This window comes from Populus trichocarpa, chromosome 2 (assembly GCF_000002775.5).
Source record: "Populus trichocarpa isolate Nisqually-1 chromosome 2, P.trichocarpa_v4.1, whole genome shotgun sequence".
Lineage (NCBI taxonomy): Eukaryota > Viridiplantae > Streptophyta > Magnoliopsida > Malpighiales > Salicaceae > Populus > Populus trichocarpa.
The window spans coordinates 14,694,062-14,765,685 of record NC_037286.2 but is presented as its reverse complement, the minus strand read 5'-3'; the positions used below and the strand labels follow the sequence as shown (position 1 = coordinate 14,765,685).

The 71,624-nt window shown below is 32.9% G+C and overlaps 7 protein-coding genes across 10 annotated transcripts; 4 read left to right on the top strand and 3 right to left on the bottom strand.

Annotated features, from left to right (window-relative positions):
* The first annotated feature begins 3,287 nt into the window (after positions 1-3,287).
* Positions 3,288-5,468, top strand: LOC7478831 (transcription factor MYB61). Its single transcript, XM_002302666.4, has 3 exons — positions 3,288-3,629; positions 3,763-3,892; positions 3,991-5,468. The coding sequence occupies exons 1-3, from the start codon at positions 3,497-3,499 to the stop codon at positions 5,120-5,122; spliced, it is 1,395 nt and encodes a 464-aa protein (XP_002302702.1). The 5' UTR covers positions 3,288-3,496; the 3' UTR covers positions 5,123-5,468.
* Positions 5,469-14,641: 9,173 nt separating this feature from the next.
* LOC7487772 (uncharacterized) lies at positions 14,642-18,798 on the bottom strand. Of its 4 annotated transcripts, none has more exons than XR_002980253.2 (5): positions 18,626-18,798; positions 17,725-17,911; positions 16,464-16,621; positions 15,737-15,926; positions 14,642-15,152 (listed from the first exon to the last, which is right to left on the bottom strand). XR_002980253.2 is itself a non-coding variant. In XM_052450289.1 (4 exons), exons 2-4 carry the CDS (start codon positions 17,891-17,893, stop codon positions 15,819-15,821), a joined length of 435 nt encoding a protein of 144 aa, XP_052306249.1. In that variant the 5' UTR covers positions 17,894-17,911; positions 18,626-18,798; the 3' UTR covers positions 15,498-15,818. The 4 variants fall into 4 exon arrangements, 1 of the variants encoding a protein (XP_052306249.1); XR_002980254.2 differs by having other exon boundaries at positions 14,642-14,992; XR_008058449.1 differs by lacking the exon at positions 18,626-18,798 and having other exon boundaries at positions 17,725-18,149.
* Positions 18,799-31,906: 13,108 nt separating this feature from the next.
* On the top strand, positions 31,907-33,407 carry LOC7478830 (uncharacterized). The gene is made up of 2 exons (XM_002302665.4): positions 31,907-32,928; positions 33,193-33,407. Exons 1-2 carry the CDS (start codon positions 32,130-32,132, stop codon positions 33,279-33,281), a joined length of 888 nt encoding a protein of 295 aa, XP_002302701.2. The 5' UTR covers positions 31,907-32,129; the 3' UTR covers positions 33,282-33,407.
* Positions 33,408-48,789: 15,382 nt separating this feature from the next.
* LOC7478828 (uncharacterized) lies at positions 48,790-50,590 on the top strand. The gene is made up of 2 exons (XM_024595223.2): positions 48,790-49,860; positions 50,356-50,590. Exon 1 carries the CDS (start codon positions 48,879-48,881, stop codon positions 49,701-49,703), a length of 825 nt encoding a protein of 274 aa, XP_024450991.2. The 5' UTR covers positions 48,790-48,878; the 3' UTR covers positions 49,704-49,860; positions 50,356-50,590.
* A 657-nt stretch (positions 50,591-51,247) lies between these two features.
* On the bottom strand, positions 51,248-59,948 carry LOC7487770 (protein ABC transporter 1, mitochondrial). The gene is made up of 8 exons (XM_002301429.4): positions 59,178-59,948; positions 58,630-58,855; positions 57,920-58,072; positions 56,953-57,108; positions 56,514-56,673; positions 55,667-55,776; positions 55,389-55,505; positions 51,248-51,939 (listed from the first exon to the last, which is right to left on the bottom strand). The coding sequence occupies exons 1-8, from the start codon at positions 59,708-59,710 to the stop codon at positions 51,544-51,546; spliced, it is 1,851 nt and encodes a 616-aa protein (XP_002301465.4). The 5' UTR covers positions 59,711-59,948; the 3' UTR covers positions 51,248-51,543.
* Positions 59,949-64,501: 4,553 nt separating this feature from the next.
* Positions 64,502-66,825, top strand: LOC7478826 (suppressor of disruption of TFIIS). Its single transcript, XM_002302663.4, has 8 exons — positions 64,502-64,794; positions 65,008-65,073; positions 65,194-65,259; positions 65,344-65,441; positions 65,550-65,675; positions 65,781-66,110; positions 66,230-66,295; positions 66,385-66,825. The coding sequence occupies exons 1-8, from the start codon at positions 64,782-64,784 to the stop codon at positions 66,535-66,537; spliced, it is 918 nt and encodes a 305-aa protein (XP_002302699.2). The 5' UTR covers positions 64,502-64,781; the 3' UTR covers positions 66,538-66,825.
* Positions 66,763-71,041, bottom strand: LOC7487769 (uncharacterized). Its single transcript, XM_002301428.4, has 7 exons — positions 70,811-71,041; positions 69,397-69,615; positions 68,636-68,777; positions 68,449-68,537; positions 68,302-68,356; positions 68,042-68,127; positions 66,763-67,196 (listed from the first exon to the last, which is right to left on the bottom strand). The coding sequence occupies exons 1-7, from the start codon at positions 70,862-70,864 to the stop codon at positions 67,041-67,043; spliced, it is 801 nt and encodes a 266-aa protein (XP_002301464.3). The 5' UTR covers positions 70,865-71,041; the 3' UTR covers positions 66,763-67,040.
* Between the last annotated feature and the right edge of the window lie 583 nt (positions 71,042-71,624).

The following is a 71,624-nucleotide window of genomic DNA, read 5'->3' as shown; positions in this document are numbered from 1 at the left end:
GAGGCTCGCTCTATGCTGCAGGCCGGGCCAAATTTTTTTAACATAAAAAAGAATGTTAAGGCAACACAAACGTTTCTAAAAAAGTGGGTCATTGACTTAATTATATTTAATAAACTCAACTAATTCGAATAATATGATTAATAAAACGCAACAATGATAAATAAACTAACAAAGAAAATTGACAATCGATTCGAGCCTATCCATGTTAGCGTGTCAAATCTATGACCAGGTTGTGATACCGGGTAACCCTTTAAAAAAAAATTGAATAAAACTATGAAGTTCAATTATTAAATAATAAAAATGTTGAAAGGCAAAACTGAAAAAAAAAATAATTAAAAAAAAATCCAAGTCAACCCGGGTTAACCCACTAACCGCATGACTATAGGCACATGATTGACATAACCCCATTAAAAGGAAATAAAAAAGAAGAAGCATGAAAACTGGTTTCGAATAAATCAAATATTGAAGGATAGAATTGAAAAAATAAAATAAAAAAGGACCTAAAAAACAAAGTAAACCCATGTTAACCTTTAAAATTCATGACCCTAGTCATGAGCTCGAAACTAATCCCATAGAAGGTAAATCCTAAAAAATAACGAACAAATATTTCAAATCATCAAAACAGTAAGCGATGAAATTGAAAAAAAATACAATTAAAAAGATCTAAAACAAAAGAAATAATAATTAAAAGAATAAAAACTAAATTTGATATAAAAATAACTCAAAATCAAATGTTAAAGGGTGATATTGAAAACAAAATTTAAACGACAATCAAAAGAATGATGACCAAATTTGATATAAAGATTAAATGAAACCAAATAACAAGGGGTGAAATTGTAAAAAAAAAAAACAATAAAAATGAGTTAAAAACACAAAACAAATAGCAATCAAAAGAATGAGAATCAAATTGAAAACAAAAAAACAAATTAAATAACACCTTTTATATTTTGGCAAGGGTATGGAGGAAAAAAAAGGGATAAGAAAAAAGATCATCAGAGCCTACCCACCACGTCATCGTGCACACACGCTGCACTAACAGAAAGAGCATGGTGAGGCACTTTCAACGTTGTAGCAGAAGGCTATGTTTAGAGATGAGATGACAAAACACTCGCTACCCACTCGCAAGTGCCAACAAGTTTTTTTAATAATATTTATATTGATCAAAAGACTAAATCACCCAATACCAACTTGTTTATTAAATAAAAAACAATATGAAAAATATGAAAAAGCTCTTGGATATAAGTTTATTATTATTATTTTTTGTTTTTTAGGGCAAAATAATCTTTACATTGTGACTTTAGAATATAAAAAGGTTGATTTGCCCCCATTCAACCTTTTAAACAATGTTGTTTTTTAGACAAATATAGGCATTACACTATGCATTTGAAAGGTAAAAAGACGGAATTGTCCATAATCAATTTCATAATGACTAAGTGACCCTTAGAAAAAGACCATTCTAACCGAACACTGAGGCCATTGATTTTTTTTTAAAGGATAAAATAATAATTATATTATTGTGGTAAATAGTAATATGTGCATAAGAGCACAATAAATTCTTTATGCATTAAGTTTTTTTTAAAAAAAATTTAAAAGATGTTACTACGGTATAAAGTAACAAATTTCATATTATGATAATTTATAAAGTTTTTTTTCCTACTATTTAGCTTAGACAATAAGCTTTAGCTATATAACCTATCTTTAGTTTTTTTTTTAAAAAAACAAAATAGCACTATTTAAGAACATTTTGGTAAAATAGCATACGTTAACCTTTCGCGCTCCTGAAGCGTGATACTTACTAAATATTGCTATTTGTAAGAGATAGTTATCACGCTTCAGAAGAGCAACAATTAAACATGTCGAGCTTAAAAAGTGTGACAACTTAACATGTCACGCTTTAGAAACGCGACATGTTATGAAATTTAAACCCCTTTCCAGATCGAAGAACACAGACATACACAACCCCTCTCTCTAAAAATCATCGTTCATTACCTTTCTCTCTCTAAAAAAACCCACCAATCACTTTTCCCCTTAAACACCCATAAGTCGAACTTATTTTAGTCTACAAGCATTCTAGGACGTTCTTCTTTTCAAAATCCACTTCTGTTATTGTTGCCACCGCCACCCCCAACCCTTTTTCTAGTCCTACAAGTGAGGTAAACATACTACATTATTATGAATTTGTGTTTGATTTAGTTGAAATGAAATCATTGTTTAGGGTTTACGTTGAATTTAGGGTTTGTTGAATTAATGATGAATTAGCTATGAATACCATCAATTATGATTAAACATGAAAATAAATTAAATTAATTATGAATTAATTATTTCAATAAATTATGTATTGCGTTAAATTTTGGATAAGTTTCTAAAATAGAGATTTTGGGTGGATTGGCTGGAATAAGCTAATAATATTATTAACTACACTTGATGATCCCATGCAGTAGAGCTTGAATATGGTATACACAAACATATTTGTAATGATAGGTGGTGCACTGGTAAAGTATTTAATAACAATTCAATATATGTGTTGTTATTTTATCGGAGCGAGCTAGTTAGACAGCAGTTGAAATTGTTGCTGGATTTTCGTGGAAAGGCTTGGAGGCTACCAGAATTTAATTGATGTCACAGTTCTGAAATGCAACATCAATTGATTATCGTGTTTCTGAACCACAACATTAATTAAATATCACGGTTTTAAACCATAACATTTAAAAGTGTATTATTTTACCAAAACTTTTTACTAGAATGTCAATTCTCCTATTCTTTTAACTTTCTATGCTAATTGTCCAATATGCCCCCTTATCTTTAGCCTTTTTTTTCCTGCATCATATGTCCTTGGAAGAATCATAAAACAAAGAATATTAATTGACAATCATCACAGGAAATTTATACTTTTTACCTCTATTGGAAGGACTGTGTATGAGCATTCACTGAGATCCTGAACAGCTTGCGAACTTCCGTCCGTTGGCATTGAACTTACTTAAGTTACAAGCATAGGTTATTATCAACCATTGTTTAAATTTCGTCCAAAACATATAATACAATCAATGAGATGCCCCACCATTTTTGCAAAAGACATTATTTTTTAGGCCCCCTCTGATTAGACGTATGTATGCAACTCAGGCTGTACTGGTAATTCATTTCCACTTCCTGACAACAAAATGAAATACATAATCATCAAAAAAAGAAAATGAAAATAATATTAAGGGAGCAGAGAGAAATGGAGAGGTGACTTTAACACCTTATAGATGGTGACTTATCTCTCTTGAAGGCTACCCCTTATATTAACTCAACTCCCTTTCTCCGCTGATGCTTCATTTTTCCTGGCCTCTCTCTCTCTCTGCGCTCACATCTTTTCTACTAAAGCGCTCCTTACAAATCCATTTCACAGACATCTGTGTTCATTGCTGACACTTCACCTAGGATTCAACAAAAATTGCTGTTCTAGGAAAGCTATCTTTCATTATCTTTCCCTCATTGCAGGGGAGTCTTTCTCTAAATGGGGAGGCACTCTTGTTGCTACAAGCAGAAGCTACGGAAAGGCCTGTGGTCACCTGAGGAAGATGAGAAACTTTTAAGTCATATTACTAAGTATGGTCATGGTTGTTGGAGTTCTGTCCCAAAGCAAGCTGGTAAGAACAACTTCACTTTGTTCATCACTTTGTTTACGGTATCCTTTGAAACTAAAGTGTGTTTTTGCAATGTTCAGTAAAAAAAGAGTGCCCTGTTGATGGGCATTAATCAGATTTGTATTGAGTTCTTCAGGTTTGCAAAGGTGTGGCAAGAGCTGCAGACTAAGATGGATTAATTACTTAAGGCCTGATTTGAAGAGAGGCACATTCTCACATCTGGAAGAGAACCTCATAATTGAACTTCATGCGGTTCTAGGAAACAGGTATTCTCACTTCCCATAATTAGTTACCCCTCATTTTGAATGTCTTCTTTTTTCTCATGGAAGCTGATACTGTTGAGCTTGTTTATATGAATCCTCAGGTGGTCTCAGATTGCGGCGCAGTTGCCTGGAAGGACTGACAATGAAATAAAGAATCTGTGGAACTCTTGCTTAAAGAAAAAACTTAAGCAGAGAGGCATTGACCCTGTCACCCATAAACCACTTTCTGAGGTTGAAGATGGAGAAGACAAGAATCCAGCTGCCAGTAGAAACCAAGATAAAGCCTCTGCAGTATCCAATACTGAACTCAACCTCCTCAAAGCTGATCATTCTAAGCCATTAGGAGCAAATTTACAAGAAAAAAGATCATCTTCAATTTCTCCTCATGGCAATCAATTGGAGAGGGAAAGTACTTCCAGCTTCAAGGCCATGAATGAAAACAACAACAATACCAATGACCATGGTAACAATAATTTGATGACACCAACAAGCAACAAGGACTTTTTCTTCGATAGGTTTACAGCTTTCCTCCATGAAGGCTCCACGAGTAATTGCCCGCCCTCGGGTTTTGTGGGACATTTCCCTCTTCAGCAATTGAATTATGCATCCAATGCCAGGCTCGCGACGAACTCAATTCCTTCTCTTTGGTTGAGCCAAACCAGTAAAGCTTTTGGCATGAATTGTGAATTCTCTTCGACTATGATACCCTCCATTCCTCCACCAGCTGTAACAAGCTCATTTCTTTCTTCTTCTATGGGCTACAAGCCTTCCATTACTGTTCCACCAGACAATCCTTCATTGCCCTCTTTTACAACCAACAGTTATCGGCCGTGGGAAACCGGTGCTCCCAGCAACAATAGTAACAGCAGTACTGGAAGCAATGGCAGTACTGAGCTGCAAAGCAACAGCTCCTTCTTTGAGAACACCATCTTTTCTTGGGGATTAGGAGACTGTAGCTCAACAGAAAAGGAGGCACAGAACCACTTGATTGGAAGCCAACAGGAGGACATCAGGTGGCCTGAATATCTTCAAAATCCATTGCTCATGGCTGCTTCTTTGCAAAATCAAAATCAGCAATCCTTGTACAATGAGATAAAAACAGAAACACATCTCCTAACAGAAAATCCAAGTGGTATGTGGCCTGATAACCAGCAGGAACAGGAACCTTTACAGAATCCTGATATATGTCCGAAAGATATGCAGAGAATCACAGCATCTTATGGATATGTTTAGCTTGCATTGGTACATGGAGCCTCAATTTAGACGAAATATTAATTAGAGAGGCTTGAACAGAAGCTTTTTTTCATTTACAGGTGTGCGTGCCATAGATTTTTCTCTTGTACATAGGTCTGATACAGTTAAAACATTTCTTAACCTCTGGTTTTGGAATAGTTGTGAGCAAAACAAATCCTTTTTTGTCAGCTTTTTTACTTCTGGGTGTGGGGTAGAATTGCAGAATAAGGCTACTACTTCTTGTGTATGTTCTCTTCTTTGCCTCATTGCATATTCATCATCATGTTGCAATTCTCTCTGTAAACAATCCAAAACAAACGTTATTTGTCAAAGGGTTTTTTTTCAATCTTTCTTCTTAGTGCAGCATGAGTGAATATCTGACCATCCTTTTCAAATTGGATAATTTAGTTTTTTTTTCCATTTATCCAAAACCTTCCTCTAGGAATTGGTAAATTGATAATCAGGTGAACCTGAAATCTTTTTCTCCTGTATATATCACTATCCTCGATCGGCCCCGGGAGACAACTGATACTAATCACTTGAACAGCTGCATTTGTTCACTTTTTTCTGCCTACAATTTAAAGAGCACAGCGCTTGCAATACGTCTCATTCCTTCAAGACTCAAGAAACCATTCCTCCCCGCTCCCCTTTTCATTTGCATGCGCGCGCCCCACACACAAACACACGCAATGAACATAATCACACATGTGAAAGTGTGCAGATTAATATGGCTGAAGAAGAGAAGAGGTGAGGGTACCATTTAATAATAGAAGCAAATTAGGAAAGGGAAACAGAGAGTTCTTCACTTTCTAGTCCGTACATGGGGGATAATGACTGTCAATCTAACAAGGGCCATATGTATATGTACATATGCTCATGACCTCTAGCTTTCTTAAAACACTAACATTATCTTAAAAAAAACATTTTATATGTAAAGCAAGAAACTTCCAATTCATGTGTAAAGATCTGTCAAGTCTATAGTGAATTAAAGAAGAAATTTTATATCTGTACACGCACATATATAGCAAATCACTGTCATCTACTTGTCAGCATTCTGCAGAGAGTTGTCCTTTTACGATACTGGTCCAACGCACAACTGATACACTGATATGAGACTACACACATTTTCATTACCGTTTATTGGCCGCCGTTGAAATTTGCTTGGGATTTAAGAAACGAGCCTGTAGAGTTAAAATCAGTTGAAAATGCTAGGGCTCCTTCCTTCCTTCCTTCCTTCCTTCCTTCCTCGGAAGTCATGATGAGAAGGATCATATTGTTGACGTAAGGGTGAGGTCCGTGAGGAAAGGAGGAGGAAACTCCCTTGCTAACCAAAAGAGATCGATATCTTGATAGCACTTGTATATATCAACTTCAGAACACAAGCACACTTTCCAGTTGTTTCTACCTTTTCATAGGCAGCAAGTTCATAAGATCAGCTAGAGGGATTGGAGGAAATTGATGGGAAATTAACATTCAAATGAAAATCACTAGTTACATTGATGGGTCTGGATAAAAGGAAGGGCAAACTTTCTCTCATCAGAATTCCAATGATTAATGGACAACAGAACTAGTTGTGGACTGGATTGGACTGGGTCAGAGGAGGACCCACTATAGACATATAATCCTTCTTACGTGACTCGAAGCGAGCCGAGGAAGATAATCCTTTCCGCAGCCGCATGGACAGCCATGCCCTCCTCCACTCTCAGCTCAGCAGATGGATCATCAAATGAGCAGGCCAAATTATTGGGCCTTTTTGTTTCATCTGTGAATTCTTTCAAACTAATAATTGATGGGTGACCACCGTTCAATTATTTGCCCTTGGAATTTGGCTCTAACACATACTCCCCACCGTCCCATTTCTTTCCCCAAGGCCACAGCACTGCAGGCCTTCATTAATTAGTTTAGCTCAGTACTCTCTGCCAGTAAAAGCATCTATATATATATATATATATATATATATATATATATATATATATATATATATATATATATATATAGCACAAGGGCATACATTAAAATGTTGATAAGGGACAATATAGTAATATATGTTATATTTAATTTTTTTTTTAATTGATATGCTTTCCATTTGTTGGGAGTTCCTTAGAGCTCATACTAACTTCAAGAAATGTGGTTCATTCTTAAATTATTGACAGTAGAACGAACAATATTCTATAGAAAATAGAATTATTCGCAGTTTTGGACCATAAAAGAAAAAATAAATAAATAAACGAATTATTTCCAGTTATGCAATCCAATTATTGAGGAAATGACTGAATGGCAATAAGATAAAACAATTGTCAGGAAATTACGAAGTCAATACTATCCAACCAAAAAAAAAAGACCTCCAGTCCTTGATTTGACTTTCAAATTTACAAGAATTTCAAATCCCCAATTATTTTGTTTTCTTTTCGGGGAAACCTCTAATTAAAGTCGAAGAACACTCAGGATACTAAAATTATGATTTGTGAGAATAGTTGTAGTAATTTTTTAAAGTGGTTTTTAATTAGAAATATATTAAAATAATATTTTTTTATTTTTTTAAAATTATTTTTGATATTAGCGTATTAAAATGATCTGAAAACACCAAAAAATATTAATTTGAAGTAAAGAAAAAAATAATAAAATTAATTTTTTTAAAAATATTTTTGAAATGCAAAAACAAACAGGTTTTAATGAATTTATTATTATTATTATTATTATTATTATTCTTAAAATAATTATCTTCTTTCATAATAATAATAATAATAATAATAATAATAATTTTCTTCCTCTGACTACCATTCTTGCTTTGCCACTCAATTTTCTTATAACCATTTCTGAACTTCAGGCCATGTGATGGAGTGGCGTTAAGATCCAATCAAAAGACAGAAACGGAAAAAGAATTGTCAAAGAGTTTAAATTTGAAGAAGAGGGAAACGTGCTGAAATTGTCGAGTGGAGAAAAGGATAACCATTATTATTAATTTTAGTGCAGTATGTGAGAGATTCATTGTAGATTCAAATAGTATAATTACTATTTTGCCTTTCATTTCTCTTAACAATTATATTGGCACCGAGGATAAAGCTATTTTTCATAGAATCCAAGAATTGATCGGGATAAAATTGTCATTCTGTATATTTTATGCACAGTAAAAATACTATATTGCCTCTAAGGCTCAAAAGATTTGGTTTTCAGTTCAATAGCGTTTGCCTCTTGACATGTTTATTTGTATAGTGAAAAAGTCTGAGAAATATTAACCTTTGAGTGAGGAGTTGTTATGCCTTTGCATACTTTATGTACAGTAAAATTTCACTTTTGTCCTTTGAGTTTGATAAATTAAAGGCTATTTGGAAGGGTATTTTTGTATTTGTATCATGGTTTTTTTTTTTGTAATATTCGTATGCCCTTAGGATCGTTTTAGTAATTTGCATTATCATTATATTAATAAATTGATAAAGTTAGCCCACGCGTGCCATGCATGCATAGGCGCATCATCACTCCTCGCTCTATTCAGGAAGCGCATGAGGGCACATACGGTGGTAAAAAAAAAGCTGATCGCCTATTCACTCGACACGGAAGGTGGCAGATCATCTTTTAGGTTGGCTTGTGTTGTCATTTGAGCGGCGGTTCGACGTCGATTGATCTTTTTCTTCCTCCCTTTTTTTTTCTCTCTCTCATGCATCGGTATACGTGCAGAGCTTTGACAAATTCAATTGTGTCCTCCGATTTAAATTTATTTTAGGTTTGGTCCTCATTCTTTTGATTTCTATTTTTGTTAGATTTGATGATTTTTTAAGTTTGTTTTGTTTTTAATTTGTCCTTAATCATTTAATCTAACTAGATTTTTTTATATATATAAAATCTAGTTCTCATTTTTTTTATTGCTATTTTTTTTTCCTTTTTTCCTTTTTATTTTTATTATGTTATTGGGAGTTTGATTTAATTTTGTTTGGTTTCCAATTTAGGTCATCATTTTTTTTATTACTCATTTTTTTTTTATCCTTTTCTTCATTTATTTTGTTTTCAATTTAGTCCTTAGTTTCTTTCAATTATTTTTGTCAATTATTTAGTCTTCATTGTTTTAATTTTAGTTATTTTAAATTTTTATTTTTTTATGGTTTGAAATTTTTCTTTGTGGTTTTTTCATGTTTGCTTTTTACAGGGTGATCTTAGTTTCATAACCTAGTCCACCAGTTTCAACGATGAACCCAGTTTAAGTTCGATCTTTTTTAGGTTTTTTAATTTTTAATTTTGTTTTCATCATTTGACATTGAATTGTTTGGTCTTGAGCTTTTTAATTTGTTTTGCTTTCCTTTTTGTTGGGTTATCCCTGCCTTATATCTCAGATTGAAAGTTAGTTGAGTTAACCTAGGTTGGCTTGTTTTTTTTTAAAATTATTTTTTTTCTTTTCCATTGAATTATTGACCCTTAAGCGTGTTTTATTAAATATTATTTAAAAACAAATGCACGCGTGATGGGTTATCCCGAGTGCAGGGTGGTAAAATTAACTCGAGTTAGCTTGCATTTTCTTACTAAGTTTTTTTTATTTAACTTTGGTATTTTTTTTGCTAAGTGCTTCTTTTGAAGGTCTGAATTTTGTTTCCTTGATTTTTTTATGGGTTTTTATTTTTTAATTTCATCGTTTTGCATGAAATAATTTGCCCCTGAGTTTTGTCATTTTTTCGGTTTTCTTTCTGTTTGGTTATTACGATGGTGGGTTGGTAAAGTTAACTCGGGTTACCTTGGGGTTTTTTTTATTGAACTTTGTTTTGTTTGCTAGGTGCTTCTTTTGAATTTTTTTTATCCTTATCTCATATTGCGGGTTGTGAGTTTATCAAGTTAGGCCGAGTTGACTCGGGTTCGCTTCTTCGGCATTAAATTTTTAGATTTTTTTTCATCTTTGACTTTAGGTTATTAGGTGTTGAACTTTGCAATTTCTTTTTGATTTTCTTTCTGCGTGTTATTTCAGTCTTATATCGTGAGTCATGCTTTGGTAAATTTAACCCGATTTGTCTCGTGTTATCATCGTTTGAATATTATTCTTTTGCCTTGAGAAAATTTAGGCAAGCCCGCGGTATAGCGCGAGTCACTTGTCTAGTTCTCTACTAAATAATAACACATCGTTTTGTCTGAAACGCTTCACCTCACTTACTTGTTACGCATTATTTTGTTTAATATTACAGTTTTTAGTAATGCTAAATATGTGGAAAGAAAGCTGATTTTCTTTTTTTTTATTCTCTTCTACAATGCCTAGGATGTTATATATGCAACAAATTACAACAAAATACATGATTATGAAAGAATGATGAATTGATCAGTGCAATCTCTCTCTCTCTCTCACTCCCTTTCTTCTTCTTCTTTTATGTGATTTCAGTACAACCTCCATTGTAGGCCACTACCAAACATAGCTTTGTATTTCAGCCACTCTTGGGTTTTGTTCAGGCTGGTTCTATTACAGTGTTACTCGCAAGAAGTGGTATTAAAGTCATTGATCTTCGGACACAAGCTATTGCTCATAACACCAGGTCCTAAGATCTCAGAAGGTTAGAGGAATCATTGGAAGCTGCGAACAATAAACAATCACAAAAATACAAGCAAGTTATGAAATCACTAGAAGTTACCAAGTTTGTTAAAGAAACTAAGTTTAAAAAGCTCGAAGAACTCATTAGTGGGTTGTCCCACCAGCAAAACACTCTTTTACAGAAGTTAGAACATACTCCTAGTGAGCCCAACACTAAAAGTGACTATCTAGCATTCAACCAAGAGGATCTTGTTACAAAATCAGGTTAGGCTTGTGATGGTAGCTACTCCACCTATAAGGTACACAAACCCAAAAGAGACTTTTCTAATTTTGATGGTGATGATGTGTATAAGTGGTTATATAAATGTAATCAATATTTTAATATAAAAGAGATTGTTAAGGCTAAAAATCTTAAGTAAACTTTCTACTATCTAGATGGAATGGCCTCGTATTAGCACCAGAACTTTATGAAAAAAAGCAAAAGTGATCAAAGGGTGACTTGGGGTGAATATGTAGAGGCAATATGTTGTCGGTTTGGGGGTTAGAATGATCCACTAGAAGAGCTTAAGGATCTTAGATAGATGAGAGATTTGGAAAGTTACATTATGGACTTTGACATACTATGGAATAAGGCTGAAATCAGTGAGAAGCAAGCCTTGATATTTTTATTAGCAGGATTAGAAGTGAAAATCAATAACTTAGTTAAGATGTTTGAACCTAAAATCTTAAATCAAGCCTACAACCTGACATGTTTATAAGACAACACTTTAGCTTATAGAAGATTTCACCAAAATTACAATACACTTGCCTCATTAAACACCAACCAAACAACTCAATCTAGGCCTAGCAATAATAATAATAATAAACCTTATAAAATTTCACCTATGTTAATCTATAATAATCTTAAACAATCACAAAACAACCTATTACCCACTTCTAACCCACATCTCCTATACAAACCTACCATGAAACCCATTAAATTTGTGAGGAATAATGAGTTAGATTAGAGGAAAGCCAAGGGGTTGTGTTTTTGGTGTGATGAAAGATATGTACCAAGCCATGAATGTAGAAATAAGAAACTATATTCCTTGTGTATAATGGATGGTGATGGTAAGGAGATAGGTGACGGTAAGATTATTATTGAGGAAGAACCTAGTCTTGAAAAAGTGACCCCTCACATATCTATCAATACATTGAAATGATTTACTAGTTTCCACACTCTTGAGATGATTGGTAAGGTGGATAAACACCTATTTTTTTTATTATGGTAAACTCATGAAGTACCCATAACTTCATTGACTCCAACATAGCCATCAAGTTATAATGCGACCTTAGAATAATCAAGCTATAAACAATGGAGGCAGTTAATGGGGGAACAATGTTGTTTATAATTGTTTACAAGAATTTTAAGTGGAAAATACAGGGGAAAAATTTCATAACTAATATATTCATTGTTGAACTGAATAGTTATGATGGTTAGCAACTTTAAAAGACATTGTATCAAATTACAATGAGATGTGGATGTCTCTTAATTGGTAATGGTAGGAAGTGATGATCAAGGGGGATAATCCCATCAAGTTACAGATTATTAGATTTGAAAAGTTCAATAGTCTACTAGACAATTCTACTCGAATAGCAGAGGTCAACTTTTACAGCCTAAGACTAATTTCAGAAGTGGGTGATGACTTGCATTTGATGTTTGTTACCTTCTCACCTAACACCGAAGGGAACCTTGCTCTAGAACTAATACTGAAAACATATCAAAACCTATTTAAAGAACCTAGAGGCTTACCACCACCAAGGCTACAAGATCATTCAACTCCTCTGAAAGATGAAATTAATTTGAGGCTTTACAAACACTTTAGACTCCAAAAAGATGTGGTAAAGAAGATGGTGTCTGAAATGTTAGAATATAGGATTATACAACCAAGTTATAGTTTTTTTGCTTCCTTAATTGTCTTAATGAAGAAAAGAGACAATTCATGGAGACTTTGTGTGGATCACAAAGCATAAACTCATAATCAATAAAAAAAATATTATATACCTCTGATTGATGAATTACTAGAATAATTAGTAGGCACAACTTTCTTTTCTAAGATTGATTTAAGGGCTAACTACCATCAAATTAGAATAAGTCACGAGGATATTTCTAAGACTGCATTCATAACTTATAATAGCCATTATGAATTTTTTGTTATATATTTTGGCTTAACCAATGCTCCAACCAGTTTCCAAAATTTGATGATTGAAGTCTCTCGTAAGCATCTCAGGAAGTTTGTCTTAGTAATACTTTGATGATATTTTAATCTATAACCAAACTTCCAATGACCACCTAAGACATCTACAAATTGTGTTTGAGTTGCTATGGTCGCATAAATTGGTTGCTAAAAATAGTAAGTGTATTTTCTGTAGTGACACAGTAGAGTACTTTGGGCATATTATCTCTAAGATAAGGGTGGCTACTAACCTCAAAAAAATACAGGCAATAGTGGACTGATAAATTTCCAACACCATCAAACAACTTAGAGGGTTCTTGGAGCTAACTGGTTACTATAAATTTTTTGTTAAAGACTATGGTTCTATATATAAAACCTTAACTAAGTTACTTAAAAAATATGGGTTTGAATAGGAATGAAGAAGCTACTCCAGCCTTTAGACTTTTTAAGAAAGTCATGACTAAACCACTTGTTCTAACATTGCCAGATTTGAATAAATTATTTATCGTAGAGTTTGATGCTTCAAGTGTGGTATAAGGGTAGTTCATATGCAAAAAGGACTTATAGACTTTATAGCAAGCCTCTAGATCCCAAGCAACAAGTATTGTTTGAGTATGAAAGGGAAATGCTGACAATATTCCATGTTGTAACCAAGTGGAGACATTGTTTATGGGGCAGACATTTCAAAATCAAGACAAACCATGTCATCCTGAAGTATTTATTGGACCAAATGGTAACTTTTCCCTCTCAATACTTGTGGCTAGCTGAATTGATGGGTTATGACTATGAAATTGAGTATAAAAAAGAAAGAGAAAATATAGCCGTTGGTACACTTTCTAGAATCACTTGTATAAAGCTATGTACTTTGGGGTTATCTACCATTTCAACCAATCTTATAGAAGAAATCAAAGCCTCATAAGTGAAGGATAAGATAGTATAGGTTATTATCCAAGACCTTCACTAGGATCCTACATTCTATTTTCACTATAAATGGGTCAATAACCACTTTAACATGAAGGGAAGGTTTGGTTGGTAATGATCCTATATTGCATCAGAAACTAATATCATTTTATTATGATATTGCTATGGGAAGGCATCCAGGTGTCATTGTTACTAGTAAGAGTGTGAAAAAGTTATTCTAATAGAAGGAGCAATAGAAGCATATTAAACAGTTAATGAGAAAATGCCATGTATATTAGAAGAACGAGGGTGAAAATGTACTTCCATTAAAACCATTACAGTCTCTCCCCATTCTACAAGCACCATTCATAGACATTAGTATGGATTTCATCGAAGGCTTGCTTAAATATGATGAAAATGAAATCATTTTGGTGGTGGTGGACTAATTTAGCAAATATGCACACTTTATGGTCTTTAACTCATCTCCACACTGCTTCATCAGAAACTAAGGTTTTTATGGATGGTGTTTACAAGTTACATGGCTTACCAGCTATCATTGTAAGTGACCGAGATCCAATCTTTCTCAGTCAATTCTGAAAACAACTTTTCATCCACCAAGGGATTGATTTACACTACTCTACTGCCTATTACCCTCAGTCTAATGGATAAACTAAGATAATTAACAAGTTTCTAGAGAATTATTTACGAGGTGAATTACCAACAAACTGGATCAAATGGTTATCTTTAGCGGAGTGGTGGTATAACACCAATTTCCATACCTCAACTAAGGCTACTCGCTATAAGGTATTGTATGGGCTTACTCCACCAACTCATATACCCTATTTCCCTAAAGATTATATGGTGGAGGCTGATGATAATTACTTGACTACTAGAGAAGAAATGTTAAGACCAATGTACAATCTGCTCAGCATATGATGGTTCACGTGGAAAACAGAAAAAGGAGTGAAAGAACATATGAAGCAGAAGACCTTGTCTTATATCAAATTGCAACCATATCGATAAAAAAACTATAGCACACAAAATTTCGTAGAAATTGGCATCAAAACACCAGGGTCAATACTTGGATTTGGAGAGAATTGGCTTTGTGGCATATCGTTTGGACCTGCCATCCGTAGCAATACAATCGGTGTTCCATGTGTCACAACTGAAGAAGCATATTGGCAACAAAGTGGTTGAATCTTCTCCACCCCAATTTCCCAAGGCGCCAACTCTTCAACCTCAGGTTGTTCTCAACTGCAGAATGGTTAAAAGGAGTAATAAGGTAGCAACCCAGGTTTTGATTCACTGGAAGAACCAATCCCCATCGGACGCTAATTGGGAATTTGTGGAAGAATTCAATTTCAGGTTTCCTCAGTTCTCCCATGAGGACAAGGTTGAATCGAAAAGGAGAGAACTGTCAAGAGTTTAAGAGGGAAACATACATAAATTATCAAGTGAAAGAGATAACCGTTATTATTTTCAACTAAATAACAACGCATCGTTTTGTCTTAAACACTGCACCTCACTTACCACGCACCATTTTGTTTAATGTTTTAGTATTTAGTAAATGCGCATGTGTGGAAAAAAGGCTGATTTTCTTTGTTTCTTCTTCTCTTCTAGAATGCACAAGCTATTATATATGCATCAAATTGTAACAGAGTGCATGATTATGAAATGAGGAAAGAACAATGAACTAATCAGTGTAATCTCTCTCTCTCCCCTTTTACGTGATTTTAGTACAACCTTCATTCCAGGACACTACCACATAGAGCTTTGTAATTCTTATTATTCTCTTCAACACAGTAATTTCTTAATGCAAGAGAAACTGCTTACAAATGTTCCACGGGATACACCATAATTAGCATTCCTAATTATGTGTTCAGGAGTCACTACCTCCTGCTATACTTTCTCGTAGAAACGAAATACTCCAGAAGTTCACAATAAGAATGCTTGTGATGATAAGACACCAGGTCATTAAACAAAAGGGATGTAGCATACCCAGGAAAATTATAGCAGCATCGCATCCCTCAAATAGACCTCATCCAGTGCCCAGGGGAGCAGAAACAGAAGTTGGGTGTTATCACAATGTATTTATCATCCTCTTCATCTCAGCAGACCTCATGGGATCTAGCTCTTCAATTGCTCTCTCGGTGAGAACATGCTTGATACGACACATTGACTTCCTCACCTGAATTTCATTGTTCATTCACATGGAACAGAATTTCCCATTAGGTTTGTTAGAGCATAAAAGGGGGCAAAACAAAACATGAGTTTGCATCATAAAACTGACATAAGAAATTAAAAGAGAGGCATTATTCCAGTAACCCTTCTTTTACTTGATCGTCTTTGAAAACTATCAAAACACAGGTGAGGGTACATGGCAAGGCAGCTTATAGTTGTCCTAATTCATCTGGCATGAAAGCAAGCTTTTTAGTTTCTAAATGCATTGGCTTCTCTATAGATAACGCAAGGGAGAACAATGGGGAGAAAATGATTATGCAACACAATAAGCCCATGTTTGCATGCATATGAAAAGCCAAATCATTTCGTGGTCTTTCTGATTAGTAAGAAGAATAGGTGAGATTTATTTTTAATGATTCACTGGTTTTAAGGCTAACATATTTAAGTCAGTATTGGTGCAGGGAGATAAAGGAAAGCATTTGAGCTGAGAGCAACAATAATGACACGCTCATATCACTATACAAGCAAAGAAAATTGGATGTACCTTGGGTAAGCGTTCTGGATTGGGAAATCTGAAGTTCTGGGCATGAAGCATCTGGCGTTGAGTCATCAGCATGTTTTTCTCCTTCAACATAACATACCATAACTTATGAAGATCATCCCAAGCCTTTATGCGTAGTTCAGAAGCTTTCCAACTTCGCCCTGGAGAAGGTACAGGTTAAGAGGAAAACACATTCAGTAAAAATAACTCGTTTTGCTGAGAGGAACAGAACATAGAGTTTTCATAGATAAGACAAAGTTTTCTAAGTTGATTAAAGTACTTTGTATTACACTTGCAAAGAAAATGCCATGACGTGCAGAATAAGAAACCATAAAATTGTCAAAAAGAAAATAATTTACACTTGGGGCATTTTCAGTACATTCAGAGGCAATTTATCTGCGACGTTAATATCATATAAATTGATATTGAGTCTTTGCTCTATCATTCATTCAGGAAACACAAAAACTAGGGTATAAGAACCACCAAGCATGCAAGTGCACAAGTCTAATATAGCAGGCTTCAAAATAATATCAAGTCATGCAAATATGTACTGCTAATTTATCAGTTCAACTGTTCAAGCCAAGAAAACTTTGGACCTTAAAGCACTTGGACTCATGAACTTTTTGTCACACAAATTGAATCGACAATAAAAAAATTGCGGCAAAAATATATAATTGCCCATGCAACAGTTTATTTTATAGTGCTCATTATTACAATCCCACACATCCAATAAAAAAGGTTTCAGAGTAAGCCAGTCCAACAAATGCATCCCAATCTTTCCCAAAATCTTATCTTGATTCCACATGGCTTGTTGTAAGGCCCTTCTATTTCAGCTATGCCTGTAAGTAACACTATATATATTTTAGAACCATGAGCTCCACCAGATTGCCTAATGGGCAAGATGGTAACAAGGAAATAACTCTGGTAAACATTCTAGAAAATGAAGAATATCTTGCATTTATAAAACCATATATGCATCACCTTTGATGACAGAATCAATCACGTGAAAGGTGATCAGTTAGCTACAACCAGAGGCGTTCGATCCTACGTATACATAAATGATTGGATATTATACTGATATTGTGCTTCAATTTTTCCTTTTGTTTTCTTTTCAATTTCTTAATCTTCATGTGTTGAATGCTGCTCTCGTTTCACTAATCAGAAAAGAAACAATAAATTGTTTACCAGCAATATGATGAAATGAAGGGTGGTGTGGTACTCAATTAGTAAAATAAAAGAAGAGAATAAGACCATCATATCATACCGTATACAATCAGTTTATCCTCATCCTGGCTCCTGTCAAACTCAAAGAAGTCCTTAAGCGGGTTATGTCCAGATGTAGCTGTAGCTGCAGCAGCAGCAGCAGAGGCAGCGGGAGTTTCAGATTTAGCAGCAGCAAGGAGTGTCCTCCCAGTAAATCTTGTCAAAAACATGATTGAAAAATCAGATATCTGCGCACACAATTGAGCAAGAAAATGAATTAGGGAAAACCAGAAAATAAAAACAAAGACAAACACTAGAAAACAAATCGTTTGTGGTGATGGGATATATCAACATTTGGGCCTGCATTCACATATTTTGGACCAAATATGCGTTGGCATGCAATTTTATTATCAAAAAATAAATAAATAAAAAGAAAGCCATCTGAGCTTTTAAAACCAAATCATTAAATTTTTCAATTAAAATCCTTCTAATCAACTTAATCAAAATATAAATGAAAGCGGCAGCTGGGATTTATGATGCTTCTGAAATCCAAAATAGATAAGTGTGAATCCCACGTCAAACAGTTAATACAGATTTTTTATTAAGAAATTATCCCAAGTGATTATAAATTTCAACAAAAGTAAAATTATGCCAAACATAAAGCAAACAGAGAACAAGCAAGTGGAATTTTCTCAAAAGCCCAACACAAAACAGACTCTTTTCAAGCATTTTCAAACACAAACGGCAGAATCATCATTAGTTACTTAGAGCCCTAACTGTTCTCGAGTTCCTTTTAAACTGAAAATCATCAATGAGAGATACCGAAACCCAAACGACCCTATAGCTTATTAACTGAGTTAATGACATATTAAGACTCAATTCATGCTTATGAAAGTTCCAATCATATTCGAACAATCACCCATACTTACTCCAAGGCATTTCAAAATCAAAGATATTTGTACCTAAATGCAGTCTCTTAAATCGAATTAGAGCCCTTAAGTCATCCTCTAACTAAATAACTGGTGATGGAAGTGTTATGGCATCAACAGGGGATGCAGGGAAGTCAGTTGAAGAGGCTGGTCGCCGCTTCGGCTGCTGGGGGTACTGGGGTGGCTTTGCAGGACTGAGGTTTTATGGTGGAAATGGGCTTAGTTTTGGACTTTCTACAGATGTGTGCTATTTGAAGATTGTGGAAATGGGCCAGGTGAAAAGGTTTGGGGTTTTACATTTTATTTTATTTTTTCGTAAATGCTACGGAAATTAACATTAAGTCGGTTAAAAGAAAAAATTAAGAAAAAAATTGATGTTTGTCGATGTAAGAGTGTTTTAAAGAAAAAAAATCGAATAAGAATAATTAATATCAAATTATGAAAATAAAAAATAAAATAAGAAAAAGAAACATTATTCCAAAAAAAATAGCTTGATTCCGCCCATGTTAACCTGCTAAACCAATGAGTCAGGTTATGAAATAAGAAAGAAAAAAAACCAATATCGAGTAAGAATAATTAATATCAAATGATGAAAACAAAAAATAAAATAAAAAAAAGAAACATTATTCCAAAAAATAGCTTGATTCCGCCCATGTTAACCCGCTAAACCAATGAGTCAGGTTTGAAATCAGAATAACCTGATGGGAAAAAAAACAGAGAAAATCATGAAACTCAATTTTTAAAAAGATCAATGTTAAATTATGAGATGGAAAAAATAAGTAAAAAAAAATTGATGTTTGTCACACCCGGACATCGCGGCGACTGTTCAAAAATTATCTCTCGATATGGAAAAAGAAACAGATATCTGACATCTTGTTCTTTTAGGGGAAAATGTCTTGTTCAAGGAGTCGCCACCTAGTATTATGGTCATTAGGAACCCTAACTGGTCAACAGAGATTCTATGGTACGAGACTGGTTACGCAAAAGGGAAGATGCTATCACCCCCTAAGCGTCCTACCTGAGGCATGCTGCATTGCTGGTTTTGTCTAAAATTGCTAAGAATTTGCTCTCCTTTTTCCCTTTTTTATTCTTCCTTTCATGTTCCTGACTCTAGCGTCAGTGAACAATTCCTACGAATATTTCCAACTCTGGCGTTGGTAAATATCGCACAAATCCAAAATATACGATACTCCTGACTCTGGCGTCAGTGAATATTTTTGCAAAAAATGAATTTGAAAAAGAAATTTTCTATGTCATTTTTTCTTATTTATCCTTCATTATTATTTGCCCGTTTTAGATGGAAATAAAAAAACATTACATGACATATTTGCATTTAACAATAATAGGCCACAGATTGAGCACATAACTTAAAAAAAAAAACAAAATGTAAAGAAAAAAATAAATCAAAGTGCGAGAGGCTCATAAATAAATCAACAAAGATCCCCAAATATTTTTGGAATTTTTTTGATATCGAAAAGGGGCTCGTTTGGCCAAATATCAAACTAAAATGGACATAAAAATTATGGCCAAGGCATAAGGGTGTGTTTTGCCAAACACACTCTTAATAAACATGATTTGGGCCGGCTGGGCCTAAAGACCAGATCCGGCCCACTAATTACCTACGGGAGATCAAGGATTCAAGATTTAGATATTGAAAAGCTTGTGCGAACTAAGTTAAAATGATCAACAGAAAGACTTCAAATCCTAAGGCAATGTGACATTTATACATCATGAAGTATCATTTTGGTAGCCTCGCAGTGATAAGAGTCAAACATGTGAAATTTTTGCATCAAATCAAAGTTGTTATCTACAAACAAATCCCAACCAATTTATCAATCTCCATATCGTATCATGTTGTTGTAATTCAATATCAATATCATCATCTTTTAGCAATAACAAAGTCAAATAACTAGAAGATGAAACATGGATATTGTCAAGAGACAATCCTAAACTAGTTGAGACTGATTGTAGTTGCAAGAAATCAATAGAGGAAATCTGGAAATTATTCTCTAAAAAGTCTCGATCCTTTAATTTCTTTCTCCAAGACCATAATTCCATTGCACTTCAAATCACTCATCATTGCCACCATTTATACATTACCCGAAAATTGGCAAAAACAAGCGGAAATACCGATAAAAATATTTTCATTGGTGAATTACAGTGACATTTACTGACGGAATATTTCATCACTATGACTTTCAATATATATTGACAAAGATTTTTTGTCAGTGTATACCGAGGGAATTACAGTTGAAAATGAAGGAATGAAAAAAAATGACGTGTCATTATTACAAATAGTATTACATATGAAATAAACTTGTCACTAATATCTATCGGTGAATCTATTGGTAGTTTTTTAGTTATAACCTGGAAATCGACTCCCTTCTCCCTATCCCTTATTTTTTTTCTTCTTCTTTCATTTTTCTGGAAAAAAAAAGAGAGCAAAAGATCACTAGCTACTCGCTCAGTTTATGTGATTCTAAAAAAGAAGGAAGCTGAAAATTTTCTCCAGCTTGCTGGCCTAGTCATATCAATAAAAAAGAGTGTTGTGTTATGTATAAATTATGTGATACGTTAGTTAACCAAGTCCTGACAACACTAGCCTCCTAGCAAATGGAATGTCCCTTAAGAAGTCAAAACTCAGGCACTACACCACAACCATATGAATTTGTTTGCTTTGTTCTATAGGCTAGTGGCATCGGTTGGCCCAATTTGATGGAGCATGCCCAGGAAAAAAAATGAAAAAACTATATTCAACTTTTATTTTTATTTTTTTGAAGTTTTTAAGTAATATAAATCTTTATATTGTTTTTTTAGTAGGGTTAAGTTTTTTGAATCTCGAATATCAATTATTATCAGAAAAAAATTATTGAGTTATATATAATTTTTTTTTCTAAATGCATTTCATGTGAATAGAAATGACATAGAATAATTGTGTAATTTTGATTGTGGAAGGCACTTTATGGCTCATGGTCGTAGCAAGAGGAAGCTAACAATAGATGGTGTATTTTGGTTAAAAAATGGACCCATACAAGTTAACAAAATGATATGTTGGTAGAGACAACATTTGAAAAGCAAGGATGGCCTATCTATTTAGGACTGGACTTAAACTAATTTTATATCGACATAGGTTGAAAGTTGATCCAGTTAATTTGTGAGCTGGTCTAAATCTAAGTGAAACTCAATTTACCTAAAAAAACCCATAAACAACATTTTGTTTTTAAAAAAATCAAACTACATCATTTTGGATTTAACCAGGTCAACTTGAGTTGATATGCTAACCTATAATCGAGGCCTTGAACTTTATGGTGTGATCGAAAATAATACAAAAGCTAGACTTCATATATATTCCTTTATTAAGAAAGGATCGTTCTAGGGTTGATTGGTTGTCCATAGTGAAAATCAAACTTAGGGGTCATGTTCAAGTTGTTTAGGAAGATAATTGTGAATTAAATGTGGTAAACGATGTCTTTCAAATTGATGAGTTAGTTGATGTATATCGAGTTACTCTGTCTATCGATGTAGAAGAAAATTTAAATTTTCGTGTAGTTGATAATATTTTTGTTAATGTTGATTTTGATGTTGAAGAAATAAATGATGTTTTGAATCAACAAGCATCAATTCAATAAAGAAAATTATGATGGACATGGCAATGATAAAATTAAAGAAGAAGATATTTTTGATTAAATTGTAAACGTCAATGTGTAATGAAATTGACTTTAATGTAATTAGAGATAAAATTACCGACGGACTAAGTCGGTCAGGGAGTTCTAGAGAGTTGAAAAAAATTACATAAATTTGTCACTGACCATTACAAATAAAATTACTGACGGACTGAAAATTCATTGAAGAATTTTTGAGGTTCTTCTTAAAATTTTAGGTTTAATTGAAAATTTCAAGTTTTAATTACCAGCAGAATTACCGATGAAAGTTTAAAAAATATAAATTTTTAATATTATTTTGGTAATTCCATCAGTACAAAACCCCTAATTTCATAACAGACACATCTTCTAGTTTCTTCTTTCTTCCTCTCTTCTCTATCTCTCTTTCTCCCTTTCTTTTCCCCTCAGCTTTTTTACCCTTCTTCCACCACGCATCCACCACTTGTGCTTATTTTTTTGCCTTATGATGCTCCTAACTTGTGCTTTTTTTTTTTTATCCATGCAAGCAATTGTGTAAGCCTTACTGAGTTGCATTAAAAAGTAAGGATTTTCATTTTCTTCTTTTTTATGTGCTATTTTTATGAGTTTGGAGCCTATGTTGCTTTGTGATAGCTTCTGCTCTATTTTTTAAAATTTTTTTTGTCTAAAAAGACATTATCTGATACAAAAAAAATCCATTTAGTTTCTATTTATTTTACATTATATGTTTGTTATTGTTATTGTTATTGTTGGTGTTGGTATTTTTGATATGTTTGTGTTAAAATTTGAAAATTTAGGGTTTGGGGTTAATTCATAAAAAAAACTAGTTATAATATATTTTTAATAAATAGTGTATTTGTTGGGGTTGAATTGAATCTCAATTTAAAGTTATGTCTAAAATTTTAACATGTTAGGAATGAATTAATTTACAATTTAGGATTTGGTGTAAATTTGAAAGAAATTAATTAGAAAGTGTTTTTCATAAGAGAATTAGTTTTTTTTGTTGTTGTTGAATTCAATCTCAATTTAAATTTTAGTTAGTAATGCATGTGTTAGGAGGAAATAATATTGTGATTTAAAGTTTAATGTTAAATTTAAAATAATTGATTAGGATGCGTTTTTCATAAAATAAATTGTTTTTATGGTTGAAGCCAACTCAATTTAAAATTGACTTGGGAATTACCTTGTTAGAAAAGATTTATTTTATAGTTTAGGATTTGGGGTTAATTTGGAGGGAATTGATTAGGGCGTGTTAAATAATGTGTTTGTTGGGGTTAAATTAAATCTCAATTTAAAGTTTGATTGGTAATTTAAGTGTTTGGAAATAATTATTTTTGAATGTTATATTTCCTTTTTCAATTCATTGTCTTGTTCATCTTATAAAATAATCAATTTATAAAAAAATATTAATCATAAATAAAATCAATTGATTTGTAGCTTTATTTATTTAGGTATATTTGTAGTTACATGAATTTTAGGTAGTCTCTTGTATAAGGGAGGTGCTGCTGATTGTTTTTTTAAATATAAATGTTTTTGTCTTTTTTAATCCTTTTATTTTAGTTTTATTTCTTTAAATTTTTTTCTAGTCTGTTTATTTGAATTTTTTTAAAAAAATATATTAAACACATCACTGACAAAATTACCGACAGACTAAGAATGTCAAAAAGTTCTAAAAAGTTGAAAAACATTACATGAAATGCCACTGATAATATGTTTATCACCGATGGATTTTGTCTTTCATTAATATGAAATAAATCACCGATAGAATTACAAATGATTTTATATGTTAGTGATATGACATACTCACCGATGAAATTACTGATAAAATGATGCCGATAATTTTTTTGTTTAGCACATTTTGTTTGTTTGTAAATTCATCGGTGTTTATATTGCTGACAGGCTGATTGACATAATAAAAATCATCGACAAGAAGTTTCTCGACAAACATTAAATGTCCATAATGACAACAGTTAATGTTTTTCTAATATAATTACTATCTAAATAGTGATGGAATAATCTGTCAATAATATATAAAATTCTAGTAGTAATAGGGCCCAAAGCAAACCCCACCATATAAAAGAGAAATGGGTTATGATGAAGTTGTTGTACTAGATTTTAATAGATAATAGGTGAAGTAATAAACATGTGAAATTATCTAGTAAATTATGTTTGCTAAATGTTATCATTGGATTTGACTAAGATTATTCTTTTGGGTCATTTCCATTTTGTTATGTGAAGCACAAAAGTTGGGTCTTTTAGTGAGAGAATGAAAGGTTTATACCAGGGGGTAAAAGGGGTTAGTGGAAAGAGAAGAATGGATATGGTTTTATCTAGGTTTTTTTTTTTTTTGTTGTTGTTATTGTTAGAAATCTAGGTTTTGGATAAGAAGGTAGTGGCTAGGATTTATTTCTAATTCAATTATAAAGTTGAAATATTTAATATAAGAGTTTTTTAGTCATTAAATGAGATATAATAACAATCCTATAAATAATTCGATCTTTTTGTTAACTTATTTTTAATGTGTGTTAGTGGAGATTTAAAGCATTATGAACTTGTAAACTCCATGATGTAAAATGTAATTTTAGAAAAAATGAAGATAAAATGAAAAAAAATAAGTAAACTAAATAAGACTCAGTGTAATTAATTTAAAATAAAATCAAGAACAATAACCATAATTGATATCTGTCAAATTTTCCATGTTTATTGATACCAAGCAAGTATATCTATAGTTTAATCCCTCAATTTTAAATTTTTAAAGTTTGGTCCCTTATGGTTTTAGAATGTTCATTTATGTCCCAAAACTCATTTATTTTATGATTTAGTCCCTAGAACTAAAGAGAGAAGTGAAAATGTCACTGAAATATTCTTTGGAGAGATAAAGCTTTTAGGTGACCAAACTCTTACCACCAATAACTTTGATTTTGGTGTCTATAGATTCATGTTTGAGAGTGAAACTTAATGTAGATGATTTTCACCTTTAATGATACTGGAAAAATCGGAGCTCAAAAATGTTTTCTATTTTAAGCCGATTAGAATGTGTTTTGTTTTTAGAATCGAGTTTATAGTGATTTATGAGATGTTTTTTCATGTTTTTGGATGAAAAAATAGTTGAAATATGGGTTTTCAGGGTCCCAAAACTTGAACCTTGATTTTCGAGACACCAAAACTGCCCTTAGAATGTATAATTAGTTAATGCTAATTAATAAGTTTTTATTAATTTTTTCATCAAATGATGTATAATGGAAATCTACAATAGGTGAACATAAATTGAAGAACATTAATTATTGATATTACAAATAATTGGTGACACTTGCATGTAAGTTGCAAATACTTGAAATGTATAACCGTGTTTTTTCAATGATGGTGATATCACATTAATTTTAAAGTTCTATCCCAATTAACAAAAAAATTGATGAAGAACTTTAATATCTATTCTAGTCCTTACTTTTACATGCATTGGGTCATTATTGTCAAATTCACGAGTTAACTTGTAAAATCATATGAGTTTTACGAGTCAACATGTATCTAACATCTAGAATCAGACTAAAAATTTGATAACCAGTAAAATCAAACTTGACTCATGCAAAATTAGTAAAATCAAACCGAGTTTACGAGTTTACTAAATTTAACTTTTGGAATTAGCTTTGACTCAATAGTTACAAAAATTAAAAAAAAGTTATAAGAAATTTATTATTATTTTTTACCATTGCTATAAATATTAACAAAAAGACTCATTTAAACAAAACAATTTATAACATTTATATTCTTGCCCATATTTTTATTTTCTATCATCCAACATATAATTTCAATTCTAAAATAATAAATTATATTAAAATTTAAAATATTATTAATTGGATCTTAGTATTTTTTTTAAATAGACATTTAGCTATAGTCTAATCTTATATTTATCATCATTAGATTAGATTATGTATTTTGTTTGTGAAACTCTTCCTATTAAAGAAAACTCATGTCAAAAGATAGCATAAAATTTTTTTATGTGTCTATATTTTTTATATTTTCTTCACATTTATTAAAAAGAAACTCTTTAATATTTACTATATATTTATTAAAAAGATATATTTATATTACAATTCGCATCAACCTAGATATGAAAAATGTTTGAAAAGATGGGAAAAATCTTGAGTTTAAATTGCTATTGCTTTTCCCTACCTCACTAAGCAATGGATTTGATTTGCTAATTATTATAAAGTACTAAATTGGTATACTTCTAAGTCTTGGTCTCTTACACTTGAGTTTTTCTTCCCATCGAGGTGACACGAGGCCCATTTACAGCTGCAAATGACAAAATGTTTCATGTCACCAGATCCATCCACTTCATATTAAAATTACTAAAAACCCTTTCAATTTGTTGAAGCAAAACACTTCTCTCTTCTTCGTCTTCTTTTTTTTTCTTTTTTTGCAGTGAAAAAAATCTCCAACGCCGTCCTATCAACTTTTCTTCAACTTTCCATCCTTTAATGTTCTGTTCTCCAAAATTACAGTATCTCAGGATAGCAACAAAATGTTTAGTCAAGTATTCTATTAAAAAAAAACCCTTCTGACGGACTTTTCAGGCGTGACCAAACAATATATCTCCCTCGAACAACAATCCATGCCTTTGGAGCCCATTTCCCCGCTCCCTTTCTTACTTGCCAATGCGTGTGGTCGGTAATTAATATTTAAATGTAAGAGCATTGCATCTATCATCAATGCCATGTTTGAAAATCGAGGCCATAATATCTTGCAAAAAAAATATATATATATATATATATATATATATATATATATATATATATAATGAAATTCAACTCTCGTGTAACACATTGATTATTATCACATTAATTTATATATCAGGTGATATATCAGATTGATGGAGCCATTGTATTCTATAATGTGGACACTACCACGTTTCTAATGGAAATGGATAGAAGGTCCAACCTAGCCTGACCATATAGGCTGGGTTTAATTCAGCCTCCATAACCTGATCACTAACCCGGACTAGTGACCAAGTTGCAACAAAACTTGCAGGACGTGATTATAATTCATGTTCTAGAAGCTTGTATAGTGGGGGAGTTGGTACATGTTTTACTGGACTGGAATGGAGCTCACGGTGCTATGCCAAGAAGGTGTTGTTCGCTAATGAGCTGGACTGCGATGTTGTTCGCTGTGCTAAGAAGAGTTCCACGTTGGCAGGTGCAAAGACTGAAATCACGACGATTGCTTATGGAGAATGTCACAATGCTAGTGTAGAGAGCTCCTAGACATCTCTGTAGGACAGTCTTAGTGTTACGAATAATTCCTAAATTTTGATTTTCTTGTAATTTCATTCATGATTTCATCTAATTGAGTTTAAAAAAATTAAATATAATTTTTTAAAATTTTAATCTTTTTAATTAAGCTCAAATTAAACTTCCAAGCTTATGTTTTCACCAATAAAATCCCTAATAAAATTAATTTGACATGTTAAAAGTTCAATCAAGTCTTTACACTTAATTAAATATTTTAATGTGACCCAGATTAATTCTTAAACTTAATCAAATCTTTAATTAGGCTCATAATTAAATCAAATTGACTTATTAAAAGTCTAATTAAGCTTTCTAACTTAATTTTTATGAAAATTCATCCAATAATTATTTAATTTGATTTTAAATCTGTATTGTCTTTTAGTCTGGAGTATAATAAAGTACAATTAAATTTTTAATTTTGTTCAAAATTCTAGCTTAGTTTATTTGATATAAAAAGTAAAGGTTTTAACTAAAAAACCATAAAACGTTTTTGCATCTTTGTTGCGCTTTTAACTATAAAAACAAATTTAAATTTAATATCAACATCTAAAAGTTCAAAATGAAAGTACTGTCATTAACGTGCCAAATGAAAATACTTTTTTATTTTCACTTATTTTTTTCCTTATTGTTTTGACGGCTCAATCTAGATATATTTTTTACTATTTCATTCTCAGCCCTTCTAATTATATTCTTTTTATCATATCATTATGTTTCTAATATCTAGAAAAATTATTAAACTTTTATGGATATATTAGATTAATATATAAAATATGTTTTTAATTTCATTTGTAGAAAAATAATAATTTTAATTGATATACAATTTGGTTTAAAAATATTTCTCAATCGAAAAATACTTATAACGACTGCTATTATAGTATTCTTAGAATATCTATAATTAGTGAGAGTTTATGTATTTCAATATTTTCTTCAATTAGGATTCGAATTTTGTGAATTATGGTAGTAATAACTAATGTTGACATTTTTCATTATGTGTCTCGATCATGCCGAATTACCTTCCCTCAAAAAAAAAAAAAAAAACAACTAGAGTAAATCCTAGTTAATTCATTCTTCATATGAAAGGAAAAGAATTGCCATAGTTAATTTTTTTTTATTTTATCTTTCAATTTTTTTAATTGAATTTTTTTAGTTTTTTTTTTAATTTCATCATTTAATATTATATTGATTTTGATTTGGTTTTTTTTATTTATTTTTTTTATTATTTTAAATGAGGTTATTGCAATTTCAAACAAATATCTCCTAATTGGATTGATTTCTAATTTTTTTATCATCTATATTTGTCATCACACCATTAAACCTGTTTGTTTCTGCGTTTCAAAAACGCTTTTGACAAAATTTGAAAATTTTTTATTTTTTTATTAACTTTAAATTAATATGTTTTTAGTGTTTTCAAATTATTTTGATGTGCTGATGTCAAAAATGATTTTTAAAAAATAAAAAAAATCATTGACATGCATTTTGACACGAAAAGCTATTTCAAAAGCAACCGCAACCATACTGCCAAACAAACCTTGTAAAAAATAGTTAAAAAAAAACAAAGTTGTTAAACCCAATGGAGTCCATGATCCAGATCATAGATTTGACGGGTTAAATTGCGAAACTCGGGTCGATCTAATATGTCACCTTCAGATTTTTCTTAAAGCCAAATTATATTTTTTTTATTAGATATCCAAGTTATCTTTGGACTCTTCAAATCGATTAGATCACGTCAGAGCAACTTCTATGCTGATTAATTTTAAACTCATACTAGGCAAGGAGTTGATTCGAGAGATTTCAAGGAAGACCCGCTGGATTAGGGCTCCTTTCCCCTCGTTTTTTTTTTATATAAATTTTGTCTCCCAATATTTTTTTTCTTTCAATTAAATCCTTTTTGGCTTTTACCTTTTCAATTTTATTATTTAACATTGGATTTATTTTGAATTGATCTTCATAATTTATTGGAGTTTGCTTTTTATGAGATTATTGCAGTCTCAAATAAATATCTTTATAATTGATTGATACTCAATTTTATGAGTGTCTATTTTTATTGTTATATCATTAAGTAAAAAAGTAATTTATTAAAAAAAACAAAGTTGTTAAACTCAGTAAAGTCCATGATTTGGGTTGGAGGTTTAGCTAGTTAAACTGTAAAATTCAAATCGATCCAATATATCGCAGTCTTAATATAAAATATAAAAAAATGCCATCTTAATTTATTTTAAAAAAATTAAACCATGTTTTTAACTAATCATTTGAGTTTGTTATAGACTTTTCAAGTCGATTAAATTGTGTTAAGACAATTCTTAAATAAATTAATTTTAAACTCAAACTAAATAAAGAATTGGGTAAGAAGATTTTAAGATTAATTAGTTGGGTTAAATTTAATAATAATATCAAATAATTTTTTAAAACTAAATAATTTTTTCACATTCAATTTTTTTTTTTAAAATTCCATGGGAGCGTAGCGCGTGATAGTAGTTAGTGGTTATATCTAATTAAAAATACATGCATAATAATATTCAACCCTTGCGTGCTTGAAAGGATCATGACCTCAAATATTAGGTGGGGTCCAGTCGCTGAAGAGCAATCCTAGCCACATAAACTCCGAGCCGGCCTGAATCATAAGTTTTGTGCGTGAGATTGGCCTCTCCAGATATATTTAATGTTTATTGTGATCAAGAAAAAGAAATACGTGTACTTATCCCAATCACTCTTCTTGCCATACCAACCGTCCATTTCCATTGCCATCAAAAGAGATGGCTTGAAATAGCAGCTAGTCAATAGATCAACGGTCGGCGAGCGGCAGTGTTTACCATGCCCATTAAGCCATGCTCTGTGTCTATTTTATCAATATTCTTGGTCCAAAGCACATTGTCTAAGTAATTATATAGAATTTATTATATAATTTTGACAGATAAAAAGGGTGGCTAAAGAAATTATATAAAAACAAGATTTTCTAGAGCAAAAGCAAGAGCTCCTGATATGCATAGGAGTGAAATATGGGGACCCACTCACTCCTCTTCAATGGAATGATGCCACGTGGCGTGTGCGATTGATGCAATAATTTAAGCTGGTAATTTTGTGTTCGTGTCGTTGGGTGGACCCCGTTGGGCCCTAGGTGCTGTAAACCCTCCACTCCCTTGGCTTTGAGAGGAGGAGTGGAAGAGCAGAGAGAGAGAGCTATAAACGCGGACAGCTGTCCAATTAAACGCGGTTATATACATCATCGTCATCAACAGCAGAAACATCATTATCAAATCAGGCACTGTCTGGTGGGCCTGATGGAGCCCAATTTATAGCTGAGACTGCCAGAATTACTCTCCACAGTCCACACTGCACATACTGAGGAGGGTAATCTTGGAAATGCAAGTGCAATTTAGAGTACTTGTTTTATGTGACTGAAATGTTTTACGTGATTAACATCTGTGTATGGGTGAGAATATTTAATGTCACATCTCAACTCGCTAGCTAGATATTCTAAAAGTGAAAAAGGAGAGGCAAATTCCAGTCGTTTCAAATTATTTTTTATATTAATATCTAAAATAAATTTTAAAAAATAAAAAAATATATATTATTTAAAAAATATTTTAAGAAACAAACTCGATATGAAACGCTGTCCACTTCAAAACCAAACCACAAAAAACATGGGCAAACAGTGTGAGAAGAGATTGAACAAGGGCATCCATGTGAAGATCTTTTGTTTTTTGTTTTACTTGCAGTTGTATTATTCTGTGACTAGCCACAGGCACGGCAAATCAGGGCAAATCGAGCTGATATGAAGTGGTTGGTGGTTCATCAGATGGACCCGTGAGCATTGCCTGTATTAATCTCTGTTTGGCCATGTCCAGGACCTCGTGCAGGCATGTCGTTATCTATATTCCTTTCCTTGGTTCACAATTGCTCTAATGGTGTAGCTAGCTAGTCGTGTCGACCCATTAACAATAACGAATCATACACTGCTATTATCTGTGAGAACGTGTCACTAACTACACCGGTCCAGTTCGTCTATTATCTTTAACCTTGCCGTGATGATTTTTTCACTGTCAGAATTACAGTGTTAGTTGAAATTGTATTTTTTTTAAAAAAAATTATGTTTTGAAATCATTTTAATATAATAATATTAAAACTAATTTTTAAATTAATAAAATATTATTTTAATATATTTTTAAACAAAAAAAATACGAAAATACTTCTAAATACTCAACCTACGAAGGGTCGCATTAGCGCTTAAAATGTCGCGTACCCTATTCATATTACCAAAACAGCCCGTGCAGTCAAATCCTCCCATACGAGAAAAGATAGACACAGAGGGACACCTGGAAAGGGCAAAATAGGGATGCAAACAAACAACAATGTATAAATACGAATATTTGGTCCTGTTTACAGTTTACACTTTCCCTCATCGTGGAATGAGAAACGAACGATTCACAAAAATCCAAAAGCAACAATCATTTACTTGATCACTCCTACAAAAAGTACTGCACTTTCTCTTTCGCACTTCCTTGAAAAAAATTGAAACCCTTTTACTACTTCACTTCTCCTTCCTTTTCCTGACACACATACACTTTTGAATTTTGATAGCTGGTGATCCTCTCAGTACTTGTCAGTTGGCAAATGGCTTCTGATGCGAGCATGGCCACGCTGTCTTCTTCTGTTCAAGAAGATGATCAATATGATCATGATCATGACACGGATGATGGGTATCACCCCCCTAGTCTTCATAACTTGTCTAGGCTGTCCATGTGTACAAGTTCCATGTACACTAATGAAGACGATGATTATCAAGATTGTGATGGGATGACGATGTTTGCGTCAAGACTGACTATAGAAAGTTTCGACGCTGATGAGGAACTCTCTGATGATCAAAAAGAAGGTAATCACAAAAACATACTGCACCTCTCTTCTGATTCTGATAAAGAAACAGGCTGCTACTCGCTTCCAGCAACACCACCTCGTTGGAGAAATCGCGGTGGCCCAAGAAATCAAGTGCAATTAATCGGAGTAACAGATTATGCCAGTGAAAATGAAGCTCAAAAGGGTATTATGAGGCAAAAGATGAGAAAGAATTTGAGGAAAAGAAGGGTCATAAGAGAAAGACGGATGGACAACAGCAATACGAGTTTTAAAAAGAAAGAAGAGGAGATCACAGGGCTGAGTAATTACGGTTCTTGTAATAGTTTTAGTGGGGAGAGTGAAGGTGGTGGGTTGGTAGTGATAACAAGGCCAAAAGGAGGGAGGAGGTCATTGTGTATGGACTTGGAAGAAGTGAAGGCTTGTAGGGATCTTGGGTTTGAATTGGAACATGAGAGGATGCTGGAGTTGCCTAGTAGTCGTGTCTCTCTTTCAGGATCCACTCTTGACACTAGTAGTGGTGGCGATTCTCCTATTGCTAACTGGCGCATCTCTAGCCCTGGTTAGTGTACATTTACGAGTCTCTCTCTCTTTCTTTCTGTGATAGGCTTACAGATAACAAAAGATAGAATCCTTGTTATGATTTATGGACCATAACTTGAGATCATGGGTGATTAAGAGTTCTGAATATTGTCAGCACTGTCACTGATTCTTGACTTAGCGTATTAGAAGGACCGTTGAGTTTCACCTAATTTTTTCAGTGTTTCTCATAGTGATCTGAAAGTTAAGTTTTTGTGTCTAATTGAGAGAGAAATTTCTTGTGTAGGTGATGATCCGCGGGATGTTAAGGCTAGGCTTAAAGTATGGGCACAGGCAGTGGCAGTGGCGTCTGCATCTAGACATGGTGGCATCTGACTGCTGATGTTTGCGGATTCTAATATATACTTTTTTTGTTTTCACTTTATTTTGTGGGATGAAGAGAGTTTACCTTACTTGTATTAAATAAATAAGTTCGAAAATATACTTAGTTTATAATAACAAGTTTGTAGTTAAAAAATAATTAGTATGTATTGATAATTTATCATTATAAAAATATGTTAAACAAAAGATATTCTAGAAAAGATAAGAGTTTATACATGTTTAAATATATAAACTCAGGACAAAAAAGCTTTAATCAACTATTCTGAAATTAAAATAAAAAATACTTATTTGTTGAAGCACTTTAAAATAATAAATTTTTTTATTGTCGTCAAAGATGAATTATTTATCTTTAAGGTTTTATTGCTCCTTACTTATACAACTAGAATGCATATAATATATCTCATAAGGTTCCAATAATACACCACATGCATTAATTTACATGTACTTCTAAATCAAGATCTTTGAATAAAAAATTATGAAACTTAAAAATCTATGAACAACATGAACATCAGCTTTAGATTTGGAAAGAAAACCAAAGCATAAATTGAAAATAAAACACTTGAATATGAGGTAATTAGGGAAGAGAGTGTAAAAATCTGAAAAATTCTTAGATTAAACTCTTCCTTCATCCCCCCTTCCTTTTTTAGTGAATTTTGAAAGCTAAAATGTTGAATAATTAATAAGAATTAATTCTCACCATTATCAACATTTAATTAGCCGCCATAAATAAAGAATTAAATATAGAAAAACCAAGGGTTCTTTGAGTAGAAAAAGCAAGGGTTCTTCGAGATTAATTTCTCATTTACCCATAATTTGTTTAATTAAAACAAATTTCCCCACATGAATGAAGATTTTCTCATCAGTTTGAAAATGACTCAAAGATTTGTTGAGAGATATTGATTTGGTAGATTATTACATCAGGATAGATAGATTTTGACATTGAACCTTTCTTAATGTAATACTATTGAATTTACTCGACTAAATAATGAACGCGATGTCTTCAACTATTTGGCATTTTATGCAAACCAAGACAATAGTACTCACACAATTCTCTATCTATAGATTTTCTTTGGTTCTCATTGTTGTGTTTATTTTGGTCCTAAACAACTCTTGGATTCATGAGTGCTTTAGAGAATTCAACCTTTATCGAAAGTCTCAAAGAAATAGTCATATTAATTTCTCACTCATATTGATCATTTTTCATTAAGAGTATTATGTTATATTCAACTTGGTATGCCAAGATATGAAAATTATTAGGAGCTTAACTCACCCTTCATCACGCTGTAGTTAACAATTATTTCATCATAGAACAAGCAGGAAATAACAATCTCCTAGTGCTACCGAGAATGTTATATGACTTAGTTTTCTATTTGAACCTAGATATTGGGATCTCCAATCAACTAGATATGGTTACCATCATTATACTTTTTTCATCTTTCAACAACTTTAGGCTTATTTTTCCTATATGAGAATTACACAAAAGCTCTCTTGACAAACCTTTGGTTAGCGGATCCGTAATATTTTTATTTGACTTTACAAAGTCAATGGAAATAATTTTATTTGAGAGCAAGTGTTTACGACATATATATCTAGACTTACAATTATGCATGCCACTTTATGCCCTTCTAATTGCTGACTAATTGTCACAATGGATATAAATAACTGAAACAAATTTTGGCTAAAATGGAATATCCTCTAAGAAATTTCAAATCCTTCCAGCTTTCTTTCCAGCTTTATCAAGAGTAATAAACTTTGATTATATCATGGATTTAATGATACACATTTGTTTGGATGATTTTCATGACACAACTAATCCACAATATGTGAAGACATATCCTTAGTGTTGGATATCCAATTAGCATTATTATACCCTTCTAGTACTACTAGGTAACTAGTATAATGTCGTCCATAATTAGCGATGTACCTCAAATATTTGAGTGCTCTTCATATTACTTTTTAATAATCCATAGTTGGATTACTTAAAAATCTACTCAGTAAGCAACATCAAGTCTTGTGTGGTTCATAACATACATCAAACTCTTAATTATCCAAGAATATTCTAATTGGTCTATTCTCTTGCCTTTATTTTTTGACAAATAGACATTTATGTCCATTGGTGTGTTCACAATGTTATTGTCATCTTTAAAAAATTTGTCGAGAACTTTCTCAACATAATGAAATTAGAACAATACTAATCCATCAGATGTCCTAGAAATATTTATTCCTAGTATGATATGTGCAACACCCAAGTCTTTCATGTTAAACTTGTTTAGTTAACATTTTCTTAGTAGACTTGATTATGTAATTATTACTGCACAAAATAAGGATATCTTCCACATAGAGATATACAATGACACAACATTTATCTGTGTTTTTCACATAAACACATTTATTAACTTTTTTTAAATTTTAAATTTATTTGACAACATAACCTTGTTAAATTTTTCATCTCATTATTTAGGTGCTTATTTCAAACCATATAATGATTTGACAAGTTTACAGACTTTCTTTTCTTTTTCATTAACAACAAACCCCTCAGGTTGTTCCATGTTAACCTCCTCATAAAGGTTGTTATTTAAAAAAAAAGTTGTTTTTACATTTATTTGATGTATTTTAAGCTTATTAATAGCTACAATGGCTATTAACATTCATATGAATTATTCTTGACACATTTGAGTATATGTCAAAAATCTCAACACATTTTTATTATTTAAAACCTTTAACAAGTGTAGCTTTATATCTATCAATAGTGCCATCAATTTTCACCTTTTTTTTGTAGATCCACTTATGGCCTAATGGTTTATTTCTGTAGGAAGATCTACTAGTTCTTATGTATGATTATTTATAATGGATTCAATTTTACTATTGACTGTCTCCTTTCAATAAGAAGCTTCCGGACATGATAGAGTACAATAAAAAAATATCTTTAATCTTATTCTTTAATAATAAAACATGGAAAACAAAATGGATTTTAGCATTTTCTAGAAGTTGTAATTTTTAAGCCACAACTCTAACCTTTTGAATTACCTTATAAGGGGCATAAAATTAAGGACTAACCTTGAAAGTTTTCTTTAAAGCATCATTAGTATGTTTGCAGGGTTGCAATTTCAAATACATAAAAACTCCTACATTGAATTCCTTTTTTTTTTACCCCTATCAGCTACTTGTTTTATCCTATGCCTTGCTATTTCTAATTGTTTATGAAGAAATTGATCCATGCTCACCCTAACTTGAAGTATTTCTTCCACAACAACTACTAGAGAAACCTTTTGTGTCACAATCTCTCTATTAAGAGGAGAGTATCCATATAAGGCTTGAAAGGGGCACATTTTAATAGTTGAATGATAACTAGTATGTACCATCATTAAACCATTGTCAGCCACAAATACTATTTATTAGGATTGTATATCGCTATAAATCTTACGTAGATTTCTAAGCATTGGTTAAATCTTTCAGTCTACCCATATGTTTGAGGGTGATATGCAGAACTCATGAGTAACTTAACCCTAAGCTTTTTAAACAATTCTTTCTAGAACAGACTTATGAATATCTTGTCTCTATCAATCATAATTGAGGTTAATAATTCATGAAACTTATAAAAGTGATCCAAGAATGTCCGAGCAACATCTTGAGTAGAAAACAGATATGCTAATACAATAAAATGAGCATACTTCATGAATTGATCCAATACTACCATAATAGTGTCTTTTCCCTCAGACTTTGGTAGTGATTCAATGAAGTCCATTGTGATATTCTTCCATGTGCCACCTGATAAGGGTAAAGGCTGTAACAGTTAATGGTATACCACTCTCTCCAACTTTTTCATGGTTGACAAATAAAACAAACATTCAGCCTCTTGTAGGAATTTTAAACTCCAACATAACCTCGTATATAATATTCATGAGCAACATTTACGAATCTATTCCTCAACGTTTCATTGTTGCCAATAAAAGTCATGTTCTTATACCTCGACACTCCATTTGACAAAGTAAATTCTAGCCAACTATTCATATTCAATAATCTCTTAGTTACCATATTGTTTAGCTTAGGATCCAATTCATATGACTTGTTAATTTCTTCATACCATAATGGTACAATTGTTGTCATAGTATAAATGTTATTGTGCTCTTCATGTCTTGACTCCTTACCGGTAATTAAACTATTAAGCAAATCATCATTCCTTGATAAGGCATCTGCAGCTAGATTCTCTTTTCCTCTCTTATACCATATAACATATCTTAAAACAAAAACTTAATTAAGCCTTTTCTTTGTAAGGGTATGCGTATCCTCCGTTCCAATAGGTATTTTAGACTTTCATGATTAGTATTTATGATGAACTAATCATGTTCTAAATAGTGTCTCCGCATATCAATTATCATTAGAATGGTCATGAATTGTTTTTCATATATGGATAACCCTATATGCTAAGGACTTAAGACTTTACTAATAAAACTTAAAGGCATTTCCTCTTTATTAAACACAACTCTTAATTTCATAACACAAACATCAATTTCAAGCATAAAAACCTTGTGATAACCAGGTAAAGCTAACATTAGAGCTTCACACAATTCATTTTTAAGTTAATCAATCTTGTGCTTTTTTATTCCATTTGAAGTTGTTCTTTTTAAATAATTCAGTGAGTGGATTATTGATGATACCATACTCTCTAATGAATTTTCTTTAATAACCTATTTATTAAAGGAATCCTTTTAATTCTTTGATAGATATGGAACAAACTTGGATCTCATGTCTTCAATCTTTTTAAGGTCAATTCTCACCCCTTTAGAAGAGATAATATGACATAGATATTGTACCTTTTCTTTAAAGAGTGATCACTTGGACTACTTAATATGTAATTGGTTACTTCTTAATGTCACTGACTTAGTTCTAAAGGGGTTGATATGCAAATCCATAGAATAACTATATATCAATATGTCATAAAAAAACTAACACAAACTTTTTTAAGGCTCTAACACACTATTCATTAAAGGTTGAAATGTAGTAAAAGCATTAGTCAAGTCAAATGGCATTACCTTGAATTCGTAATGCCCATGGTGTTCTGAAGGAAGTCTTCTCCTTATCTTCCACATTTATCCTCACTTGATGATAACCTAACCTTCAATTCGGTTTTGAAAAGAACTTAAATTCATTTAGTTCATCCATTAACTCATTTGTGAGAGGAATTGAGAATTTATTCTTGATAATAAAGTTATTTAACTATCTATTAGGGCTGAGCATTTTCGGTTCGGTCCGGTTTTGGACCAAAATAAACAACCAAACCGAATATTTTTTTTTTATTTTTTGAACCGAACCGAACAGAAAACCGGTTCAAACCAATTAATTTCGATTCGATTCGGTTTTTTTCCCTTTCAAACCGGTTCAAACCGAAATTATGATGCTTAAGCTAATTTCAGATTCAATCCACTCCTTCTCTAGGGAATGTTACAAGGCCTACCAATTGCAAACAAATAGAAACCAATTCCCAACATCATGCATGCACCCAAATCTCATCATATTGAGGTCACCAAAGATCAGATCGAGTCCATGATTACTGGATTCAACCAGAAGCATTTTCAAAAGCAATTACCAAACATCGCCGCAGGGAAAGAATTAAACAGAAGCATAATTTGAGAGATGAACCTACTAAAATTGTCAAGCACCACAAAGCCACAACATTTGGGCCAAGAACATGTAGATCTAAGAGATGAGAGACAGAGACAGAGAGCATGGAAGAGAATAAGACAAATTTGACTCAAATCATTTGAGAGATGAGAGACAGAGAATAGGAAAAGGGGGCGGCTGAAGGAGCATGAAGCTTAAGCAAATGAGCATGGAGCAGGAGCTTAACAACTAATAAGTAACAATCGTAGAGCTGAGCATGAAGAAAAATAAAAGAGGAGAGATGAGGGGGAGATGCAGAGAGCAAAGGGAGATGCAAAGAGCCAGAGAGCAAAGGGAAAGGGGGTGGCTGAATGTAGGTTTAGGGTTAGAAAACTTTCTATTTATACTTGCTTTTTTTTTAAATGGTGGCCTGGTTGAACTAGTTTGGTTCGGTTCGGTTCAATCGGTTTCAAACTTTGGAAACCGAAACCGAACCGAATCGGAACTTTTTTATGATTTTTTAATCGGTTAATTCGGTCTTTTTTATTTTATTTTTTTCTGGTTTTTTTGGTTTATCGGTTTTTTTGCTCACCCCTACTATCTATAGTCCACACAAAAATTTCATGTACTGTCATTTTTTAACTAAAAGAGCTGGCGATGCAAAAGGGTTTCAACTCTACCTAATGACTCCATTAGATAGCATATCCTTCACCAACTTCTCAATCTCTTCTTTGAGAATGAAGGAACTCCTATAAGGTCTGATTTTAGTAGGTTTTGCACCACGTATAAGAGGAATTATATTATCTAACTTCCTTATTGGTGGTAAATACATTAGTTCTCCAAATACAATCTTAAACTCTTCCAAAAATGCTTTAACCTTTGTATTCTTAGTATTTGAAGTAATCTCCTCAGCAGTAGTGATAGAAAATAATTGTCCCAAAAAAACCAAAAATATCTTCCTTTAAATCCTTATGAACCTTTTTAGCTGTAATTAAATGCAATGTAGCCTTATCAACTATTTCTTTAAGCTCTATTATTCTATCATCTTTCTTAAATGAGATTTTCATCTTAATAAAGTCAAATAAAACAGAAGTGCCTTCTCAACCAATCCACACCCAAAACCATGTCATATTTTCCTAACTTTAACAATCTCAAATCAGTAAAGAACTTATGCCTTTGCATGAACTATGTGAACTTTGGACAATAAGTATTGCACTTCATAACACTATCATTGGCCACAATCACAGCCAATACAATAGTTTTCCTAACCACAACTTTGATTTGTATATAATGATTACCTCATCTATAAAATTATAGGTTTTTCCATTGTCAATCAAGATCACCAATTCTCTTCCTTAATAGCTTTATTTGATTCTTATTGTATGATGGGCATAGCTTTCTGCAAAAAAAACCATACTCTTCAATTGCATTTTCTTTCTCTACATTAACTCTATTATTACCCCCTTCCTCGGCTTCCACAAACTCCTCCCCATCTTCTCCATTGCTTTCAATCATATATATTCCTTTTTTATTGCACCGATGGCTTGGATTGTATTTTCTCCATATTTATAGTGTTGCCTCAGTCGTCTTCTTTGCTCATAAAATGTCTTAGAATGTTGTTTTAGGCTTTGAGATGTGTCACTTCTAAGTGGATTATAAGGTTTTGAAGGTTGATTTCCTATCTATGTACTTATACCAATAGAAGCAATTGATATGCTAACCTATCTACTCTTTTAAGCGTAGCTAAACTTGATTCCTCCTATCATTGGCTTGTTCAAAAGCCTGCGTCAAGGTGATTAGTTTTAAGATCTTCAATATTGGTTTAAAATCTTCGTTGAAACTACTTATTAAACTAGATATATAGTATAATTCTAGCAAAATAGGGTTCAAAATAGTCATAAGAGATTTGAGTTCTTCAAACTTCTCTATGTATTCCTCTTTCTGGGGTCAATTTATTGAATTCTTCTACCACATCTTCTCTATTTCCAAACCTCATACAAATTCGTTTCTTGAACTCATCCCATCTGCCTACATCTCTACTACTTAAAACAAAGTTGTCAAACCAAACAAATGCCCTCCCTTCCAAGTATATGGACGCACGCAATCTCAACCTATTGGAAAACTAGAGTGAGGTGCAACTTAAAAAACTTCCTACATCTCCTCAACCAACCTCTAAAGTTTTCTCCATGAAATGACGTTAACTCCATTCTAGGAAGAGCCATATTATATCCCATCTTGTTTCCTTCATAAGAATCCATCTCTTCCATTCTTATGTTACTCCTTGGATTTGGAAGAATTCCATCAGATACTGGACTGTTCCTGCCATTAAACTTCTCATCTTCTTGATTGTTAACAATGGTCTGTAATGTTGCCAGGATCGAATCCAACCATGCATTGAATTGATCATTATTTCTATGTTGTTCCTCCTGTTGTTTTTTACCATGTTCTTCCTTTTGCATGAATTCATCATGCATGTTCTGCAATTCCTCGTGTATTCACTGTACTTGCTCTTCCAATTTCTTTCTTTGTTCTTCCAAGGCTCTAACCTTATTGTTTTCTACCATGGTTAATGATTGAGTGTTTAATCAAGATTGAGGGTGGATCTTTGGCAGCTCTGATACCCAATTGTTAGCTCATGAATTAACAAGAGAAGATTTTGAGAAATTGAGAGAGGAAAATAGAAGAAAAAAGGGAGATATTGAACCTGCACATAGTAGAACTTTCTGGTGTTATTTCTTAAGTATCATGTTACAATTGCCTGCACTATATACAATGAGATTCCCTTCAAAAAACAACTATCATTCTAACGAACTCTTAACTGTTAACAGTTCTAACTACTAACTAACACAATCACATGATAGTTGGTTAGTTATCCAACTATTATTCTAAGTGATATGACTCCAGCTTATTCTTCTTCTTCTTTTTATTTCCTATGTTTTTCTCCCGCATATTCTTTAGTATCCACGTGTGCTTTCATTCCTTATCCTCTTGATTATGCTGTAACAATTAATTGATTTGGGTGGGAACAGCATTGAGATTGAGATTATGTTACATTGTATATCTAAAAAGGAAAAACAAATGTATGAGGCTATCTAGAGCCTTGCATGGTGATATTGATGGAGCCTGTTTTACTTGTTATTCGCTTACAAAGAGAAGATAGTTTGATTCTTCAGGATTGGTAGCTTTTTTATGCTAGGTGTGTGCCCTCTGTTCTTTTTCAGAACAGAAACAACCATTGCATTTTTTTACAAGGCATTGATAAAAACCTTCAGCATTTTAGGTCCAACGCCCTTAATCTAGAGCCAAGGGATTCGCATAGCTATCAGCAAACATATCTCCCCTTTTTCTTCATTGATATGTCCTTGGAAAATAGTTGTCACCGGTTAAACTTAAACCCATGGTGCTTATAGAACATAACGACACCAAGAATACGATAAGCAGGTTTAATGGGGGTAAAATTTAACCTTGTAGACTGGGAGAATGTTATGTTTGAAACCACACCACTACAGAGGGAGATGCTAATTTTAGTTTTTGACAGTTGAAACTCTGCAAAAATGGTGCACGAATTATACAGAAAGAGAAGAAACTGTACGGTGATATAAAATTGCTATTACCATTCACATGACTCGAAGCACATCACCTGTGGGATACATGGTGACAACCAAGGCAAAACAAATTATTTAACGTGTTCTTGGCAACAACAGTGTCGTTATTTTACCCATCTTAATTCAAATTCAATGATCTCAAGCCAAAATATATGTAAACAACGTAGACTCGTAATTCTGACAAAAAAAACATTTCCTCATATAATGAACAAAATTTAAATCTGTGATTGGATTGAATTTCCTGCAATTCTTGGTATGTAATTGCTGGGTACACTGGTAGGAAAAAGAATAATTATTCATTTCAATTTTAAGCCTAGAGTACTTTTATGTTCTACTAGGACAGCAAACAGATAAAGAGAGAATGATGTTATTCACGGCCTTCACTTAGCCAAGTGATGCCATAACCATCACCACAAACAAATGTGCCAAGTTTTACATGAGATAATCAGGGAATGAAAGAAGAGGAAGCCATGAGAGCCAACAGATAGGTTATCACTCACAAGGATTCGAGATTATGGCAGGTGTTGTCAAAAAGGTATAGACAGCCAACAGTTTTAGCAACTTCTCGTTCAAAATACCAGTCTCTAACATATTGTGCAATCATCTGCACGATGGAAATTTAATTAGTGCAAGTTTTGAAGTTCTGTACATGGACGCACACAAGCATCTTGTGTGTGCATCAAAACTTTCTAAGATTCTAGCGTTACTTTTGATGCCAAATAATTCATCCTATTCTTTGAAAAGAACAAGGGACAAATAGATCACATATGAATATCTATTCTATCATCCCTGTACGGGAGGAATTATCAGCGAACCATGTTTCTTGTTTCTCAGATTGACAATGAGCAAAACAAGAATTTATGAACAAACCATTTTGATGGGATATTGAGGAAACTTTTATGGCATCCAGCATTTGATTCTTGAAGTCTGTTCCATAACAGAGAAAGGACAGACCACTATATATATGAATCATATGTTCTAATTCAAAATGAATATTGATCCAGAGATTCAAAGACCAAGCAAAATAAATTACCTTGCAAAAATTGGATCTGTGATGAATTACATCGTGCATGATTTTGTTTGCATTGTTTCCAGGTATCACTATAATCAGCTGATGGTGGAGCTAAACTACTTCACACCTGCCAAAAATAAAGAGAAGAAATTATACTCAAACTATCCACCCTTCAGGAAATCACCCAGGTCATAAAATAAACTATAATTGTCGATTTTGATGTTTCAACAGTGTTCACATGCAATTTCTTTAGCCCTTTTCCTACTAGCTGCTCTGATGTTCATCCTTTTCTATCTTCTATTTTCTTGTTTTCAATAAAATCTCCATTTTCATAATAAAAAGTTGTCTTCACCTGCAGTCCTGTTTAAACCGAGGACTCTTCTTGCCTTGGAAATCTTATGTCCGCAATGCATGTTGTTGGCTTCTTCTCCACTATTACAGCCCCCTTTGATACTTCTTTTCCACTTCTAAAAGGTTTATTTCGAAACCTAAATATCCAATGAATAATTATCTTGCTTTATTAATGATTTTGATGTGTTTTGTGACGAGAATTTTGATATTAAATAGTTTTATGGGATTGATATTTGTGTTAGAATGATATTGGCCTAGTCCTTTAATCTTGCATCTTGTTTTATTTTTTATTTTGATGTGTTTATGATTATATTTTAGGATTAAGCAATGCTTATTGAATTGATATTTGTATTGAATGCACTTTTAATTTTGCATCTTGTTTTCTCTCATATTCTTGATCATTTCATCATTATCCTTAGCATTGCAACATGTATTTCTTTATGTATGAACAATGATCTATTCAACAATATATATAGACATGGTCTTTTGTTTCAAATGATACAAAATCAATGCTCATTCCTACGTATATTTGCTTGAGTTTTATAACATATTTATAAAACCTATTAAAGGTTCAGTTCACGTTAAAAGGTTTATTGTGCCGACATTTCAATCTTTAAAAAACCCACCCTTTTTATTCTCACAAATCTTATCTTGCTATTCCCTCTTGATATTCAGGGTAAATGGAATTAACATGGACCATTACTTTGAATATTAAAAAGACCATTACTTTGAATATTAAAAAGAGTAGCCTGTTCTTTTGATTTTAAATGAAAATAAGTCATAGAAATATCTAAGTCCAATATTCACCAAATAAATTTAGTGTATTAGCCTCTTTAATAATTTCCCGCATGTTAATAAGAATCCAAAAATTTATTCACTTACAGTGAATGTACATACATAAATCATAGCACTAGTGTATACAAACATTAATAAAGGGTAACCAACTAAAATTGAAATGAAAAGAGGTGATTGATAAATAGCATACCATATGGAAAATGAACCTTAAAGGGTTATTGTCAAGACTTAATCCACAAGGGACCCTTATATCACTAGATCTTATTCCAAGTAAATGAACTCATTATGGTCACTACTTGGGTAGGATTGAGGCATACAATATTCATTCATTCAGTAAATATTGTGAGTGAATCGTGGATACTATATTTTAAATTAATCTTAATAAGGTATTATTCATGGACCCTTTCTAGAATTTGGGTTGGGTTCAATGAGCCTAACATAACCTCATTGATTTTTCATTGACATGACTTGATAAACTATTGATCATAGGTAATGATCAAGATTCACCAGCTATAAACATGTCAATTCATTGATTAGTATCAAAGTATAATAAGTTGGGGTGGAAAAGATGAATCATGCCTTATAATGGTTAAGCTTGAGCCCACATATTCATCCAAAGTTTAACTCATAGTAGTAGACTCATTATCACCCAGTTATATAGAATACTGATACATTAAGCATAACATATTGTTAAGAATATAAGACAAGAGTAGCAATGCAGCTTATCTCATGTAAGATGTTTTAGGATGATAGTATCTTCCATTTAGCATAACTAGTCCCTTACCTGGTGAGTATAATATTAGGTGGTGATTTCTTTTTAACATGAGAACTTCCCCCACTCTAAACACAAACAACCTTTCCTCTTCCTAGGAAAGACGACTTTAATTCGTCACGATGTCAGGTGTGACACTATATCACATACCGAGCCAAATTTTTTCTAACATAAAAAAGATGCTCATGTGACTTTATAGTTTTTAAATAAGTAAGAAAAATTCAAGACTCAGGTCATTGACTTGATTGGGTTCTGTTAGGATCTTGATTTAAAATCATAATTAATGATAGTTGTTTTTAGCAATTAATAAGTTTTAAAGACTTAGTTGTTATGATTAAATTAATTTATTATACCTAATTTTTTAAAATATATATAGTAATTGATACCTTTATTGAGTGTGTGTGTGTGTAGCATATGTTTACGATGGAAAAATACATAACTTTCTCATTATTAGAAATTCTTTAAAAAGACTTTCTCATTTTACTTGGTCTCTCATATATCTTTACAAATAATTTAAGACCTTTCTTTTTTACATATTCCTTTTCAATTTCACTACACTTCATTTCTTATACTTTATTCATTCTAGCTTTTGTTCATTCTTTTTTATAACTTATATTCTTTTCTCATGCAAATCCATTTGGCTTCATCTTTTGCAACTCATCCACTTAAAATCATGGAGCACAAATTGTCAACAACAAATTATGTTGCTTAATCATAAGCACGACATCGTTACTTTAGGAATCTTCTCCTCATTTGTGATTTTCAAAGCCATAAGAACATAAAACTCAGTGATTCCCAAACTTTGTTAGGAATGATCAAATTAACAGCATATAAGAGCTTTTATTAAAGCTGAACATGACCTTATATATTTAGCATGTCATAAAATCATAAACTTATTATTATACATCCAATAAAAAATTAATTTTCTTGGACAAACTAATACCAAATATAAGTTTTCTACTAGCGCATATAGAGAGATAGAGTGTATAAATAGAATCAATCAAAAATAATAAATTAGTAAATCAACAACAATAATGGTAAATTCACCTCGCATTCTTAATCGTGATTTTATCAAGACTAAGAATGCATGATCTTGTTTCTTTCATCCTCTATTATATTTGAATACGAATAGCTTGTATTATAACCTAAAAGAAAGAAGCTAGATCAAAGTTGTGTAAAACAAACACAACATTACTTTAAAATACCACTGAGAAGAAAGGAAGAGGAGACAGAGAGTATGTACCTGCATTTTTATCACTTACTTTCCATAGTGAAGCTCGATGTTTTAAAGTTGCACTTTCCTTAAACATGATTTTATGAAGAGCATTTAGAATGGGAAATTCATAACTAAAAATATTAAGCGGAAATACAAAACTAATGATTAAACAGGTAATTTGACAAATGAAAGGCTAAGAATAACTAGTAGAACTGTAGGATTAGCAATAAATTGAAGGCATTTATCATACACATATTATGAGACTATCATATTGAAAACATCTCACTTAACCCTTTCTTCTGTGTTAAAAATAAAATGATAAAACTTTGATATTTTCTTATAATTAGAAATGAATGATGCTTTAAAAATGTTATCCAACCCTCAACTCACATAACTCATGAAAATTAATTTGTTAGGGTTAATAATAACCCATAAAAATCAATTTGGGATTTGTTTTAAAGTCTTGAAAAAAAAAATTGGATTAAAATGATTAAAGCAAGGCACTTCACCAAAATCACATTAAGAAGACTTTAATACATATAATTCTTCCTTATTTTACTTTAACCCCACATCTTTTTATAATCTCATTTTGGCCCCCCCTTTGTCCTATGATTCATTTTTTTATTAACTTTTAAGTCCCTCCAATCACAAAAGACTTTATTTTAAATTTTGTTCCATCCATCATATTATTAATTTTGATGTTGTTGTTGTTGTTTTTTTTTTTTAATATTTCTATCCGGGAGTTTACAGAAATGATCATACAATTTCATTTAAGATTAGAGGCTTACTATGCCCTTCCTCATCTCTAGGTGCCTAAGTATCCACCATAAATCTTTCCTCGTTTGAACCTCGCCCTTAACTTTAAGGCTACCCCATTCTAAGGTGCTACTTAATGGAAATGATGCAATCTTGAATACGACATCAAAGGATCCATTAAGAGTGTCTATTAGGTCTATTCTAAGTCCTAAAATAAAATGGATTCAAGATAAGTTCGATGGGCTAAGTCAAGAGAGTTGGGTTAAAAAGGTTCAAAACTATCAGTTTGAACCTTTATATACTTTTCAGGTCATAAATTCAACTACAGGAAGATTTTTTATGTGATTCTATTTGGATTGAAAACTAGATATATGTACCTTTTTAACGATATATAGTAGGCCTGCTAATTCATTCAGATGAGAGAGAATAACGTGTTTAAAATTTGGACAACTTTTATACATTAATAAAATTCAGTTTTTCTTGAGCAAACTTCTTCTTCTTCTTCTTCTTTGTTGGGACAAAGAGTAAATTCAACTTATCAAGGTATAATTGACCTTATGGCGTCATTCACAATCATCCAATACCTCTGGTTCTTAGTTACAGGTTAACTCTGGGTCAAAGTTCAACTAAACGTGATTATTCGACTTTCTTAGGATTTGTTGTCAATCTTGTTATAGATTACATGATCACCTGATTACGAGTTTCGCATCATATACTTCGTATGCATGTTAGTATTCTATTATTATTTTATGTTAAAAGCATATTTATCATTAGTTATGTTTTTACATGCTTATAGATTTAAACTCGTATGAACTTGTATGAACTCTAGGTTTTTTTTAAAAACCTTTTTTGTATTTAGCATGTCTTGTTATGATAAACTAAATATCACTGCTTACTGGTTTAATATATCTCTATAAACTTTGATTTAGCGTACGTGGATGCACGTGAAGTCCAATTTTGACAACAATCTTCACTGATTTAATCTAAAGCACGTTAATTCTTTGAAGTTTTCTTCGAATTTATCTAAAAGTATTGTTTTTTATAATTAGTTGACAAAGCAGGTGATTAATTAAAGCATGGCATTGTGTATGTTAATTTCAATTGGAAACATTTATTTTCCCTTTTCTTGCATTAAAAAAAAAAGAAAAAAGAAAATTTATTTTCCCTTTTAGGTTACAAAATGAAACCCAATTTCGTAAATCTCCATGGCCTGTCATTTAGCATATCTAAGTCCCTAATACTCCAACCATTTTGAAACGAGAAGAGCTCTCTCTCGATCTATTGCTACAGACACTGCACCCATTTCCTTCTTGCTTGGGAAGCAAGAAATTTGTGGGGCCCTCAAGATACTCGCTATAAAACTACCTGCATTCACGTTTCTCATTCCTTCACGCCTTTGGCAATAGAAAATAACAACCTCCTCCTTCACCTCTCTCTCTCTCTCTCTCTCTCTCTCTCTCTCTCTCTCTCAAATACCAAAAAAATGGAAATCACTGTTGAAATGATCAAGGAATCGCTCAAAGACCCTTACTACCATTACAACGGCTATACCATCCACGTCGAGAACCACCGCATCCTCACCGTCATCTCCGGCTGCGACCTCACTGTCAGCAAGTGGATCAAACATGTCTCCAAAACCAACAACGACTCTGCTTCCTCCTCCTCCAAGAAATCTCTCATTGTCGGTGTCTCCACCGATAAGCAGTACATTTCCGGCAGTAAAGGCTCCGAGAATTACTGTCCGTACAACATCTTACCGCGCTGCGTCGGCTCTCACTGTCTCATCTACCACCTCCCGCACCCTGAGTGTTACCACACCTGTAAGTCTCTCCGAGACTTCTTCTCCAATCCTAAAGTCATAGCTGTAGGTGTTAGCATAAAGCCGGTGGCTAAACAGTTAGAGAAGGAGTTTGAGATTAAGTTTGAGAAAGTGATAGATGTCCATGAGCTAGCTGTGAAGAAGATAGGGCAAGAGTTGTTAGATCTGAATGTGAGCAAGTTTGACTTGGATAATATGGCTAAGGCTTTGCTAGGAAAACACATGGATGTTGTGAGGCCTGAGGAGAAAGCGGAGTGGTTTACTAAGACTGGTGAGAAGGTGAAGTTAGCAACTGTGGATGCTTATCTCTGTTTTTTGATGGGTTGGGAGCTGTTATATGATGCGGATGAGTGTAAGCGCAATGTTTCTCTTGCCTTAAAGCAGAAGATGAAGAAGGAGAGTAAGCATCTGAAGAATCATAGGAAAAAGAAGATCAAGATATTGTTTAAGAGATCAAGGATGAATTTCAGGGATGATATGGTTTGGTAGTTAGTAAAGACTTACTTAGTCTCTGTCTGGCTAGCTATTAAGAGGCTAGTATTAGGAGTTGCTGCTCGCTTTAGTTTTGGTTACTACTTAATTTTACTAGCAGCAGCAGCGGTGTTGAGTAGTGGTGGAATATTCTGGACATGTACGTGGATGACTGGTCAGTACTATCTCTATCTTAATTTGATCAGTCATATTTCATTTGCGAATGCAACTGATAATTAGTCTTTGGCCTATGTGATCAATGAAGGAATGCTATATAGATTCTACAACTATATATGAGAGTTATGCTTTAATTCTGTTGTTCAATGTCTTCGTTTTAAATTTGTCGTCGGGTGTTTGGGAGCTGTGTGCTGCATACTGTATGGATATGCTGGGGGGAAATTTTATGGCACTGTTGATGATTCTGTTTTGCTCCTCCTGATGAAATTAGAATTTAATTAGAATTTGGATCCCATTAATTAATTTGATAGGCTTGCTGCGAACGTTATTGTTTGCCAAAGGAGGGGTAAAACTCTCTTCGGGGGGCCATAACCAACTCCTTAGAAGAACGATCCTAGCTGTTCCCAATCCCAGTATTGTAGAGACCCGTAATAGCGCAAATGCTACTGTGCCGTACAACTAAATATTGCGAATTACAACTATTGGCCAACAGATTATTGACACGTGGAAAGAAGTAGAGCAAAAATTTGAAAGTGCACGGGAAGAGGAAATTCCAAGTAGATGGCGAAGGCACCACCACCACCCAAAGGCAAATATGTTCCAATTTGAAACAAGGCAGGCTTCTCCATTTCACCAGCTTCTCGAAATCAATTAATTAGGTTAAACCAAATAAAAGCACCAATTGAAAACATTATACGTTATATATTATAAAAAAACTTGGGGGGAAACATGTGAACGGTGAAATAGCTTCTTTTGTTTTTCTTTTTCTATTTCCCCCTCTCTTCTTTTCTTTTCTTTTTTCGTTATTCAACATTTATTTGATTTATAAATTATTTTAATTTATTTATTTTTATAACATTATCAAAGTCTCAAACAAACATCTTCACATTTAATTTATACTTAATTCTACTTGATTTTTCAAATATTTATTTTTGTTATCATATAATTAAATAAAATTAATTAAAAAAATAAAATTTTTAAACTCAATAAAATTCTTCACTTGAATCACATATTAGCATGTTAAACCACTAAACCTTGATTGAATTAATATATCACTGTTTTAATATTAAAAAATTTAATTATATTATATCATATCAAAATTAAGAGTATGTTTGACAGTGTAGTAGCGGTTACTTTTCAAATAACTTTTCGTACCGAAATGCATGTCAATGATGTTTTTTTATTTTTTAAAATTTTTTTTTAACATCAGCATATTAAAACAATCCAAAACATATAAACCATATTAAATTTTAACAAAAAAAATTAAATTTTAAAAAAAAACCACGTTTTCAGACGAGTTCTAAATCGGCAGATAAAATATCTGGTAAAAGGGTTTTAAAATTAACATTTAATAACAAAGTGAATATAGCTATTTAGCCGGGATATATTTTTAACGCGCTATAAACTTTTAAAATTCTAAATCAATCGGTTCCCTACATGTGTTTCTCTCGTACATAAAAGAATGAAGTACAAATGATCAGTAGCATGTAGCCTTGGGGTGATTCAACTTTATCTCAGAAGGGCAAAGTACAGCCCTCTAATCATCAAAATCCTAAACACAAACCCCTCATTCTGATTTTAAAGGCAACAAAATATTCTTACTTGCTTGGGATACACGTTCTCATCCCACACTTTATTAAGTACTAAAAACAAAATTAAATTAACAAATGTCAAAAATATATCAAGAAATTGAGCCACTGAGCATCTGGTTGTCACCATCTTCACCAAACTGATAATCCTTGTAGACTTCGAGCAATAGTTCCCTACATGGTACAACGGCTCCAAGCTTTATGCAAGCCAAGAAAGCACCTGAAAGCTTTCTATGAAGGCTATATACCTCATCTGGAGGTGGAGTGAGCCTGTGCCTTAGCATTGTTGCCCCAAGGCTTGACATACTGTGAGTGATATTAGAGGATCGGAAGTCATACCCGCCAGGATTAGAGAATGGCAGTCCCACGATAAAACCAGCCTGAACATGAGCATCCAGCATTGCCTCTGATTCTTCTCCTGTGAGGAATCCAAGCCTTTTTGACATCTCAATCACAACATCCCTTTCACCATTTGCACATGCTACAACCTGATCAAATATCCAGATCAAAGCCCTCAGCACATAAAACATTAAAGATAAATTAAAATCCAAGCATGTTTACAAAAATGTCTTTTTTTTGGCACTTGAGTAATGAAAAGCTGAGAACTACCGCAAACAAACAAAAATAATAAGATGCTCCACTACAATTATTTGAGTCGGCTTTTTATAATATATAGTCCAGGCCAGTGAGCTTAGTGTTTTTCCTTTTTCTCCAAAACGAAGAAGGAAAGGTTTAGGATAAATTTCAAGCTTATCAAGAATCATAGTATTTTAAAAAGAAATACTCTGCAGCCGGTGGCTGGAAAGGGTCGAAGGAATAAAAAAAAATAGCCAAAATGGATTTAGATAGTTATGCCATTGAAGACCATAACACAAAGAACAGAAGCTAAAACAAGAGCTATATTGGTACATTTTTCTTTTAATATATTCATTATATGCTGAATTCTATCTCCTATAACCAGTTAGCATCTGGATTTTCTGCTACTCCTTTTAAATTCCTCCACTTCTCATGTATTTCTATTCCTGTCCTGGTAATTTTCTAAATAATTTTTCTCCTAAATCTTTGTCAAACACATTTCCTGATATACTAACATAATAAAAATATTCATTTACTGAATTAGGGTCTGCTCCTGTTATTAAACTAGAAATCTTTTTAACAAAGTATATGGATTAGCTCCTACTGATATCATTCCTTGAAATTCTTCTACATGTTCTTTTTATAACTTTCCCATAATGCTTTAACACTTTCTCCTAGAAATGTCTCTAAATACTTATACATTTCATTAGGGTCTTGATTATTAAAATTATTTATATAATCTGCTACTGTTGTGTTTTTCCATACATCTATTATATGAGTCCATTCTTGAGGATCATGTGCTGTTAAATTTAGCATCTGACCTTCATTTTTTGTTGCAAATTTAATAGGTTCTAATGGGACACAACTACCTTTGGGTCTATAAGGTTGGATTTCTTCTAGGGTTGCTCCCATGGCTACTCTATGTCTAGGTAAATTTCCTGCTGAATAAACTACTGAGCCTGTTCTTGTTATATCAAAAGGTGAATTATCTACTGAACTTACTTCTTGTTCATCCATTAATCCTACCGTTAAGCTTCCGGCTACTGTACTGATTGTATCAGTTACATCTTCTTTCTGAGTTCCTATTCTTATATTTCTTTCTTCATAATAATATAGATACTCTTCTTCAGTTAATTGTTTGTTTATTTAAATATCTGTCCGTCTAATTCCCCATTAATTCTTGTTCTGTTAAACTAGTCATTCCTGATTCTTTAGGAAAAGCTATTCCACCTGTTACTAAATGAATATGAGCCAAATTCATTTCTATATCTGTCTCTTGATCTGAATCTATATCTCTAGCTAGTATCTTAGTATAGTCTGTAAACCTTACTGAAGTTTCTCCTCTATTATTTTTATAGGTTAAAGGTGACTGTGGTGCTAATATACTTTCTCTTTTTATAAAATCATCTAATTTCCATTCTAAACCGGCTAAATCTTCTGCACTATACTTGGTTGGTTTTATCATTTTTAAACCTTTATTTCCTAACATTTCTACTACGTCATCAACTCTCAAATCTGTATCTAGTATTACTACTTCTTCCCATTTTTCCTAGGAATCCAATACAAAATAATAAATTATTGCCTTTGAATTGTTCAAATCCTTTAGTCTGAATTCCTATTTTTATATGATCTGTAAAGTCTTTCATATCTAATAAGAAATCTGGACTACAACATAAGAATCCTCTGTTTTCATTCAAATCTAGCTCTTGATGGATCTTGCCATCTATCATCATAAATACATATCATTACCTTAGCTCGTAAATGTTTTCTAACCATACTTTTTAACTCCTATAGTTATCATTCCTAGATGCATTAGGTTATATTCTTCTCTTTTTAATTCTTTTCCTGCATCTGGCGAAATAAGATTGACATTTACCGTGTCATTACCACAGCAACTTATTGTTACTTCTCTATTATGCTTATAAAACCCTGTTTTTATTGCAAAAGTACCTGGTGAACCATATAAAGCTCTAGCTCTCATGGTTCATAGAGTCTGATTTACAAAAGTATTATAATCTTGATCTACATCTACAACTTCGTCTAATTGAACATCTTCTCTTGTTCTATTTCTACTAAATTATATATCTATTATACCATCTGTACCACTTGTACTAGCCTCTGAAGTGTTGTGTCTATTTTCTTGTATAGTTCTACTAGTGCCTGTGAAGGGTCTAAAATTACTCGTTTTGTGTCTGAAGTAAATCCTGGGATAATCTTATATTTGCTATCTTTAGGCTGTACTGCTATAAAATTCCAAGCTGGCTGGGTTTTAATCTTTTTAGGTCCTTTATCTGAAGAATATATTTTAAAATTGTCCAACTCAGTAGATATTTCTGATATAGCCATGTCCTGTTTTTCTTTTAATCTCCTTTCTTGAATTTTAATGATTTCTGCTAACGTTCTTTCTGATTCTTCTTTTTCACTTAGCCTAGTTTTTAGTCTTTTTGATAGTTTTTAGTAATTCTGAATTATCAGTTGTTATTTCTTTACCTTTACTATTATTTTTTACTTCTTTTTCAATATTAACAACTCTGTTTTCTAATAGTGAAATTCTAGCTCCTAATTTGATTACTAATTCTGATAATTCTAATATTAAAGCCTGAATAGTATTATTTTGTTTAATCTGAATTTTATCTCCTTTAGAAGTTGGCTGTAAGATGTGAATCCTTCTGGGTCCCTGTAAATTTTTGTTTTCAGCAAAGCTCTTTGATATTCTGGACTGTTTTCTACTCCGTTCATGAAAGTGCTATTTCTTTAATATTTAGGGCTATAACTTTAATCTCATCTTTAAACTTATCTGTTGGTGATTTTATATTTCTTAAAAAAATTTCAGATTCTAACTCTATATCGTTTGGCTTCTGATTTATTTTATCTATTTATCTAGTTAACTTCTCTGTTGTAGGGATTTTTTCTAAATTAAAGTTCTTCTTAAGATTAGATATAGCTCTGTTTTGATCTACTAGCTGTTCTTTAATATAATCAAAATTTTCTGCTAAATCTTTAAACTTATTTTTATACTCTTTTTTAAATTGATTAAATTCTTCTGTGAATTTCTTTTTTTTCTTTTCTAATTTTACTCCTAGATTTATAATCGAATCTACTACTGTGTTTAGATGCTTATGTTCTTTAGTGTGAAAATAATGATTAAAGCCTAGATCTGAAAAATTGGACTTTATATTAAACTCTTTTCGTTCACTTAACTTGTATTTTCTGTTATCTGGTAATTCTAAACTAAGATAATCTAATCTTTCTAATTTCTTTGCACTATTATTGGCTATTGTATCTTCTTTTAATTTTAGCTTTAAATTAATAATTTATTCTTTTGAACTAATCTTGTTTGTCCAAGAATCGAAAGGATTACCATTCTTAAGTAGTCATCAACAAATCTTTTAGGATAATCTCGAGCTGCTCCAAAGTCAATGAGATTGATGGTGTTTGTAGCCTCATCATACAAGAAATTACTCCAGTTAGGATCAGTCTGCATAAGAAAAGTGCAACACAAGTAAAGGTGACTACCAGATCAATGTGAAATGATCCAAAAAGATGCAAGGATATTTGCATGCTTGGGGAGAGCACACTTCATCAAGAAGATCAAAAGCAAGTACTCAAAAAATTTGTAAGGTAAAAACGGGGGCCTGCCTGCATGAAGCGGAAGACAAACAATTCCATCAATGTGAGTTCTAGCAACTTTCTCCCGACATAATTACGAGTTTCTTGGTTCAGTGATGCTACTTTATCAATTGGAATTCCTGTAGCAAGGACAAACATTGCATTAAAAGATGACCAAAACCAAAGTTTCATGATCTACAGAGAAGCACGGGTGCACTCTCAAGCGCACGCACAGTCTACATTATATTGTAGGAAAGCTACCATAGCTTCTTTTCTTTCTTTTTTGAGAAAACAAGAAAAGCAAAGAATAGTTATATGCTAATGTTAACACAAACCATGATAAGAACTAAGAAGAATCGGTTGTGCTAGTCAATTCTGTATACATATTAGAAGCTAAGTATCATCATACAGCTAGAAGATTGTTAAAAGTGATAAAAGGATTATCTTTGGGCTAAATCTATTCATGCTTCTAGAAAATTTTAAGTTAAGGTTCCAACGCCATTGCAAATCTAAATTGATGGTCGCAACCACTTCAACCAAAAATCAGCTTTTTACAAGAACCTTTTGCTCATCAAATGTCGTACTTTTATTGCAGCAGTCCAAGAGTATCTTGAAATGTACATTCATAAGTAATATTCTAGATAAAGAAAGGATAGAAAAATGGAGTAGCAAGTCATAAAACAAGATTTTCAAAGGTGAAAAGCATGATAAATCTAAGACATGAAGAATGACCAATCATTCATGTGCATGAAACCATCAGAAACTCTCGCAAGTGGACATTTACAGTGTGATAAATTTGTTAATAACCTTAGCTTTCAAGGTTAAATTAGACCAGCATATTTAAGCAGGAAAGTAACACAAAATACTCAGCAATTACCAGAAACAAACTCGGTACTTAAGACTCTTTTACATGAAAGATCATCCACAACCAATGGAACATAAAAGCCCTCAGCATCAGATAGCAGACTACGGAACTGTTTCTGATTGGCGGCCTCCAACTCATAGTCACATTCTCGAGACAGTTCTACTTTTGCCACCTTCAAAGAACAGCAAAAGGAAAATTAGCATCCAATCCCAACAGTACAACATAGCTTTACAACTACAGTCAATAATTAACCAGTTTTTTGCAGCAAGGAGCGATGGATAGCACCAAAGCATACACCAAAGACAAGATAAAAGGCACGATTGGTAGCTGATCAAACAACCATAAGACAGGCTCTATTTTGAATCTCATTAATTAAGGACTATAAACCACTCGGTAGCATGTAGTGGCAATCCTAATACAGTAATGCAAATCCACGGGAAAATATGAATACCTTTATAGCTCTGTCAAGAAATAGTCCTTTTGGAATCAGGTTTGTATAATCTAAAAGAAGTTTCACATTCTCAATGTCGCTCTCAATACTATCTGCAACACCAGGGTACTGAATTTTCATTGCGACCTCCATACCATCCTTTGTTGCTTTGTGCACCTATAATCATTAACAATAATTAAGCCACAATAAGAGTATGAAGCATGAAAACGCATGTGGGGAAGATATATAAGTTTACATAATAAAATAAATATCATATAACATATTTAAAAAAGCTTCAAAAAGGATTCTATAAATTAGAGACAATCGTTTCAAATATGAATAACAGAAATGTAAACTGGAAAAACAAGAGAAAAGGTGGGGAAGAAAGGACAAAATCAGCTTATGAGGTCATAAAATTCATAGAGAATAAGAATTGAAGCTGTATGCTTCAAAAGTTTCACATAATTATAAGTACGAACATAGAAATCCAATAGTTTAAATAATAACAATTAAATGAATATTCACATCTTAGTTGGAAAATCAAACTGAAGCGGAAAAAACAACAAAGTACTGAACTGTTTGCATAGCACAACAGTGTAGAGGAGCCCAACTGGATATAAGGCATTGTATGCGCTGTTTGGAATTACGTTCCAAATGGGGTTTCATGAAAATTTGAAATTTTTGTTTTTGCTTGAAATTATTTTTTTTTTTTTATGTTTTCGGATCGTTCTGGTGTGCTCATGTTAAAAATAGTTTTTTAAAAAATAAAAAAATATTATTTTGATGCATTTCCGAGCGAAAAACAACCGCTATCACCCTCCTAAACACCCCCGTAGTTGGTTTAAAAAACGCTTCTAAACAATAGCCGGTCTGTCTCAATTTGAAAAGACACATGAAGGTCAAAGCAAAAATGAATGGAATGCCAGGGCCAAGAGTCAACTGCTATTGATTGAACATAAAAATGAGATATGTAGCTAGAATGCTTCACCTGGCCTATACTTGCAGCAGCAACTGGTTCATAATCAAAACTAGTTAACTTGGTTGACCAGTCAGCGCCCAACTCAGCATCCAAAACTTGATTCAGTTGGCTCTTGGGCATCACGTCTGCACCTTGACGTACAATATCTAAAGCAGCCAAGATCTATAAAAGGTAGAAGAAATCAAATATATAATTGAAGGAAAAATACGTCAACAAAAAGTAAGTCAAAAGTTTGGAAGCCATAGTCAAGACAAATGATGATCCGTTGTTTCTATTCTTTTCTTTTTTTTCAAAAAACACCTTCTCTAAAGCCGAGGCAGTAAAAGTAAGAGCCAAAAAAGCTTTAATAAAGCAATTATACTATTACTCTAGCTCTATTTTGCAGCTTAAGCAAATATTCTTCAGCAATGCCAGAAATCTCAGCCAACGACAGTCTCCCATAGAAGAGAAGTTAGCATCTCCAAGATAAGGAAGGGATGACATTTTATTATCAATTTATGAGTACCAATTCAAGATACCCCATATAGCTACTCCTTAGATGAGTTTCTATAACTCATGAGACTTCAAACCTTCAGATAAAAAGTTAGAATGCAAGATTTAAAATTTTGAGAAGTTTAGAGCCATGAGGACTCCTCAGCAATACACCTGAGGTGCGCAAACATGACATCCTGCTATCTAAATAAACAAATGAAATAGATAAGCGAATAGACTAAGCATACCGGAGCAGGAACAAGAGATTCGTCCTGTATGCTCAGCATTTGTCCTATCTTGAGCGCAGCTCCACGCATTCTGCATAATGCAAGAGCCAGGCGTTCTGCATTCTTATCGGACAAAAATGGAGAATAAGCAGATTGTTTGTCCTGTGAACTTGGTGTACCAAAGACAAGTCTCTTTGCAGATTCCTGAACTGTTCCCCATGCAAGCCCGGCTCCTAGACCAGCAAACCTTTAGAAGTTATAGGATATAAGTTAAACATATACTCCATGATTCATGTCATTAACTTATAATTTGTTGAATCATCAAGACTAATGCTCTATTATCCTCTGCTAAATTGAGCCAATATGTGAATTAACATATCATCATCAAGTTTTGATTTCCAAATATATTGGAAAATGTTATATATAAACTTTACTGGTGTGCATATGCCATTAATTCAATCTCAGCCAAATTATATATATATATATATATATATATATATAAAGCAAATGATACAAAAGAATGAATTTCAATCGATAATAATAATTAAAAAAAAAAAAAAACTACTCACCCAAGCGCTCTTGTAAACGGACTGGAAGGAACTCTCCTCTCCCGAGGCTTCCTCCTCTTCACCACTGGCGGCGCCGCCACGGTTTCCGCCGGTGCCACAGCTACCTCTCCAGCACCTGCATGGCCTTTATTATCTCTATCCAAATCACCAATTTCCTCCTTTGAAATTCGTTTCTCCTCTAAAATCTTGTCTTGAAAAGAAACCGAAGGAGTCAAGACACCATCACTGGCGCTGCTTTCCTTTCCGTTGTCGCCAATTGGCAGCTGCGATTCAGCTGGGGTTGATTCTGCTGCCAAGTCAGGTGAATTGTTGAAATAAGCGACGGATCCATTGAGCCTGGGAGGCGAAAACTCGCGTACTTTCCCTTTAGTGAGGCCCGATAGATCGGTGGCGGAGACTAGCGCTTTCTTAGCGGTGGAGGCTATTAGGGTTTCGAAATCTCCAGTTTCGAGAGCTTTGGAGCGTTTGGCAATTTCCTTGGCTACTAGAGAAATGCCGCTCAGCAGTCTTCCTATGTGATTAAACGAACTCATTGCATGGCGCCCTGTAGATTTGGTTTTCGGTTAAATTGTTTTCACCTTTATCCGATTATTGTTGTTAGTAGTGCAATCAAATCAATCGATCAGTCAACACTAAATTTTAGAGCGAAAGCTTTTGGTTACGCGAGCGAGAGGGAGAGAGGCTACGTGGTACTTGTCCCTTCCATGAGATTGGGGAGAAAGCAAAGGAAAAGTTGATCGGTTAGAAGTTGAAAAGCAAAGCCTGCTAACGCACAGGCAGAGACCAAATTGGATTTGGAAGCCAGGCCATCCAAGAGGGAAGTCACACGTGATGACGTCCCAAAGCCGAAGGGACACATGGCCCGAAAGTCTTCTTGCAAATGTTTTAGGTTTGTCATGGACCACGAGGCCTGAGTAAGAAGATTGTGTGGATTGCAGCCCAGCTGCAAATATACGGGCTATAACTGCTAGCTGTATATTTATTTGAATTTTGTTTATTTTACTTTGTAAGAGCCCAGAAACAAAAAAAACAAATGCCTCCTCGTTTATTGTTGTGTACTCAATAGATGATTCGTGCAGATCAAGTTTTTTTCTAATATAAAAAAAAATATCTAGAATTTTTAAATAAATAAGAAAAATAAAAGACTTGAATCATTAACTTGATTAGATTATATAAGTTCAGTTTATTTAATAATATAATTAAAAATACATTACCAATAAATAAAGTGAATAAAAAAATGTGGCAATAATTAACTATAAAAATAAGCTATTAATATTATATTCGAGTGGAAAACAAAGAAAAACTCGTTAGAGACTCATCGTCACTCTGTCGTGACACCATAAGAGGCCGCACTCGTCTTCTGAGCAACGATCCAAAAAGCAAATCAAATAAAAATAGCATGAAGTGAGCATCTCATAATTATATTTAATTAATTATTTTGATTTAAATAAAAAATAAATTTATTTTTCAAAAAAATGGTAAATTTTACAAAGAACAACAAAAAAAAATCCAAGATAACCTAAGTCATTTTTAGAATTAGTGAAAATCCTATAGAAAGCAAATAAAAAAAGTACAGATCAGCTCAATCTCCAATTAAATAAATACTGAATGATAAAACAAAAAAAAAAAACATGAGCTTATAAAAGGAGAAAAAACACCAAGCCAACCCGAGAAAATCTCTTAAACTTAAGTTAACCTTCCAAACTCGCAGCCAATAAAATCATAAACCCGGACTCAATCAAAAATCTCAATTTTCAACCAATTTAAAGTTGAAGGGTAAAATAAAATAAACAATATCAATTAAAAAATTTATGCTGAAGTAAAAAAATAACAATAAAAAAAATAAAGATCAAATCTGATAGGAGAAAAAGCTAAAGAATGAAGAAATAAAAAAAAATATTTTTAAAAATTATCTCTAGTAAAACAAATAGTAATCAAAATAATCTTGAGCAAATTTAACATATGAAAGAAATTGAAAAAAAATCCAACTTTATAAATTATTTCATATAAAATAAATAGTAATCAAAAGAACATGGATCAAATATGAAAGAAAAACCAATTAAAGGGCTTCTTTAAAATTTTAGAGGTTAGACATGAAAATCAAGGAGAAGAGAGAAAAACAAGAGGGAAACAAAGGCCATTGACTCCAAAATAAAGGTTAATATGTCAAACAGCGACCTAGGAAATAAAGGGTTATCAAGATGATTCCAACACCATCTAGGGAGGAAGGGGGTGTCAAGATGATTCTAACACCACCTAGAGATGAAGGGGTTGTCGATACAATTCTAACATCACCTAGGGTGGGATGGGCTTCGTCATTGTATGACACCTTATGCATCGTCCAAATATGGCTAAGGCTCTCCACATGCTAACGAGTGTCTTCTTGTTTTTGTTTTAAAATCATATTTATATTTATTAAAATATTAAATTGTTCATTAATTAGCTTGATCATAACTAAGAAGGTAGGATAAAAATATAAAAAAATACAATATGCTATAAAAATATGAAAAGATCAATTTATCTCTGACCAATATAATAATAATTAATGAAACTTGTAAAAAAATCATATTATATCCGATAACTAGTTCAATAAATTTTTATTGGAAGGAAAAATTTATCATTGCATAGTTTTAATTTACTATGCAATGAGTTTGGATATACAGTGAGACTTTAATCTAAAAGTTTTTAAAAATTTAATTTGTTCTACTTTAATCGAAAGAAAAAAATTAGAGAAAATTATAGGAGAAAAGAAGAAACCAACAACCAAAACGCTCAATAAGCCCAACAAACTTAAAACATTAGTAGCCAACACATTTTTATTCCTTTAATATTTATCTTAAAACATTAATCAAATACAATTTAAAACAAAGAAAAATTATTAGCCACTTCCGATTCAGAGCTTCTCCACTAGCAAAAAAAAAAAAAAAAAGATTTATTGTGATAACTATTTGTGAGTTGTGTTTTTTGTGAGAGGACAATGAATCAAAAACATCAAATAATTTCTCACCATTTTGATTAAAATAAAAGGAAAACCGTCTTCAAATTTCCCTTATGTTTGTATTAGAAAGGAAGATAAATCTGTATGAAAAACAATTTGGTCAAATTTGACTATATATTTTCAAATTTAACTAAATTCAATGCAATTAAACTAAATCATATTATATTTTAAGATAATTACCAATTAAAATTTATTTAAGAATTAGAAAATTAATATGTTTTCAAGAAAAATTGAGAGATAAAAATAATTCAAACAATAATTAGTCATTATAATTTTTCAAAATATATAATAAATAAATAAATAAAACTTTTTTTTAAAAATTAAGCTTTTGAACATTTTTAAGAAGTAAAAAACAAATCAAAATGCTTAAAAAATTTAAAAAGTACTTTGAAATTAAGTGATGCAGGCCAAAGCTAAAGATAACAATTAAATAAAAAATACAAAACTTTTAAATGGACGAAAAGAGCTATAAGTATGAGCCTCAAATTCGCAAGTTTATTCTCTCTACAAATAATGATAATGAGTTTGCCTTACTAGGAGATTTACAAAGTCTTAAATAGACCAAAAATTATATCCTAACAAGGAAATAAAAACAAAAATCCTTAATTATAATGGAAAAAAACATAAAATCTAAAATAAGCAAGAAATCTGAAAATAAGAATGAAAAACATCAAAATTGCCAAAATCAAGGAGGTCTCGACAAGATTTTCTATATCAAAAGATCCAACAGTTCGCGTATCGACATAGTAGCTAATATAGGGAAAACGACCTCCAAAAACTCCTATAAAAACCCGAGAATGATCTAACAATTAGATCAAAAGTTATGATATTTTTGAGTTGTTATTCTAGCTTGACGCGACCAGACATCCTCTTGGGTCTTGACATATCTCATTAGTCCATAAATGCATCTGCTAAGCTATCCATGTAATTTGTTTGTGGCAGATCATGATTTAATTGTGGCAAACTCACACTTGATGACTCAAAATTACATTTTATCGCAGACCCAACTACATCATTAAGTTTCTTTTAAAATTTTAAATAACTAAAAATGATTTAAATTTCTAAACAAAAAAAAATAGAAACGCTTAGCAAGTTTTTTTGGAATTTCTTTTCTTTCTTGAACATTTTAGAAAGCTTAGTTTGTTTTATATATATATATATATATATATATATATATATACTCTTAAAAATTTTAAGGATTTTAACAACCAATATTTTTAGCACTTTTTTTTATTTTTTAAAAATGGAAAGAGTATTCTTAAATAAAATATTACTTTTTATCAAATATTTTCTAAGATTTTTCTTTGTTTTAGAAAAGAGTTTGAGAAAAAGAACTTCTCAAACATTTTTAAAGATTTTAATTGGTATTCATCTTACAATTAAATATAATTGAATGGACTAAATTTAATTTGATAATATAGGATAACAGTTGATCAAATCTTTTTATAAGGATTTATTTGGTAAATTGATACATACACACGCAAGGACAAATTTGAGGGGTTTTTTTTTTTTCAAAATGAGAGCTCCAAAGTGCAAACTCGAGCTCAACTCCAAGATTATGTTTGTCAAGAAAAATAATTGTGTTCGTTAATAATAATAATAATAATAATAATAATAATAATAATAGGAGGAGGATTGCAAATTTGCAACACTTCCAAAACAGAATCGGAATCCTTTACTTTGTCCTGCCATCGATTTGCACCACACTTCGAATGCCAAAACATTTGTTCAAACCTCTCTTCTAGCTTCTTGCAAACCAAGAAAAACCAAACGCACGATTATTATTCGCCACGTAAAAGAGCACTGATGCTTATTGTTTTATTATTTTCATTGGCTTTTGCACCAGATAATGGATTTAATTAGCATTTAACTAGTCACCTTCTTAATAAGTATCCAAGATATGTAATTAAAAAGTTTTTTAATATTTAGAATAAGTGCTTGATCTGAAGAACTCCAGGCTTAATTTCTAAAATCTGTGCACCTGCTCGGAGTTATGGACGGGATTTTGCTTTTAAATTCAGAACCAAGCCCTGTAATCTAAATTAATGTGCGAAGTGGGTTAAGGGGGCACTTGGGAAGTCTCAAAAAGCACTCGCAAAATCCAAGACAATGACAGGTAACGGAAAGATGGAAGATGATCCATGATCCATGATCCATGATCCATGACTGTTAACTAATTCAGAGTTGTTCAAAGGAAAATCAAATATGCTTACCACCTCAGACTTTGTAAGTGCCATCTCCCTCATTCCTCATGTTGGTGGGTCATCCATGCAATTCTACATAAATAGTCCCATTCACCTGCTGCTGTAATGCGCGTCGGAACTGTTTTATTTTCCATTCCGGTACTATTTGAGGATGGTTTTTGCTGCTCTGTGATGATTTCTTGTCCAATTATTGCCCACTACTAAGTTCGGAGCTACTATTTTATTTCGCATTATTATGTGGTTAATATCGATGCACCAAACTCATTGCTTTCACCATTATCTATAAACAATTGCTGAATATGCTATATCTACGTCTTCTTTAAGATGGATACGCAAACCAGCCATGTATATAAATTGCTATAAATTGGAAACTTCTGAGTATGTGGCCTTTGTTCTTCCAACATGGGATCGTTAGGTCCTTGCTTTCTCTCTCTCTCTCTCTCTCTCTCCATTCATGCACTTTGATCTCTTCATCCCCCTTTCGCTAATGTTTCTTTCTTTTTCTTTTTTTCCCTCAAATCTGTCACAGTGAATTCTTTCTTTCTTTTCTTGTTTTTTTCATGTCTTTCAAGTGATTTTCTACTTTATCTCTTATTTTAAGGTTCTCAAACCGGGGAAAGTCTTGCAGGTAACCTTCTTAAGATGGACGCTGCTGGGAGGGCCAACGGACCAAAATACGAGTGCTTGCTCTTTGGTACGTTAAAGCCAGTAATTAGTTAATGAAAAAGCAGGATGTCCAACAGGGAACTCAGGAAATCTGATTTAAATTTCTTAATGTATTCATGCTTATGATTAATAATGTTATGTTTTCCAGACATGGATGATACGTTGTACCCCTTGAGTTTGGGTCTCAACATGGCTTGCCGAAAGAACATTGAAGGTTAGACGAGAGTAACCACGGAACTTGTGTTGATATATCAATTGAAGTACATAAATAATGCGGTTTGAGCTATTTGCTCTGCAGAGTTCATGTTGCATCAGCTACATATTGAGGAAAGTGAAGTTCCGAGAATGTGCTTGGAATTATACAGGGAGCATGGAACAACAATGGCAGGTCTAAAGGTGAAATTATATCCTTGATTCTTTAATAGTAGAGTCCTCCCTCTACTTCTTCCTCTTCTTCTTCTCAGCTAGGAGTTTAACTAATGAATCTTAACAAATGAAAACCAGGCTCTTGGCTATGAGTTTGATAACGATGAGTTTCATGCTTTCGTTCATGGAAGATTGCCTTATGAAACACTGAAGCCTGATCCGGTGCTAAGGAACATTCTACTTTCCGTCCCACAGCGTAAAATAGTAAGTCAAATTTAATTCCATTCTTTCCTTTCAAGCTAAACATATTTCAGCAAAGTAGACATGGAGTGGTGGCAAATTTTCTAAGATGTGCCTTAACGTCTTCAGATCTTCACAAACGCTGATAAGGCGCATGCAGCTGAGGTTCTCAAAAGGATGGGATTCGAGGATTGTTTCGAAGGCGTCATTTGCTTTGAAACCCTTAATCCTCCTCTAGAAATTGCAAATAACATGGATGCATTAGATAATGATGCAATGATTGCAGGAGGTGAGCCAGAGCCAAGTGGCTTCGATGGTACTATTGCCACTGGAAACAAAAATAAAATAAAAAATGATTTAGATAATGGTATCAGCTCCAAGTCACGAATCCTCTGTAAACCCTCTCTGGAGGCCATTGAAGCAGCTATTCAGATTGCAAATGTGGACCCAAGGAAGACAGTAATATTTGACTCATAACTTAGACCTGAAAACTATCATTGTTCTGCTTCAAATTTGCAGAGATCGTGTGGAGTTGTATCTCATTTCTTTTTTCTCCCTTGTTCCTTCATTCTTCTCAGATCTTCTTTGACGACAGTGCTCGAAACATTGCAAGTGGGAAAGCAGCAGGACTTCATACAGTTATTGTAAGCTCTACAAATCACTGCTTTTCTTGTTATCATCAGTAAACACAGTAGAACACTATAGTCATGTGTGATTTCAATAATCATGGCAGGTAGGGAGCTCGGTCCTTGTACCAGGTGCAGACAATGCCTTGAGAAGCATCCACAATATCAAAGAAGCAATACCTGAAATTTGGGAGGATGAAGGAGAGGAGATGGAGCTAGTTATCCAGTCCACTACAGTCGAAACAATGATCCTTGCTTAGGTTTTCCTTTCAGTTGCCTCACATTAAACCTGGTTATTGATGGCCAAGTAACCTAATGGCCAAAGGAGGAAAAGGAAATAAAGTACTGATGGTATATTCAGTCTTCGTGTAAAAAATCTCTACCGTGGAAGTAAAAGCTCATTGTATTTGGTATGGGCATGTAGCGTCATACTCTATATAAGATTTCATTTAGCTAATCTGAAACAGTTGGAGTAAGACGGTAACTAGTGAAACGTGGTTGGGATTCTTATTTGAAAAGACTTTGTTGAGCTGCAAGTTTGATACAAAGGATATCTGGCATTTATGTTCACTTAACAGTACTATATGTAAAAAATCTCTTCCTACCATGAGCTTACAAAACATAGCTCATATTTCTCTGAGCCGCGGATGAAGTTTCCCAAAACTAATGCGAAATCAAGGGGGTGATTGCTCGTGAATTTTCTCAATGATTATGAGAAACCATGTCTCTAGGGTTGTTGACATGATCTTCGAGAATACAATAATCAGCTATCTAGCGGTAGCTCCCCAGAATTAACAACTCTGCATGGCTTCCGAGGATTATCTGACCTGCTTGTCTCTACAGATTCAAGCTTGCGCACAACATCCATTCCATCAATGACATGTCCAAAGACAACGTGGCGGTTGTCCAGCCATGGAGTCTGCAGCACAAATTAAGAACATTGTTTGCATAGAATTTCAGTGAAGAGAACTCTTTCTATCGATATTTCAGCACTTCAGCTGTTCACTGAACTTAAAGATTAACAAGGCACAGACAGCCATCATCCAATCCATGTTATGTACGAAAATGATAGGGATCCCAGTTAAAAACTAAGATTGGAACGAAGAGGGAGTTGCCCCAATGCAATACGATACAGTAGGCAACTATTTTAGAAGAAAATTGTAAGAAATAACCAATCAAGTCAGTTACAATTTACAACAAGTTAATCAAACAAACACAATTCATGAACCTTCTACAATTTTTAATCTGGACCTCCTATCTGATAAGGAAAACTAACGAACTACCAGGGCCTTCTTTTCTTCTTTACATTCTTGTTTCCAATGTTTCATCAATAAACACTCAACTTCATGTTTTACATTTCCTTTTAATGCCATCTTACCAGATCAAAATGTAGAGGAGAAAGAGAAAAACTAGGATATCTCTCCACCTCCGCACACAGAATAAGAAGAACTAATGCTCTCATTCGTATTCCTACGTACATGACCGCTGTCAATTCATGATCTCTATCAGCACAAACCAATCGAGACATCATTAAGTAAATATCTCTATCAGATTGCTGCTGCCAAATGTTTACCAGTTGATCTAATAATAACAGGGTATAAATATGTCTAAGTTTGCAGAATTCTAATTCTAGAAGAAGACAACGTGAAACATTTTTTATAAGAAACACAAAAAATTGTGGAAAGTTTCCACTAGATCTATACTTGAAAAAATGAAGTTGGACATGCAACAACCAAAAGAAGAAAACTGCAACAGTTATATTACCTTTACTGAGCAAATGAAAAACTGGCTCCCATTGGTATTGGGACCTGCATTTGCCATGCTCAAAACACCAGGTCCAACATGCTTCACTGCAAATGATGGATTTAGAATTTTAGCACAATATTAGTCAAATCCTCCCAGGACCCCAGCCAAATCACCCACGTTATAGAATAAAAGATAAAAATGGAAAGGGATGTTTATGTGATGCTCTGAGTTATAGAAGTTTACAGTATATATTTATTCAGGCTCATGAAAATACTCACAGGAAAAGCTCTCATCTTCAAAACTAGAACCATATATGCTTTTTCCTCCAGTTCCCTGCAGTTATGAAATTAACAGTTTCTTCTTAGTGAAATCAACTTCCTACTTAAGAAGCAGTATGTGTTAGACTGCAGAAACAGAGAGCTCACATCTCCTCTCGTGAAGTCACCACCCTGGATCATGAAATCTTTGATAATACGATGGAAGGAGCATCCTTTGTAACCATACCCTTTATCTCCTGTGCGCGGTGTTTTAACATCGAAGGCCAAACACATCACCATATGATTAAGCCTCAAATAATGCCTCCAACAGATAATCTTTGTTTAAAAAGCTCACCTGTGCACAAGGCACGAAAGTTCTCAGCAGTTTTTGGGACAACATCTCCAAAAAGGCCCATTACAATTCTACCCACAAGTTCACCCCCAACTTCAACATCAAAGAAACACTTGGTCGTCACTTTTGCTTGTAGATCAACATCCTGATACAACAGGATTATGAGAACACAGGACTCCAATACATACGTGGTTCCAAAGATGGAAGGGGCAACTTATGCATACTTCAAAAAAGAAGAAGAATAATAACAGTAATGAAAACCTTGACGGAATCACATATTTGTCTGTATGAATTACACAATCATCTGAAAGTCTTCTGAGACAACAAATACATAGAATTAATAGAGCACCACCACAGGCTGAAAACTGAACTGAAAGTGAAGCTAAAGCCATTTAATTTTGGGTTACTTTAGATTGAAATGTACCAACTATAAGAGAAAAAAATGCTGAAACTGGCCCGTGTCATTGTTTACATTCCTTCACTAATTTTGTGGACGGACCTATTCCATGACTAGTTTCAACATTTGAGAGCTAGTTCAGGAGATGATGAATGTTAGCTAGAGATGCAAGGAAAAAGAAAGGCCATCTTCTACATTGGCAATCATATCTCAATTTTCTATATCACCACTAAACTCAACATGGATAGAAAAGAAATTCCTTGAGATGTGATATCTGACAATGAAACTTAGCAGTCCATTGTTTTAAGGGCTTTTTAAATACTATCATTGATGAATACCAAAGCAAAGGGATTGAATAAGTAGTTACATTTGCCATTGAGTTGGCGCATGCCATTCTCTGATTCTTAATATAAGGTGCTTTAGGAAGCCGTATGATAGGGAATTTCGATGCATAGTGAGATCTTGATGTCAATGCTCTTCCAAGGCAGTTCAAGGTTGGAGTTTGAGAGTAACCACCCCGGGCATTTCTGATGGTAGATATCTTATGTGGCCTGCTTGTATTCAAAAAATCTTGTTCATAACTACCCTGCCATGAAAACAATGAATGAGAGGAAAGAAAACAAGTCACATAGTAAGAGTACGAGATACAATAGGTAAAAAAAGGAAGAAAATACAAAAATGTACTGCTTGCACAGAGGCAATATGATTTTTCTTTCTGTACAATTTGTGAGCAAAGTCTTACTGGCAAATAAATCATTGACCAGCATCAAAGTGTGATGGTTGTCCTTAATCACAAAATTTTGCTTTGGCAAAGCAAATGTGATCAACTCATGTCTAGAGCTTAGAGACCTCATTATTTCTTCATCTCACTCCTTTCAATGACCTTTTAATCGCTGATTAATAATTAGTTGTTAGAACCAAGTTTCTGTTAAACCCCTCTTTTCTTTTTCGCAGCTTTCAAGGTTCAGTGATGCGTTGGCCTTATTTGAACGATTAATACTACATTTCATAAATTCTCAACTTTTTGTTATTCGAAAATTACGTTTGATAGACTACACGAATTCTCCAAAATAAACTGAAATAAAAAGAAAAACACAAATAAAGTTGGCATTTAGTTACAGGCAAAAGATTTGAAGACCATGCTTCAGTGATTCCTTGTAAAACCACACCAGCAGCTAAGAATTCAACAGATCCAAGGGAAAGTTGTCCCACATGCAATAAACTTTTGTCTACAAGCCAAGGAAGCATCTTGATAATTGGGAAAATGAAAAGTCACATCAATAAAATAATCCTTGTTCAAGTTATTAATATTCTTCCAGGATCACAAAAATATACTATGAAATTAATACAACTGGAATAAAAGAAAAAATACTAGAACAGAACGCAGAAGCCGGGATTCGATAGAATGTGAAATGAATGTAAAGGCAAACTGTCAATCCCATTTTAGTCATAAATACAGAATGATCTTCTAACAAAACCCATTTCTCTACAATTCTCGAAGTTGATAAGCAGTAGTCGCCAATCTGTAAATTAGTAAGCCCAAAAACAGACATTGCGAATTAAAGAAACAATCAACAACAAACAAGAACTGGGTTCTTAGTAGCCATGCAACCAGCAGCGTCAACAATGACCCAAGGTGTGTCATGTCATTCACAAACTTTATCTACCAGTATTTGCTTCATTATTCTTGTCTGTGCGTATTCCTGACTTGTGGCGTTGTTTCAATGTGTTAAACTAGGGAGAGAGTATGTGAACATAATATGGAGTACTGAAAGACTGACCTGAATAACAAGGCGAGGACTGTGTGCCATTTGCATTGACGATGTAGAGGCCATTTCCTTTGGCAGACTAGACTAGAGTCTTCTTCTTTCTTTTCGGCTGTGCCTGTGTTTTGGAGTAGAGGAAGTTCGAAGATAAGATCACCTTAGCCGTTAGCGCGTTGAAGCCTTTAAGGCAAGGTGTCAAGGCAGAGAGGACAAAAAATCGACAGACTTGGGGAGGCACTGCCTCGTTTTATCCGACGGGTGTCTTAAAATTATCCGCCTCGTATTTGTTGCTCTCTCGAGTCTCATCAACTCATTATTGATTGGGTTGGGTAACTGCAACCGGCCTTAGACCATCCATGGTGAGACAACTGCCTAATATGTCTAACCCAATGGGCTAGCTTTAGACTGCTCACATGGTCCATTTAGTTCAATATTTACAAAAACAAAAAAAACAAAAAATTCTACATTTTGTCTTTAATATCTTAGGAAGCTATATTTACTTGTTAAAATTATAGATTTTCAGTCAAGATATTTGAAAGATTGTTCATTTACGTAAACAAAATCCAAGTAGTTTGAAAATAAGGCTTATGTATTAGATAATTGGTTAATTTTTTAATTCTGACAATCTGATTTATTCTTTCTAGTTAAGATGGCCGGAGGCGGATGCCTGATTCCTGCAAAAGATCTTCTTTAGTAAATTTAGAGACTATTCAATGATGTAAGCATTGCTTATGATCACGTGCAAAAAACATGGAAGTTCTTCAGCAATTCCATATCCAGGGCCATAAAAGTAGCCAAGCATCATAAAAGTAGCCAAGCATTATCGTTC

Bases quoted from the DNA above. Each gene is read 5' to 3' on its own strand.
- LOC7478831 (XM_002302666.4), top strand. From the start codon at position 3,497: ATGGGGAGGCACTCTTGTTGCTACAAGCAGAAGCTACGGAAAGGCCTG. The intron at 3,630-3,762 runs GTAAGAACAACT...TGAGTTCTTCAG, and splicing joins TTCTGTCCCAAAGCAAGCTG to GTTTGCAAAGGTGTGGCAAG. The intron at 3,893-3,990 runs GTATTCTCACTT...ATGAATCCTCAG, and splicing joins CATGCGGTTCTAGGAAACAG to GTGGTCTCAGATTGCGGCGC.
- LOC7487772 (XM_052450289.1), bottom strand. From the start codon at position 17,893: ATGTTTTTGACAAGATTTACTGGGAGGACACTCCTTGCTGCTGCTAAA. The intron at 16,622-17,724 runs GTATGATATGAT...TACCTTCTCCAG, and splicing joins GGATAAACTGATTGTATACG to GGCGAAGTTGGAAAGCTTCT. The intron at 15,927-16,463 runs GTACATCCAATT...AATGAAATTCAG, and splicing joins ATCCAGAACGCTTACCCAAG to GTGAGGAAGTCAATGTGTCG.
- LOC7478830 (XM_002302665.4), top strand. From the start codon at position 32,130: ATGGCTTCTGATGCGAGCATGGCCACGCTGTCTTCTTCTGTTCAAGAA. The intron at 32,929-33,192 runs GTTAGTGTACAT...TTTCTTGTGTAG, and splicing joins CTGGCGCATCTCTAGCCCTG to GTGATGATCCGCGGGATGTT.
- LOC7478828 (XM_024595223.2), top strand. From the start codon at position 48,879: ATGGAAATCACTGTTGAAATGATCAAGGAATCGCTCAAAGACCCTTAC.
- LOC7487770 (XM_002301429.4), bottom strand. From the start codon at position 59,710: ATGAGTTCGTTTAATCACATAGGAAGACTGCTGAGCGGCATTTCTCTA. The intron at 58,856-59,177 runs GTGAGTAGTTTT...TAACTTCTAAAG, and splicing joins CCGTTTACAAGAGCGCTTGG to GTTTGCTGGTCTAGGAGCCG. The intron at 55,506-55,666 runs GCAGGCCCCCGT...TTTCTTATGCAG, and splicing joins TTGTCTTCCGCTTCATGCAG to ACTGATCCTAACTGGAGTAA.
- LOC7478826 (XM_002302663.4), top strand. The intron at 65,676-65,780 runs GTAAGTCAAATT...TAACGTCTTCAG, and splicing joins CCGTCCCACAGCGTAAAATA to ATCTTCACAAACGCTGATAA. The intron at 66,296-66,384 runs GTAAGCTCTACA...TAATCATGGCAG, and splicing joins CAGGACTTCATACAGTTATT to GTAGGGAGCTCGGTCCTTGT.
- LOC7487769 (XM_002301428.4), bottom strand. From the start codon at position 70,864: ATGGCCTCTACATCGTCAATGCAAATGGCACACAGTCCTCGCCTTGTT. The intron at 69,616-70,810 runs GTCAGTCTTTCA...TTTTCATGGCAG, and splicing joins GTCCTCGCCTTGTTATTCAG to GGTAGTTATGAACAAGATTT. The intron at 68,778-69,396 runs GTAACTACTTAT...CTGTTGTATCAG, and splicing joins GCGCCAACTCAATGGCAAAT to GATGTTGATCTACAAGCAAA.